Source organism: Macaca nemestrina, chromosome 20 (assembly GCF_043159975.1).
Source record: "Macaca nemestrina isolate mMacNem1 chromosome 20, mMacNem.hap1, whole genome shotgun sequence".
Classification (NCBI taxonomy): domain Eukaryota; kingdom Metazoa; phylum Chordata; class Mammalia; order Primates; family Cercopithecidae; genus Macaca; species Macaca nemestrina.
The window spans coordinates 65,284,052-65,352,269 of record NC_092144.1 but is presented as its reverse complement, the minus strand read 5'-3'; the positions used below and the strand labels follow the sequence as shown (position 1 = coordinate 65,352,269).

Genomic DNA, 68,218 nt, shown 5'->3' with positions numbered 1-68,218 from the left:
TAGTATTAAATGGGTCTTGAGGAGGTGATTAGGTCATGAAGGCAGAGTCCTCACAAATGGGGTTAACGTGCTTCTAAAAGAGGCTTGAGGGAGCCCCTTGCCCCTTTGCTGTGTGAGGACACAGCAAGAAGGCACCATGTGTGAAGCACAGAGCAGACCCTCACTCCACACTGAGTCTTCCGGCGCCCTGATCTTGGTCTTCCCAGGCTACAGAACTGTGAGCAAAACTGTGAGCGATTCTCCTGCCTCAGCTTCCCAAGTACCTGGGATTACAGGCCCGTGCCACCACACCCAGCTAATTTTTTTTTTAATTTATTTTTTGTATTTTTAGTAGAGACGGGGTTTCACCATGTTGGCCAGGATGGTCTTGATCTCCTGACCTCGTGATCCACCCACCTTGGCCTCCCAAAGCGCTGGGATTATAGGTGTGAGCCACCGTGCCCAGCCTTCTTCTTTTTTTGAGACAGGGTCTCACTCTGTCACCCAGGCTAGAGTGCAGTGGTGCAATCACAGTTCACTGCAGCCTCGACCTCCCGGGCTCAAGCAGTCCTCCCACTTCAGCCTCTCAAAATGCTGGGATTGCAGGTGTGAGCCACTCCGCCTGGCTGACAATAGTCGATTCCTTTCACATGTAAAAGTCTGAGTTGGGATGATGGTTCTGTTTTGTAAAGTTGCCTGGGTCCAAGCTCATTCTACTTTGTGGCTACCTTCCCCGGGGGGGTTGCCTTTGCTCATGGGGTAAGATAGTTCCCACTCTGTCGCAGGCAGCAGACAGGGGTAAAATGGAAGGAGACACGTTTACTCCTACTCAGTCTCATTGACAGATGTTAATTACATTGTCATACCCAGTTGCAAGGGATGCTGGTGTCCCACGCGGCCGTGTGAAGAGTCCACCAAACAGGCATTGTGTGAGCAACAAGGCTGTTTATTTCACCTGGGTGCAGGCGGGCTGAGTCCAAAAAAGGAGTCAGCAAAGGATGGTGGGATTGTCATTAGTTCTTATAGGTTTGGGATAGGCATACAAAGCACATTCTTCAGGGTGGGGAGAATATTACAAAGTACCTTCTCAAGGGCGGGGGAGAATATTACCAAGTACCTTCTCAAGGGCAGGGGAGAATATTAGAAAGGGTGGAGCAGAATATATCGTATCAGTTAGGGTGGGGCAGGAACAAATTACAATGGTGAAATGTCATCAGTTAAGGCTATTTTCACTTCTTTTGTGGATCTTCAGTTGCTTCAGGCCATCTGGATGTATATGCGCAGGTCACAGGGGACATGATGGCTTAGCTTGGGCTCAGAGGCCTGACATTCCTGTCTTCTTGTATTAATAAGAAAAACAAAACAAAATAGTGGTGATGTGTTGGGGCGGTGAAAAGTTTTGGGGGTGGTATGGAGAGATAATGGGCGATGTTTCTCAGGGCTGCTTCGAGCGGGATTAGGGGCGGCTTGGGAACCTAGAGTGGGAGAGATTAAACTGAAGAAAGATCTTGGGGTAAGGGGTAATATTGTGGGATTGTTAAGAGGAGCATTTGTCATATAAAATGATTGGTGATGGCCTGGATGTGGTTTTGTATGAATTGAGAAACTAAATGAAAGACACAAGGTCTCAATAAGAGAAGGAGAAAAACAGGTATTAAAGGAACTAAGAATTGGGAGTACCCAGGACATCCAATTAGAAAGTGTCCAAGGGGGTTCAGTGTAATTATTCGCTTGGTTGGCGAGTTTTTGGGCTCTATCCTTGAGTTTTTTTATGTTGTCATATACCAGGCCTGATTGATTTAGGTAAAAACAACACTCTTCATTTAAAAATATACAGAGTCCTCTTTTTTTTAGCAGTGAGTAAGTCGAGGCCTTGGTGATTTTAGAGGAAAGAGAAATGCAAGGCCAGCAGCTGTTTGTTAAAGAAGGATTAGAAACGGCCAGGAGAGAGTGACTGAGATTGATAGTGTGGAGGAGATAGCTGGGGAGAGGTAGAGGGTGGCATAAGAACGGGAATGAGAATAAGAGTGAGTATAAAAATAAAGAACAGGACTTCATCAGGGTGAAAGTATTGGAGGGTACCTTGCACTGAAGACCTTCTGTCCACTTCAAGAGAGACTTAAGGGTGGCGATTTGAGGTAAAACCAGGAGCCACTAAATACCAAGAGCCTGAGAAACTGCTTGGGCGATTTGCCTACTAATGGCTGGTCCGTTATCACACTGTATAGAGGTGGGAAGGCCAAACCGAGGAATTATGTCTGACAGAAGGGAAGAAATGACTGCAGTGGCCTTCTCAGACCCTGTGGGAAAGGCCTCTACCCATCCGGTGAAAGTGTCTACCCAGACCAAGAGGTATTTTAGTTTCCTGACTCGGGGCATGTGAGTAAAGTCAATTTGCCAGTCCTGGGCAGGGGCAAATTCCTGAGCTTGATGTGTAGGGAAGGGAGGGGGCCTGAACAATCCTGAGGGGTAGTAGAATAGCAGATGGGACAACTAAGAAGTGATTTCCTTGAGGATAGATTTCCACAATGGAAAGGAAATGAGAGGTTCTAAGAGATGGGCTAGCAGCCTGTAACCTACATGGAAGAGGTTATGTAATGACAACATAATGGAATGGGCCTGTGAGGCTAGAAGGAGATATCTTCCTTGGTCTAAGAACCATTTGCCTTGTGTGGGAAGAGATTGATAGGTGGAAGTTTCAGTGGCGGAGTAGGTGGGAGTGACCAGGAGAAGGAGAAAAACTGGCCATGAGGGACAGAAGTTGGAACACTAGCTGCTTCTTTAGCTACCTTATCAGCATAAGTGTTGCCCTGAGCGATGGGATCTGATGCCTTTTGATGGCCCTTGCAGTGAATGACTCCAGCTTCCTTTGGAAGTAAAGCGGCCTTGAGAATAGTTTTTATTAAAGAGGCATTAATAATGGAGAACCCTTGTGTAGTGAGGAAACCTTTCAGCCCATAAAACAGCATGGTGGTGAGGATATGGACGGCATATTTACAGTCAGTATCAATATTGACACGTAGTCCTTTCACAAGAGTGAAGGCCTGAGTTAAGGCAATGAGTTCAGCTTGCTGAGAGGTAGTGGAGCTGGGCAGAGCAGTAGTCTCAATGATAGATGTGGAAGATACTATAGCATAGCCTGCTGTTGCTGGTGAGTGGCGATTAGGCCTGGGGGAACTGCCATCAATAAACCAAGTGGGATCAGGGTGAGGAACAGGAAAGAAGGAAATGTGGGAAAATGGAGTGAATGTCAGGTGGATCAGAGAGATACAGTCATGGGGGGCAGGTGTGGTATCCGGAATAATGTGGGAGGCTGGATTGAAGTCCGGGCCAGGAATAATGGTAATTGTGGGAGACTCAACAAAGAGTATAGCTGAAGGAGCCGGGGAGCAGAAAGTATATGTGTCAGGTATGAAGAAGAGAATCGATTTTGGAAGTTATGAGAACTGTAGAGAGTGAGTTGAGCACGGTTTGTGATTTTGAGGGCCTCTAAAAGTATTAAAGCAGCAGCAGCCACCACACACAGACATGAGGGCTAGGCTAAAACAGTAAGGTCAAGTTGTTTGGACAGAAAGCTCCAGGGCACGGTCCCGGCTCTTGTGTAAGAATTCTGACAGCACAGCCCTGTACTTTGGCTGTGTGTGATGAAAAAGGTTGGGATGAGTTAGGGAGAGCTAGTGTGGGAGCAGCTTTTAGGGCTGTTTTTTGAGGAATGGAAAGGGGAGTGGGGAAAGGATTTAGGATTTATGGGGTCAGCTAGGTTTATCTAGAACAGAATAATGGGTTGTGGAGGGAGGTATTGAGGATAGGAGAGTACATGGGTTTGGCACCACGGGGTGGATAGGCAAGACAATTTGGTTGATAAGGCACAGATCCTGAACTAACCTGTAAGGCTTGTCTGGTCTTTGGGCGGGTAGGATAGGGGAGTTGTAAGGAGAATTTGTAGGCTTGAAGAGACTGTGTCATAACAGGCGGGTGACAACAGGCTTTAACCTTTTTAAAGCATGCTGTGGGATGGGATATTGGCATTGAGTGGGGTAAGGGTGATTAGGTTTTAATGGGATGTAAGGGGTGCATCATCTGTCACCAAGGAAGGAGTAGAGGTGTCCTATACTTGTGGATTAAGGTGGGGAGATACAAGGAGAGGATGTGAAGGAGGCTTTGAACTGGGGGAAAAGGTGGCAATGAGGTGTGGCTATAGCCCAAGAATAGTCAGGGAAGCAGATAATTTTGTTAAAATGTCTTGACCTAATAAAGGAGCTGGGCAGGTGGGAATAACTAAAAAGGAGTGCATAAAAGGACATTGTCCAAGTTGGCACCAGAGTTGGGGAGTTTTAAGAGGTTTAGCAGCCTGGCCGTTAGTATCCACAACAGTTATGGAGGCAAGGGATACACGCCCTTGAAAAGAAGGTAATGTGGAGTGGATAACCTTCGCTTTGATTAAGAAAGGGATGGACTTACCCTCCACTGTAAGAGTTGCCCAGAGCGTCTCTGATGGTCCAGGAGGCTTCCAAGGTGATCAGGCAGCATCAGTCTTCAACTGCTAAGCCGAGAAGATCTGGGAAGGAGTCAGTCAGAGAGCCTGGGGCCAGAGTTCCAGGGGCTTTGGGAGTAGCTGCCGGGTGAGTTGGACAGTCCGATTTCCAGTGGGGTCCCACACAGACGGGACACGGCTTAGGAGGAATCCCAGTCTGCAGGCATTCCTTGGCCCAGTGGCCAGATTTCTGGTACTTGAAGCAGATGGAGGAGGTCCCGTAGGAATGCTTGACCACTGCGGCTTAGGCATTTTAAAGTTCTTGTGTGCTGGAGATGTGGCTGGGGTTTCTGTCACAGTGGAGGCACAGAACTGCAACTCAGAAATACGTTGCTACTCAGCTGCCTCTACTCTACCGTTGTACACCTTGAAGGCAAGGTTAGTTAAGTCCTGTTGTGGGGTTTGAGGGCCGGAATCTAATTTTTAAAGCTTTATTTAAAGTCAGGAGGGGATTGGGTAATAAAATGCATATTGAGAATAAGACGGCCTTCTGGCCCCTCAGGGTCTAGGGCTGTGAGGCATCTCAGGGTTGCTGCCAAACGAGCCACGAACTGGGCTAGGTTTTTGTATTTGATGAAGAAGAGCCTAAACGCTAACTGATTTGGGAGAGGTCGGATAAAGAAAAAGCAGCATTAACCTTGACTATGCCTTGAGCTCCAGCCACCTCTTTAGGAAGAAATTGTTGAGCAGGTGGGGGAGGGCAAGCCGCAGAACAAAACTGTAAGCTGGACTGGGTGTGGGCAGAGGAGGTGATAGAAGGATAATACGCCGGGGGAGCGGAGGCTGAGGAAGAATTGGAGCCTGATTCAGCCTGGCTGGGAGCAACCTGAGGAGGAGCAGTCTGGGGAGGAGAGGAGAGATCAAATGGGTTGGTAGAAAAGGAAGACTGAAAAGACTCAGTGACGCTTGGGGTTGGGACTGAGGGGACAGACGGGAGGGAAAGAAGGAGGATTTGGGACAAGTCGCATTGGGAACAGAGACTAGGGAGGGACTGATGTGTAAAAGAATGCCTGGACGTCAGGTACCTCAGATTGTTTGCCCATTTTACGACAAGGATTATCTAGATCTTGTAGGATGGAAAAATCGAAAGTGCCGTTTTCTGGCTGTTTGGAACCATTGTTGAGTTTGTATTGGGGTTAAGCGGCATTGCAGAAGAAAATAAGGTGTTTAGGTTTTAGGCCAGGTGTGAGTTGAAGAGGCTTTACGTTTTTGAGGACACAGGCTAAGGGAGAAGAAGGAGGAATGGAGGGTGGAAGGTTTCCCATAGTGAAGGAGGCAAGCCCAGAGAAAAGAGAGGGTAGAGACATGGAGAGAAGGTGGTGGTGGGGTGGGGGGTGCCTGCCCCCCAGGAAAGTGGAGAGAATAGAGAGGGTAGAGACATGGAGAGAAGGAGTGGGGGGTGCTTGCTCCCCAGGAAAGTGGTACTTGCCACTAAGGGTGAAGGATCAAGGCAGGCATCCCCACGGTGATCAGACACCTCTGAAACGTGGGTGAATAATCAGACAGGTATCCCCACATGATTAAACACCAAGGGAAGACTGTCTTCCCGAGTCCGTGACCGGCGCCAGAGTTTTGGGTTCACAGATAAAACATGTCTCCTCTGTCTCTACCAGAAAAGGAAAGGAACTGAAATTAAGAGAAGGGAGAGATTGGCCAGGCGCAGTGGCTCAAGCCTGTAATCCCAGCACTTTGGGAGGCCGAGATGGGTGGATCACAAGGTCAGGAGATCAAGACCATCCTGGCTAACACGGTGAAACCCCGTCTCTACTAAAAAATACAAAAAAAACTAGCCAGGCGAGGTGGCGGGCGCCTGTAGTCCCAGCTACTCGGGAGGCTGAGGCAGGAGAATGGCGTAAACCCGGGAGGCGGAGCTTGCAGTGAGCTGAGATCCGGCCACTGCACCCCAGCCTGGGTGACAGAGCTAGACTCCGTCTCAAAAAAAAAAAAAAAGGGGGGGGGGAAGGGAGAGATTGAAGGACGGCACCAAGATTGAAAGGAGAAAGAGGTTGAGGGATAGTGAGAGAGGCTGGAGAAGAGAGTAAAAAGGGGCCGCTTACCCGATTTAAAATTGGTGAGACATTCCTTGAGCTGGTTGGTCTGAGGACCCGAGGTCGTAGGTGGATCTTTCTCATGGAGCGAAGAGCAGGAGGACAGGGGATTGATCTCCCAAGGGAGGTCCCCTGATCCGAGTCACGGCACCAAATGTCACGTGCGTCCGTGTAAAGAGAACACCAAACAGGCTTTGTGTGAGCAATAAAGCTTTTTAATCACCTGGGTGCAGGCGGGCTGAGTCCGAAAAGAGAGTCAGCAAAGGGTAGTGGGATTATCATTAGTTCTTATAGGTTTGGGATGGGTGTACAAAGTACATTCTCAAGGGCGGGGAGAATTTTACAAAGTACCTTCTTAAGGGCAGGGGAGAATATATCATATCAGTTAGGTGGGGCAGGAACAGATCACAATGGTGGAATGTCATCAGTTAAGGCTATTTTCACTTCTTTTGTGGCTCTTCAGTTCCTTCAGGCCATCTGGATGTACACGTGCAGGTCACAGGGGATATGATGGCTTAGCTTGGGCTCAGAGGCCTGACACTGGTAAATGTAACCATTATTCTAGGTGGCTATGCTAAACCCAGCGTAAATCAGAGGTTCCATTATGTTGAGAGAGAAGGGGACAAAGAATATTGGGGGACAATTTGTCATCTCTGCCACTGAAACCACTGCTTCTCTGTCCACTACATTTTATCAAAGGCAGAGTGTCTTGCAATCAGCAGCCTCAAACGCCTCTTGGAACGCCTGCATCAGTTTGCTTTTGTGGCATAAAAAGTTACCCCAGGCCGGGCATGTTGGCTCACCTCTACCTGTAATCCCAGCACTTTGGGAGGCTGAGACAGGTGGATCACTTGAGGCCAGGAGTTCAAGACAGCCTAGTCAACATAGTAAAGCCCCATCTCTACTAAAAACACAAAAAGTAGCCGGGCGTGGTGGCTGGTGCCTGTAATCCCAGCTACTTGGGAGCTGAGGCGGGAGAATCACTTGAACCTCAGAGGTGGAGGTTGCAGTGAGCCGAGATCGTGCCACTGCACTCCAGCCTGGATGACAGAGTGGGACTTGGTCTTAAAAAAAAAAAAAAAAAAGAGGCCGGGCGCGGTGGCTCAAGCCTGTAATCCCAGCACTGTGGGAGGCCGAGATGGGCAGATCACGAGGTCAGGAGATCGAGACCATCCTGGCTAACACGGTGAAACCCCGTCTCTACTAAAAAATACAAAAAAAAAAAAACTAGCCGGGCGCGGTGGCGGGCGCCTGTAGTCCCAGCTACTCCGGAGGCTGAGGCAGGAGAATGGCGTGAACCCGGGAGGTGGAGCTTGCAGTGAGCTGAGATCCGGCCACTGCACTCCAGCCTGGGCGGCAGAGCGAGACTCCGTCTCAAAAAAAAAAAAAAAAAAAAAGAAAAGAAAAAGAAAAAGAAAAAAGTCACCCCAAGTATTAGTGGCTTGAGTCAGCAGTCATTTATTTAACTTATGGTTTGACGGTTGGCAAATTGGGCTGGGCTCAGCTGGGCGTTCTTGTCTGGCTGAGCTTGGCTGATCTTGGCTGGACTTGCTTGTGCATCTGCAGTCTCCTGGTGAATCAACAGGGCCTCGCTGTGGTCATCCTGCTAGTGCCTCTTCATGTTGCCACAGCTGGACCCAGATCCCTGCCCATTATAAAGGCCGTGCGAAACTGACAGTGTCATTGAGGAGTTATGTTTGGCTGATAGTAAGAGGCAGCTCCCCAGATAACAATAGCTGTGGTGAACTGGAGGTTTTTTTTCTCACATGTAACCTACAGATGAGAGGTAGGCAGTGCAGGGAAGGGAAGACATATCCCAACTGCCATCGGGAACTGAGGCTTCTAAGGCCACGTGTGGTGGCTCATGTCTGTAATCCCAGCACTTTGGGAGGCTGAGGCAGGTGGATCACCTGAGGTCAGGAGTTCGAGACCAGCCTGGCCAATGTGGTGAAACCTCATCTCTACAAATACACAAAAATTAGCCAGGTGTGGTGGTGTGCGCTTGTAATCCCAGCTACTCTGGAGGCTGAGGCAGGAGAATTGCTTGAACCTTGGAGGCAGAGGTTACAATGAGCCAAGCTCCTGCCACTGCACTCCAGCCTGGGCAATAGAGTAAGATTCCATCTCAAAAAAGAAAAAAAGAGGCCGGGCGCGGTGGCTCAAGCCTGTAATCCCAGCACTTTGGGAGGCCGAGACGGGCGGATCACGAGGTCAGGAGATCGAGACCATCCTGGCTGACATGGTGAAACCCCGTCTCTACTTTAAAAATACAAAAAAAAAACTAGCCGGGCGAGGTGGCGGGCACCTATAGTCCCAGCTACTCGGGAGGCTGAGGCAGGAGAATGGCGGGAACCCGGGAGGCAGAGCTTGCAGTGAGCTGAGATCCGGCCACTGCACTCCAGCCTGGGCGGCAGAGCGAGACTCTGTCTCAACAAAAAATAAAAATAAAAATAAAATAAAAAAAGAAAAAAAGAGACCAGGCGCTGTGGCTCATGCCTGTAATCCCAGCACTTTGGGAGACTGAGGCAGGTGGATCATGAGGTCAGGAGATTGAGCCATTCCTGGCTAACATGGTGAAACTAAAAATACAAGAAAATTAGCTGGGTGTGGTGGTGGGTGCCTGTAGTCCCAGCTACTCAGGAGGCTGAGGCAGGAGAATGGCATGAACCCGGGAGGTAGAGCTTGCAGTGAGCTGAGATCACGCCACTGTGCTCCAGCCTGGGCGACAGAGCGAGACTCCATCTCAAAAAAAAAAGAAAAAAAAGAATTGAGCTTCTGGCCTGGGATGTGGGCTTCTACCTGTAATCCCAGCACTTTGGGAGGCCGAGGTGAGGGTATTGCTTGAGGCCAGGAATTCGAGACCAGCCTAGGCAACATAATGAGACACCATCCCTACCAAAAAATACAAAAACTTAGCCAGATGCGGTGGTGTGCACCTGTAGTCCTAGGTACTTGGGAGACTGACACAGGAGGATGGCCTGAGCCCGGGAGTTTGAGGCTTCAGTGAGTTATGATCACATCACTGCACTCTAGCCTGGGTGACAGAGCAAAACCCTGTTTCAAAATAAATAAATAAATAAGGCTTCTTCTGCCCTTCTGTGTTACTTCCAGCTATAAGGTCACTCAATGAGCACAGCATGATTTCTCGAGCTGCAGCCATCACGTCCACTTTCTAAGAAGGAGGAGGGCAGAAGAGAAGACCAGAAATGGGCAGCCTTCAGCTGAATCAGCCCCTTTGATGAAGCCTTTCTGTTCCTTTTTTTTTTTTTTTTTTTTTAGATGGAGTCTTGCTCTGTCGCCCAGGCTGGAGTGCCGTGGCGAGATCTTGGCTCACTGCAACCTCTGCCTCCTCGGTTCAAGCGATTCTCCTGTCTCAGCCTCCTGAGTAGCTGGGACCACAGGCGTGCGCCATCACACCCGGCTAATTTTTGTATTTTTAGTAGAGATGAGATTTCACCATGTTGGCCAGGCTGGTCTCGAACTCCTGACCTTGTGATCCATCCATCTCGGCCTCCCAATAGTGCTGGGATTCTAGGCGTGAGCCCCTGCACCCTGCCTGGACGAAGCCTTTCTGGAAGCCCCGCCCAACAATGTTCATTTCCATGTCATTGGCTTCCTCTCATTGCAAAGGAGACCGGGTCTCCACGTTGTGCTTTAGCTAGCTGGGTGCTTTACTATTCCAAATAAGATTTCCATTGTACTATTGAGGATGGAGACGATAGCTGTGGGCAGACATTAGCAGTCTCTGACACAGTCTACCCTTTTTGTTACACAGCACAAATATGTAGATCCTGAACACGGAACATACTTGCTTCCCAAGAACAAGAACCCAGGTTCTTGGAGGTCAGACCAGGTTCATGGAGGTCAGACCAGGTTCTTGGGGTCAAGCCAGACCCTTTTTTTTTGAGAAGGAGTCTCACTTTGTCACCCAGGCTGCAGTGCAGCGGTGTGTTCTCAGCTCACTGCAACCTCTGCCTCCCAGGTTCAAGCAATTCTCCTGCCTCAGCCTCCTGAGCAGCTGGGAATACAGGCACGTGCACCACACCTGGCTAATTTTTTGTATTTTTAGTAGAGATGGGGTTTCACTATGTTGGCCAGGCTGGTCTCGAACTCCTGACCTCGTGATTCACTCACCTGAGCCTCCCAAAGTACTGGCATTGCAGATGTGAGCCACTGCTCCTGGCCAAGCCAGACCTATTAGTCAGGCTTGGGTGTGTCTCTGGATGGGTTAGCATCACATAAATAAAAAGACAAGTTATCTGGCTGGGCATTGCAAAGTGCTAGTATTACAGGCGTGAGCCACCATGCCTGGCTGTGCTTATGCTTGTACATGTCCATGTAAACATGTCTATGTACATTTTCTTGACTGTGATCGCTTATTTGTGGGAACACAGTTTGGGATATCTCATCTGCCCAACCCACCCAATGAACTGTGGGATGTGTTCTCACCATTAGCTCTATTAGCAATCTTTACCTGGACTGCCATCCTTAGACTTTTATTTCTACTTAAAAAATGGTATCCCAGGCCGGGCGCGGTGGCTCAAGCCTGTAATCCCAGCACTTTGGGAGGCCGAGGCGGGCAGATCACAAGGTCAGGAGATCGAGACCACAGTGAAACCCCGTCTCGCCGGGCGCGGTGGCTCACGCCTGTAATCCCAGCACTTTGGGAGGCCGAGGCGGGCGGATCACAAGGTCAGGAGATCGAGACCATGGTGAAACCCCGTCTCTACTAAAAATACAAAAAATTAGCCGGGCGCGGTTGTGGGCACCTGTAGTCCCAGCTACTCGGGAGGCTGAGGCAGGAGAATGGCGTGAACCCGGGAGGCGGAGCTTGCAGTGAGCCGAGATCGCGCCACTGCACTCCAGCCTGGGAGACAGAGCGAGACTCCGTCTCAAAAAAAAAAAAAAAGAAAAAAAAAGAAACCCCGTCTCTACTAAAAATACAAAAAATTAGCCGGGCGCGGTGGCGGACGCCTGTAGTCCCAGCTACTCAGGAGGCTGAGGCAGGAGAATGGAGGGAACCCGGGAGGCGGAGCTTGCAGTGAGCCGAGATCGCGCCACTGCACTCCAGCCTGGGCAACAGCGTGAGACTCCGTCTCAAAAAAAAAAAAAAAAAAAAAATGGTATCCCACTAGAATGGTTAAGAATTCCAGCTCTGAGCTGGGCGCAGTGGTTCACACCCATAATCGCTGCACTTTGGGAGGCTGAGGCAGGTGGGTCACTTGAGGTCAGGAGTTCAAGAACAGCCTGGCCAACATGGTGAAACCCCATCTGTATAAAAAATACAAAAATTAGCCAGGCGCGGTGGTGTGACCCTGTAGTCCCAGCTACTTGGGAGGCTGAGGCAGGAGAATCACTTGAACCTGGGAGGCAGAGGTTGCAGTGAGCTGAGATCACACCACTGCACTCCAGCCTGGGTGACAGAGTGAGACTCCATTTCAAAAAAGAAAATGGTAGGTGCAGTGGCTCATGCCTGTAATCCCAGCACTTTGGGAGGCCGAGGCGGGTGGATCATGAGGTCAGGAGTTCGAGACTACCCTGGCCAACATGGTGAAACCCCATCTCTACTAAGAATACAAAAATTAGCCAGGCGTGGTGGCGCACGCCTATAATCCCAGGAGAATTGCTTGAACCTGGGAGGCAGAGCTTGAAGCGAGCCGAGATCGCACCACAGCACTCCAGCCTGGGTGACAGAGCGAGACTCTGTCTCAAAAAACAAAAAACAAAACAAAACAAAATTCCAGTTCTGGATTTGACAGTCCTGAGACTGAACCTTGTCTTGGCCAATTTCTAGCTTTGTGACTGGGGCTAGTCTCTTAGTCTCTGCCTCCTGGAGTTGATGAGATGATACACATAAGTATCTGATAGGTATGTGATGGTGGCTGTGTACATCTTCATATGCCACCCAAGAACATCATCTTTTGCTCTTGTCTTTCTGTGGTAAAGGTTTTGTTTTCACTTCTAGGGCCTGCCGTTTGCTCTCAATGATAACGGTGGAATGCTGGTGCTTAACCTTGGAACTGCAGGCCCTCCTCACTGGTGTAAATAACCTCAGAAAGATAAGAAGAAAATGTTCCCACTTCTGTAACAGCAGAAAAATAGACATTAATCTGCATCATAAAGATGGTTCAGATAAAGAGGTGAAGTTAGAACATCCACAAAAGTATAAAATTGACTCTTCTGTCCAGCGTGGAGAGAGGGGTAAGAGTATTAGAAGCCCATTCTGATTTCTGTTATTTTACTCTTTTTTGGTTGCGCCATTGCAATCCAGCCTGGGCGCCGACAAGAGTGAAACTCCATCTCAAAAACAAAAACAAACAAACAAAAAAACCCCAAAAACCAAAACATAAACACAAACATTCATTAATAACATACACCCGGCCACAGACATGATTGCAAATACATACGATTATACATAAAGGCACAGAATACATACAGAACCAGAGCTACAGGATAATACCCTGAAGACTGACTTCCTGTTTTCCTGGGGGCAGGAGGTTGGTGTGTAAGTATGTGGAAAGTGTGGGGTTCAGGGACCACACTTAAGAGCCACCGGAACTATCCCTTTCTATAGAAACAGGCTTCGTGGTGGATGAAGACCCCATCGTGGGTTTCCATCAGATATTCCTGTTGAAGAACATCTGCTGGGTACGGTGGCTCACGCCTGTAATCCCAGCAATTGGGGAGCCGAGGCAGGAGGAACACTTGAGGTCAGGAGTTCGAGACCAGCCTGGCCAACATGGTGAAACCCTGTCTCTACTAAAAATACAATAATTAGCTGGGCGTGGTGGAGCACGCCTGTAATCCCAGCTATTCGGGAGGCTGAGGCAGGAGAATCACTTAAACCCAGGAGGTGGAGGTTGTAGTGAGCCGAGATCATGTCACTGCACTCCAGCCTGGGCGACAGAGTGAGACTCTGTCTCAAAAATCAAACCAAACCAAACCAAACCAAACATCAGTGAGGCAATGATGTTTGGGTTTCTACCAATGACATGTTCAGGCTTGCCCTGCACAACTTCAGCTGACCTCCTCTCCACCCAGCCCTTGCGCTGCCTCCTCCTCCCTCCTCTTTCCAGAACTATTCCCAGTGCTCCAGATGCTCCAGATACGATGCACAAATGAGCAGGGCCGCGGCGGGAGAGGGCACAGTGAGCTGCTGCCACCGAGGTGTTGTGTGTGATGTCTGGACACTAGACTAGCTGCATCTGACGGGAGAAGTTTGTGTTGCACCAGCGCATGCCTCGGAAAGACTTAATGCAAAAGGTTGTCCTTTTTTTAGAAACACAAATCTGGCCAGGCGCAGTGGCTCACGCCTGTAATCCCAGCACTTTGGGAAGCCGAGGCAGTCGGTTCACGAGGTCAGGAGTTCAAGACCATCTTGGCCAACATGGTGAAACCCCGTCTCTACTAAAAATAAAAATTAGCCGGGCGTGGTGGAGCACGCCTGTAATACCAGCTACTTGGGAGGCTGAGGCAGGAGACTCCCTTGAACCCAGGAGGTGGAGCTTGCCGTGAGCCGACATTGCGCCACTGCACTCCGGCCTGGGTGACAGAGCAAGACTCCGTTCCCCCCCCCAAAAAAAAAAAAAAATCTGACAAGTTGCTCTAGTAACCCAAAGAAAGAGAAGGAGAAAGCAGCTGCCTCACCCAGACAGAGTGGTTCGAATGTTTCAACGCCTCATGATACAATAAAACCACAAAAATTTTCGTAACAACAACAACAACAACAACAAAAAAAAAAAAAAAAAAGGAAAAGAAAGAGAGAGGGAAAGAAACAGGCCTCGTGGGATGCACAGTTTACTTCTCCGCGCAAACCCAGGACTTCAGAGTGGGTGGGAAACTCCCACAGCGCTTGGGAAACCGTCTGTAGCCTGTCTGGATTTTGGCCCAATTCTGTGTGATTTTGGTCGGTCTCTTCCTGTCTCAAAGTGCCAGCCACCTTCCCAATTTGGAGCTAGGCGCGGGATCCGCAAGGTGAAGATTAAAGTGTGCTCATCGCTTGGGCCCGCTGTAAGGTGATTCGCCCCCCACCTGCTGGAACTCCTCGCCCGGGACCACCAATCCCAGCATGCCTTGAGAGCGCGCGGGGGCCTGGACGGGTCCCGGGAGGTCCGGTTGGGCGCAGGAGAAGCGCGGACCAGTGAAGGCTCTGGGAGCCCTGTCACTGTTGGGTTCCTTTCCTCCGTGTGGTTCAGGGATTACCACTAGGGACTGTGGACTTCTCCTGCCCCGAGCCCGAGATGCCTTCCACCCGCTGTGTTTTTAGGGGTGTGGCCCTGTGGGCTACATTTCCCAGCGTGCCCTAGGATCGTGGTCCTGACCTTTGCACCGCAAATTTCATTTCCCAGCATGCCCTGGGAGGTCACCCAGGGAAGCCTGGATATGGACCGTCTTTCACGGCTTTTGGGTTGTGGACTCAGTTTCCCATGGTGCCCTGGTGAACCCATTCATTCATTCATTCCAAAAATATTTGCGATCACGTACTCTCAGGTTCTGTTCTACGAACCAAGGACAAGTAGTGCACAGAAGACAAAAGTCCCTGCCCTCGTGGAGCTTATTTCGAGTTAAGGGGTCAGGAAAAAACCCAAAATAAATAAAACCCAGCCGGGCGTGGAGGCTCACGCCCGACATCCCAGCAGGATTACAGGCCGAGGCGGGCAGATCACGAGGTCAAGAGATCGAGATCATCCTGGCCAACATGGTGAAATTCCGTCTCTACTAAAAATATAAAAATTAGCAGGGCGTGGTGGCGGGCGCCTGTAATCCCAGCTACTCTGGGGGCTGAGGCAGGAGAATTGCTTGAACCTGGGAAGCTGAGGTTGCAGTGAGCGGATATCGCGCCACTGAACTCCAGAGTGGAGACAGAGCGAGACTCCGTCTCAAAACGAACAAAATAAAACAACAATAACAAAACAACCCTGCCTCTCCCCGCACTCCCTGCCACGCGGCTGTCCAGTCGATTTCCTAACTGCCCTGGGGCAGCCTGCTCTTCGTCCCCTTTACCCGGTACTCTACGCTTCCTAGTATGCCGTGGGGCATCCCTCCGGTCTGCAGACTCCATTTCCCAGCATTCCCCGGAGGAGGCCCTCATTCGGTGATTTCCACTGGGCGCCTCGGAGCTGCGGACTTCCCAGTGTGCATCGGGGCACAGCGACTCCTGAAAGTGGCCAGGGTTGGCCGGGCGCGGTGGCTCAAGCCTGTAATCCCAGCACTTTGGGAGGCCGAGGCGGGTGGATCACGAGGTCAGGAGATCGAGACTATCCTGGCTAACACGGTGAAACCCCGTCTCTACTAAAAATACAAAAAAATTAGCCGGGCGTGGTAGCGGGCGCCTGTAGTCCCAGCTACTTGGGAGGCTGAGTCGGGAGAATGGCGTGAACCCAGGGGGCGGAGCTTGCAGTGAGCCGAGATCGCGCCACTGCACTCCAGCCTGGGAGACACAGCGAGACTCCGTCTTAAAAAAAAAAAAAAAAAAAAAGAAAGTGGCCAGGGGCAACTTCCGCTTATGGACTCCATTTCCCGGCGCTCCCCGCGACCTGCCCAGCACACCCTGGGGCAGCGCCGTGACGTCGGCGCGCCGGGCGGGGGCCGGGAGATCCCTGGGGCGGTGGGGGGGCCAGCGGCAGTTCCCGGCGGCCCCCGGGGCGGGCGGGCGGCGGCGGCAGTTGGGGCTCGGCGCTCGCTCGCTCGCTCGCTGGGCGGGCGGGCGGTGCGATGTCCGGAGAGGATGGCCCGGCGGCTGGCCCGGGGGCGGCGGCGGCGGCTGCCCGGGAGCGGCGACGGGAGCAGCTGCGGCAGTGGGGGGCGCGGGCGGGCGCCGAGCCTGGCCCCGGAGAGCGCCGCGCCCGCACCGTCCGCTTCGAGCGCGCCGCCGAGTTCCTGGCGGCCTGTGCGGGCGGCGACCTGGACGAAGCGCGTCTGATGCTGTGCGCCGCCGACCCTGGCCCCGGCGCCGAGCTCGACCCCGCCGCGCCGCCGCCCGCCCGCGCAGTGCTGGACTCCACCAACGCCGACGGCATCAGCGCCCTGCACCAGGTCAGCGCCCCCTCCGGCGTCTCCCGGGGCCAGGCCCACCCTCCGCAGCGCCGCCTGGGGCATCCTCCTTCCCCGGTTCCGAGCCGCCGTTGCCAGTCTCGATCCGCCCCGTCGTTCCTAGCCCTGGGCTTTGCCACCCTATGCTGACACCCCGTCCCAGCGCCCCCTTACCAGCCCTCTTCGACCACCCTGCTTCCGAATTGGGGCTGCTTCAAGTGGCCCTGGGCTTTGCCACTCTGTGCTTACCACCCTGCCCCAGGCCTCCTTACCAGTCCCCTTCGATCTACCCTCTTCCGCATTGGAGTCGCTTTAACTGGCCCTGGCTTTGCCAGCCTGTGCTGACCCCTGCAGTCCCCCTTACCATCCCTCCCTCGACTTCCCCTCTTCCGATGTTGAGCCTCTCTAGCCGGCCCTGGACTTTGTCTCTCTCCCTGCCCTGCCCTCTCCTGAACCTGAGGCAGCTCCCATAGCTCACTCTGGTCTATCTCCCTGGCCCTGGCCATTGTCACTTTGCACTGCCCTCCTCTCGCCGCCGAGTGCCCTTGCTGTGCCGCCTCTATTCTGCCCTCTAATGCGGCCGTCTCTGTCCTGAGTCCGGACCACTTTGAGCTCTACTGGCTTCTGCGCCGCCTCTGGCCCGCTGTTTCCCCTTTCCAGGCGGGTCCTGCTTTCACTGACCTGCATTCTCTCCCCTGAACCTGCGCCGCTTTCTGCCTGCAGCTTGTGGCCTGGGTCACCCCTACGGCTAGGCCCAGATCCTTCCCTACCACCTCCTTCAGGTTCCAGCTTCCTCCAGTCCCTCTTCCCCTTGCGCTGTGCTGTGCGTTGCTGCCCAAGGATGCTCTTTCCAGAGCACTTCCTTCTCGGCGCTGCACCACGTGGTGTCCTCGGAGCGGATCCTGCCCTTGTCTGGGTCCTCTCCGGGCATCTCTGCTCCCTACCCCAACCCCCATGCCATCTTCACTCGCTGGGTTCCCTTTTCCCTCTCCTTCTGGGGCCTGTGCCATCTCTCGTTTGTTAGGATGGTCTTCTCCGTGGGATGCCTCTCCCTTGCGTGCCCACCTCCCCTTCTCGTAGGCCTGCATCATCACCGTTTTTCCGGACAACCCCAAAGTCCCTGTCTCCCTGGCTTTAGCCACCTCTCCGTCCTCTTGCTTTCTTTGCCTGGACACCCCCTCCTCCTGTGGATTTGGGTCACCTCTCACTTCTTTAATTCGGGCAGCTCCCATACCCCCTTTACCTCTCTAGTCTGTGCTCGCTCTTCCGGCCCCTGTCACGGCGTCTTCCAGGGGTCCCAGAGCTCGGCTGGTCCTCTTCCTCCAAGCCGGGCCCCCATGGCCACTTCAGGACAAGATCTTGTGTCCCAGAGCCGGGACCACCTTATATTCCCAGGGCCGATTAATATGGCTCTGGTTCTGGGTACTTTTATCTGTCCCCTCCACCCCACCGTGGGGCCACTAGGGACAGGACTGGTGACAGAAAGCCCCATCCTTAGGCCTCCTCCCTCCTAGTCTCCAGATATTGGGCCTGACCCCCACCTCCTTTTAAGCACATTCCTTATCTGGTGACACACCCCCATTTCCTGGAGCCACCTCTCTCTCCCCGCCAGAACCCCTAGGGTTTGCTTACTGATGGAGCCAGAGAGGATCCTGGGAGGGAGAGCTTGGCGGGGGGTGGGAGGGAAGGGGGATGCGCGACCTGCTGGTTCTCAGTGGCCGCCCTGCGCTGCCCTCTCCAGGAGCCTGAGCTGCTCTGGCGCGGCCGTCTGGTGCATTTCACTGAGCCGGGTGCTGCTGCTTCCTTACGCTTCCCAAGAGGAGAAGCAGTTTGGAAAAACAAAATCAGAATAAGTTGGTCCTGAGTTCTAATTTTGGGTCTTCACCTTTCTAGCCCCGAATTTGTACTGTTCCTCTGTGCATCAGTTTTCCCTGTGAGATAAGGCCAGTAGCCGCCCCGCCCTGGCAGGGCTGTGGCGAGGAGGGCGTGTCCGTGTGGAAAACTCCCTTTGTGAGAATGGTTTGTCCTAGGTGTTCACCAGGTCGTGGCCGCCTCTACCCCCTTCTCTTTCTCCATCCTTCTTTCCTTAAAGAGGCCCAGTGCTACCTGGGACATACTCCTCCGCCCGGAGCGGGGTCCCGGGGCCCCTCTTCCCTAAGGCCCTGCTCCGGGCCCCTGGGTTTCAGTCCTTGGCAAGCCCAGGAGAGGCGCTCAGGTTCCCTGTCCCCCTTCCTCATCACCATCCCATGCCCCTGGCTCTCCTGCACTTTCCCTACAGGGGTTCCTGGCTCTGCTCTTCAGACTGAGCCCCCTTCCCCTGCATCCCCCAGAGGCCCCAGGCCACCTAGTTGGCCTGGACCCGGCGAGAGGTCGCCCCAGCCCAGTCCACCAGGCCGGCTTTCAGGTGTATTCTCCTCCCACTGTGGGGTGACTGCTTGGCAAACTCACTCTTCGGGGTATCCCAGGAGGCCTGGAGTATTGGGGTGGGCTGGAGTTCAGGGAAGAGGGGAGTCCCTTCTCAGGTTACGTGGCCAGCAAGCAAGGGAGCTGGGTTTGGGTCAGGTCTGGGTGTGAGGTGACCAGCTTATGCCGTTTGCCCAGAACAGCCTGGTTTTAGCGCTGAAACCCTAAGTCCTATGAAAACAAGGACGGGATCACCGTCTCTGGGTGACTCTTGAGTCCCGGCCAGTTTCTCCACCTGGGGCTGTGTTTCTCCTGCATCCTTCTTGAGGCAGGTCCCCAAGCATCAGCCCCCTGCTATAGCAGTTTCTGAGTTCTTAGGGTACCCCATGTGGGTTTATCAACCACTTGGTGAGGCTGGTACACTCCCCCCATTGCTGCCCTCCCACTGCCTTAGTGGCTAGGGGATTGGGGGCTAGAGTAGGAGGGGCTGGGAGCCAGGATTCTTAGGGCTGAACAGAGAAGAACTGGGGGCCTGGGCTCCTGGGTCTGAGGGAGGAGGAGCTGGAGCCTGGACTCCTGGGTCTGAGGGAGGAGGGGGCTGGAGCCTGGACTCCTGGGTCTGAGGGAGCAGGGGCTGGAGCCTGGGCTCCTGGGTCTGAGGGAGGAGGGGCTGTGGCCTGGACTCCTGGGTCTGAGGGAGGGGGTGCTGGGCCTGGACTCCTGGATCTGAATGGGGAGAGGCTGGGGGCCTGGGCTCCTGCATCTGAGGACGGAAAGGCTGGGGCCTGGCCTCCTGGGTTGAGTGGGGGAGGGGATGGGCCTGGCCTTCTGGGTTAAATGGGGAGGGGCTGGGCCTGGACTTCAGAGTCCCTGGTGCCCAGGCCTCAGGCATCTTTCACAGGGATGCCTGTACTGGGCAGGTCCTTGAAAGGGAAAGGCCCATCGCTCTCCTTGCCCCCCTCCCCCATTGCCATGACAACTGGATGGAAATAAACGAGTCGAGTTCATCCCGTTCCCAGGGCACGTGCGGCCCCCTTCACAGCCGAGTTTCCATGACCTCATGCTCTTGGCCCTCGTAGCTCCCTCCCCCCTTCTCCAGATGGGCAGCTTTGGAGAGGTGAGGGACTTAGGGGGTAATTTATCCCATGGATCTAGGAGTTTAGCTTCACTCCTCCCTCAGCTCCAGTTCAGGTCCCAGGGCCCATCCAGTGTCCACAAGGCCTGGGGCAGGTTTCTCCCCCAACCCCCTGGACTTTGGCTTTTGTCCCCCCAAGTTTTGGACTCCTAAGGGAAGAATGAGAAACGTTGGCCCGTGTAAGTCCCTGGCTGCAGTGCCCCGTGCAGAGGAGGCCTCAGTGAACAGGAGTGTGACAGCCTGGGGCCCGGACACACAGGTGTGCAGCTGTCATCTGGGAGTCCTGCCCGGGCCCCTGAGTCTGTCCAGCGCAGGGCGGCCTTCCCCCACCCTGCATAGGCCTGGGCCCGCGGCTTCGCTCCTGCACAGTGTCTGCCGGGGTGGTTTCTAGGCTTGACTCTTGGAAGGACCTGGCTGAGTTTAAGGCAGGAGGGGCTGGGGCCAGGACTCCTGGCTCTGAAGGAGGAGGGGCTGGAACCTCTTCCCTAGTCGCAGCCCTGGAAGCGCCACCTGCGGGTGGTCAGGGGGTTTTGCTGTGTCTGACAAGTACCATGTGGGGTTTCCGCACCCGGATGAGAAGCCCCCTCCCTTCCCCGCTCACTTCCTGTTTGCAGGTAGCCGGGAGTCCTTTTGTAGTTTCCACTGAGCGCGGAAGGCTTGTCGGACCTGGCCATTGGGCAATCGGGGGTATCTTAAACAGCTGGCGGCCAGAGGCTGTTGGGGTCGTTTTCCCCACTGTCCTGGCACCATGTCCCTGGATCTGTTTTCATGGCTGCCTCTGGAGTCCTGCCTTGCTGGGACACCGTGGCTGGCGGAGGTGCGGCTGACGGCTGTTTCCCACCCCCAGGCCTGCATTGATGAGAACCTGGAGGTGGTGCGCTTCTTGGTGGAGCAAGGCGCCACTGTGAACCAGGCGGACAACGAGGGCTGGACGCCCCTGCATGTGGCTGCCTCCTGTGGCTACCTAGACATCGCCAGGTGAGGCAAGGGAGGGCTGGGCAGGACCTGGTCGGGGTGGGGGCCTGGACCCTCAGCCCTGACCAACCCCCACCCCCAGGTACCTCCTGAGCCACGGGGCCAACATCGCCGCCGTCAACAGTGACGGGGACCTGCCCCTGGACCTGGCCGAGTCGGACCCCATGGAGGGGCTGCTGAAGGCGGAGATCGCCCGCCGAGGTGGGCTCTGGTGTGCTGTGTGTGGGGTGGGGGACACCTCCTCACCTCTGGTCTCCAGGCTGAGAGCTTTAGAGGCCGCCTGGGCACCAAGGCTGACCCTGCTTGCTAGGATTGTCTTTCTGTGTGCCTCAGTTTCCTCACCTGTGAAATGGGGGCATGGAGGCCTGCCTCCAGGATTGCTTGGAGCCCAGCAGAGGCACAGGATAAGAACTCAAATCCCTACCAACTGGGATTGTGATTTCACTCCTTGAGTAGCTGAGGAGATTGAAATGCCAGGGCGGGGTGGGTGGGTGGTCGGACTCACCCTGAAGTGCGTTAGGTAGAATTGCTGGAACCCTGCCACAGGTCTTTCTGGGAGGGGATGCGTTTACTCCGGGGGGAGTAGGGGCATGCAGGGGTTGCCAGGGACTGGTCTCCCTGTCCTCTGAGACTCATGGTACCCCAGGAGCCTTCATATGGGGTCCAGGAGTCCCTGAAACTGTGGCCAGGTTCATTTTTCTAGAGAAGGGCTGTTGTTTCTAGCAGGTGTGTGATGGCCACACAGGATCCCTGGGTCCCCAGCGTGGCTTCTAAAGTCCTGGGCTCACCTCCCCGCTCTGCCTGTGACTGGCGACTCCAGGCATGTCCCTGCAGCTGGCTTCCCTGATTTCCTAAAACAGGACCACCGGCACCGCCGCATGGGGTGGTTGTCAGGGTCTGGCTGGGTTTGGGTGGAGGGGTGTGAGCATGGTTCCCTGCAGGTTCCGGGGGACCGTGTGGAAGGAAAGGAAGCCTGACGAGGAAACGAGATACCGGCAGCCTCCCAGACTTCTGACGCGGCTGTCCTTACAGGGCCGCTGGCCAGGCTGAAAAAGGATAGGATTCCTCAGGGGTTCAGGGGGCCACAGGAGCCACACAGGAGGAGTAGCTAGTGAGACACGTGACGGCGGAGATCTGAGGTTTGGGAGCCCTTCTTTGGTTGAAATGGGGAGTGGCTCAAATCAGCCCTAGACCTGGATTCTTTCTCCTCCCTCCCCCCAAGTTTTTACTTTGGGAAAGCTTGAAATTTACAGAAAAGTTGGAACAATAGCATGTGACTACCCATATGACTTTCACTAAGTGTCACCAGTGTGTGGTGGTGTTTTTTTTTTTTAGACAGCTTTTTGAGATATAATTCACGTACCCTACAATTCACCCAAAGTGCACACTTCAGTGCTTTTTAGTATATTCACAGGGTTGGGCATTCATGACCACATTGATTATAGAACATTTTCATCATCGCCCAACGAAACCCTGCAACCCCTTAGCCATCACCCCCAACCATGCAGCCCGCCCTCATGCAGCCCTCTCTGTCTTCTGTCGCTGTAGATTTGCTGTTTTGTATGCGTCACATAGAGGGAATCATACAGTATAGAATCATCAGTTTTTAACTTTTTGGTACATTTGTGTTCTCTCTCTCTGTCCCTCCCTTGCGATCTCTTCCCAGGTACAGACATGAACACATTTTTTCCTATGCTTCCTCCTCCTCTTTTTTCCTTCCAAATCTCCCTTCCTTTCTTCCTTCCTTTTTTTTTTTTTTTTTGAAATGGGGTTTCACTTTTTGCCCAGGCTGGAGTGCAATGGCATGATGGCATGATTTCGGCTCACTGCAACCTCTGTCCCTCTGGGTTCAAGCGATTCTCCTGCCTTAGCTTCCGGGTAGCTGAGATTACAGGCGTGTGCCACCATGCCCAGCTAATTTTGCATTTTTAGTAGAGATGGGGTTTCACCATGTTGACCAGGCTGGTCTGGAACTCCTGACCTCAGGCGATCTGCCGACCTCAGCCTTCCAAAGTGCTGGGATTACAGGCATGAGCCCGGCTATTTTGAGACTGTGTTGCAGACATTGTAAATCTTCCTCTGATGCACAGCAGGTATCTCCTGCCACAAGGAAAACCTCCTGCAGAACCACAGTAGGGATGCAACACGCTACCCCTGCATTGACCTTGAGGCCACGCTGTTACACGCTGTGTTAACGTTGATGCTACACTGTTACCCCCTGCACTAACCTTGATGCCACAGTTACACACTGTGTTAACTTCAATGCTACACTATTACCCCCTGCGTTGACCTTGATGCCACACTGTTACACGCTGTGTTAACTTCGATGCTACACTATTACCCCCTGCGTTGACCTTGATGCCACACTGTTACACACTTAACTTCGATGCTACACTTTTACCCCCTGCACTAACCTTGATGCCACGCTGTTACACGCTGTGTTAAGTTTGATGCTACACTATTATCCACTGCACTAACCTTGATGCTGCACTGTTACACACTGTGTTAACTTCGATGCTACACTATTACCCCCTGCGTTGACCTTGAAGCCACACTGTTACACACTGTGTTAACTTCGATGCTACACTATTACCCACTGCACTAACCTTGATGCCACACCGTTGCCTGCGTTTCTCCTTGAGATTCTTTGTCGCCTCTCCCCCTCTGGTTCAGGACCCAGCTAGGGATCCAGATCTGGGTGATTTAGGCTCCCTCTGTCTGGATCAGTCCTCCTCCTCCCTTGGACCTCAGGGAGGCGGGGAAAGGCCTCCGGGGTCCGGGACCTTTCTGCCACTGTATTTTCCTGCAGAAATTGCTCATAACTTGCATCAGCTTCTCAGAGGGGGCCACGCTTCTTCCCTCCCATGGGGTGAGGAGAAGGCTGGAAGGGATACATTGGTGGGGGATGTTGGCTTGTAGGATCAGCCGGGAACGAAGGCCACTGGTGCCACTGGAAAGACTCTCAGCTGTGCTGCTCAGGGTGGGGCTCTGCTGCCCCAAATCACAAAGCCTCTGCCTGTGACACCTCGTGACACCCAGCTCCACACAGGAGCCTTAGAGGGGTGCAGTGCGCAGGACCTGGGTCACAGGCTGCACCCCAGCTCTCAGGCGGGCGGAGGCTTTTGCGCCCCCTGCAGGACATGCCGACATGATGCAGAATTCCCCGAGGTGCTGGCATCCAGACTGGTGCTGGCCATAGTGTGGCCCTGGCAGCCACTCACAGGCAGCGCTGGGAGAGCAGACAGACCGGCCACAGGTGCGGCCATCCCCTTTGCTTTTCCCTGGCTTGCTTGCTGATTTCCTCTCTCTGGGTCTGGGTTCAGTGAGAGCACGTGATCTGCTCAGCCAGTCACCCCGTGGCCTGGAGCTACCGTTCCCTTCAACACCACGAAGGCCTCTGGCCCAGTCGACTCGGGCTGAATCGGGCATGAGTCTTTGCAAGAACCAAAACCCATTCCGCCTGGCTCAGGCCAGAAAAGGCCATTCGAGGCCTGGAGCAGTGGTTCAGACCTGTAATCCCAGCACTTTGGGAGGCCAAGACAGGAGGATCTCTTGAGCCCAGGAGTTTGAGACCAGCCTGGGAAACCTAGTGAGAACTCATCTCTGTGAAACAAAACACATTAGCCAGGCGTGGGAATGCACTTGTGCTCCCAGCTACTCAGCAGGCTGAGATGAGAAGACTGCTTGAACCTGGGAGGTGGAAGATGCAGTGAACCACTGCCACTCCAGCCTGGGGGACAGGCGAGACCCTGTCTCAACTAAAATAAAACAAAAAAGGCAGGTTATGTACCCATGTTCATAGCATCGTTCACAATAGCCCAGAGGTAGGAGCAACCTAGTGCCCATCATCGAATGAATGGAAAATCAACATGTGGTCCATCCATGCAATGGGATATGATTCAGTCTTAATCCCAGCACTTTGGGAGGCTGAGGTGGGCGGATCACCTGAGGTCGAGAGTTCGAGACCAACCTGACCAACATGGAGAAACCCTGTCTCTACTAAAAATAGAAAATTAGCCGGGCTGGTGGCACATCCCTGTAATCTCAGCTACTCAGGAGGCTGAGGCAGGAGAATCACTTGAACCCAGGAGGTGGAGATTGCGGTGAGCCAAGATAGCACCACTGTGCTCTAGCCTGGGTAACAAGAGGAAACTTTGTCTCAAAAAAAAAAACAAAACAAAACACGCAACGTAGATGAATCTTGAGGACGTTATGCTAAGTGAAGAGTGAAACTAAGCCAGTCACAGAAGGACAGTTACTGTGTGATCCACATCTGTGAGGTATTCAGAGTAGTCAAAATAACAGAGACAGGCAGTAGAGTGGCTGTGGCCCGGAGCTGGGAGAGTGGGGAGAATAGGAGGGAGTGGCTGTGGCCCGGAGCTGGGAGACTGGGGAGAATAGGAGGGAGTGGCTGTGGCCCGGAGCTGGGAGAGTGGGGAGAATAGGAGGTAGTTTAGTGGGTACACTTTTTTTTTTAAAAATGATTTTTGTATTTTTTTATAGAGATGGGGTTTCACCACATTACCCAGGCTGGTCTGGAACTCTTGAGCTCCAGTGATCCACCCACCTTGGCCTCCCAAAGTGCTGGGATTACAGGTGTTAGCCATTGTCCCTGACCTAGGGTACACGATTTTAATTTTGCAATATGAAAAAATTCTGGAGATTGGTTGCACAACAACCGTGACTACTTAATGCCCCTGAACTGGGGTTAAGATGGTAAATTTTAGGCCGGGTGCGGTGGCTCACACCTGTAATCCCAGCACTTTGGGAGGCCGAGGCGGGCAGATCACCTGAGCTCAGGAGTTTGAGACCAGCCTGGCCAACATGGTGAAACCCTGTCTCTACTAAAAATACAAAAGTTAGCCGGGCATAGTGGTGTGCACCTGTAGTCCCAGCTACTTGGGAGGCTGAGGCAGGAAAATCGCTTGAACCCAGGAGGTGGAGGTTGCAGTGAGCCGAGATCCCGCCACTGCACTCCAGCCTGGGCAACAGAGCAAGACTCCACGTCTCAAAAAAAAAAAAAAAAAAAAAAAAAAACCAACAAGATGGTAAATTTTTCGTATCATGTGTATTGTACCACATTTTTCCCCCCGAGATGGAGTTTCACTCTTGTTGCCCAGGCTGGAGTGCAATGGCATGGTCTTGGCTCACTGCAACCTCTGCCTTCCGGGTTCAAGTGAATCTCCTGCCTCAGCCTTCCAAGAAACTGGGATTACAGGCACCCGCCACCACGCCCAGCTAATTTTTGTATTTTTAGTAGAGATGGGGTTTCACCATGTTGACCAGTTTAGTTTTGAACTCCTGACCCCAGGTGATCCTCCCGCCTCGGCCTCCCAAAGTGCTGGGATTGCAGGCGTGAGCCACCGTGCCTGGTCATATATATATATATATATATATATGGCAATTTATGGCCTTATGTAGCTGAAGTCCATGAGTCCTGTGGACTTCAGGCATAGTTTGATCCAGGGGCACAAGTGAAGTACAGAAGGTCTCTCCGTCACTCTGCTGCACTCTGTGCTGGCTTCACTCTTAGGCAGGTTCTCTCCATAAGGCACTCAGTGTGGGTCCTAACTGCAGGCCCATATCGCAGCCAACACAGCGCCTCTTTCCCAGTGCATGATGCTCACCGGGCCACCTCGGTCAGATGGCAGCTCCTGAGCCCACCAGTGTTGCAAAGGTGACAGGAAGTCCCGGTGATGTGCCCACCCGGGAGCCAGGCTGTGGGCCAGTCACACTGAAACCATGTGGGGCAAAGTGTGGGTGACGAAAGTCAAGATGAGGTCACAGGGGAAGGGAGAATGGATTTTTTAGGCCTGAGCAGCAGCTGTGCTGCAGGGACACACAGCAGCACCATGTCCTACGCAGAAGGGACCCTCCCTGGCCACTTTGCACAGGGGCATGGAACTGGCGGGAATGAGACATGATGTTTTTGAAGCATTTGAAGCCAACTCTCTTGGAATCCCAACATCCGAGTCAGCTGGACGAGGGGGCGTTACACTTGGAGGCAGGCGGAACTGACCATTGGTTCGCTCCAAGTGCTGACAAGGGCAGACGTGGGAGCTGATTTCTGCCTGGTGGGAAAGGCGGTGATTACAGCTACTTTGGGAAATGGTTGATCGGCATCGATTATAGCCGAAGGCCCCATCTTTGCCTTGTTCTAGCAGTTCCACTCCTGGGCAACCTGAGAGAGGCCTCCCCGCCCATGGACAAAAGTTCATCGTAGTATTGTGTGCAGTAGTAAGAGGTTGGAGCCCACACTGAAGAGAGAATGGATCAATCACTAAACTAAATGAGTGATCTAAGCAGGGGTCAGCAAACTTTGTCTATAAAGGGCTAGACAGTGAATGTTTGAGGTGTTGCAGGACACACCGTCCCTGGCACCACTGTTCCACCAGTGCTGTGGAGGGGACACTGCCAGGGACAGTGTGTGAGTGAATGGGAGTGACTGTGTCCCATTCCACTTTTATTGACAAAAATTGCTTTTCAGAATAGGCAAATCCATGGAGACAGAAAGATTGCTGGGTGCAAGGGGCTGGGGGGAGGGAGGTCTGAGAAGTGACTTTTTTTTTTTTTAAAGACTGGATCTCATTCTGCCTCCCAGGCTGGAGTGTAGTGGAGTGATAATGGCTTACTGCAGCCTTGACCTCCTGTGCCCAAGTGATCCTCCCACCTCAGCCTCCCAAGTAGCTGAGACCATAGGTGTGCACCACCACACCCAGCCAGTTTTATGTTTCTAGAGACAGGGTCTCCCTGTGTTGCACAGGCTGTTCTCAGACTAGTGGGCTCAAGTGATCTCCCATCTTGGCCTCCCAAAGTGCTGGGATTACAGGCGTGAGCCATGGTGCCCGGCTGGGAGTGATTTCTTGGATACAGTATTCACTGGGGATCATGAAAAAGCTCAGGAAGTAGATAGTGGTGATGGTTGCACAATATTGGAGGTATCCTAAATGCCACTGAATTGTGCACTTTAAAACAGGGAAGTTGATACATTTTATGTTGTTTATTTTACCACCGCCACCACAACAAAAGATAAAACACAACAGGTGGTGAGCACCCACAAGCTATGGCTTGCTGACCCCTGGTCAAGGGCTCTGTCTACAGCCACAGACAGATCTCAGCAACATGTTGAGCACAAAAAGCAAATCGCAGAGGATGTGCGGCAGACATGCAGAGGGCGCTGACCGTGGTTGAGTAAAAAGCCAGTCACCCTCCCTCCCCGTCCCTGAATTGAGATCCATCCGGCCATAATAGGATTGAACTGTTGGCGATTCCTTTACAGAAATGACACAGCCAGGCTCGGTGGCTCATGCCTGTAATCCCAGCACTTTGGGAGGCCAAGGCAGGAGGATCCCTTGAGCCTGGGAATTCGAGGCTTCAGTGAGCCATAATTGCACCACTGCACTCCAGCCTGGTTGACAGTGTGAGATCCTGTCTCCAAAAAAAGAGGGGGATCAGATGTGGTGGCTCACGCCTGTAATCCCAGCACTTTGGGAGGCTGAGGCGGGCAGATCACGAGGTCAGGAGTTCTTCAAGACCAGCCTGACCAACATGGTGAAACCCCATCTCTACTAAAAATACGAAAACAAATTAGCCGGGCATGGTGGCGGCGCCTAGAGTCCCAGCTACTCAAGACGCTGAGGCAGGAGAACCGCTTGAACCTGGGAGGCGGAGCTTACAGTGAGCCGAGATCGTGCCACTGCACTCCAGCCTGGGTGACAGAGCGAGACTCCGCCTCAAAAACAAAACAAAAAAGAACTGCTTGAGGGCAGCAGTTTGCGACCAGCATGATCAAAATCAGGAGACCCCCTACCTCCCTCATCTCTATAAAAAATAAAAGTAGGCCGGGCGCGGTGGCTCACGCCTGTAATCCCAGCACTTTGGGAGGCCGAGGCGGGCGGATCACAAGGTCAGGAGATCGAGACCACGGTGAAACCCCGTCTCTACTAAAAATACAAAAAATTAGCCGGGCGAGGTGGCGGGCCCCTGTAGTCCCAGCTACTCAGGAGGCTGAGGCAGGAGAATGGCGTAAACCCAGGAGGCGGAGCTTGCAGTGAGCCGAGATCGCGCCACTGCACTCCAACCTGGGCGACAGAGCGAGACTCTGTCTCAAAAAACGAACAAAAAAAAACAAACAAAAAAAAGTAACGGCTGGGCGCGGTGGCTCAAGCCTGTAATCCCAGCACTTTGGGAGGCCGAGACGGGCGGATCACGAGGTCAGGAGATCGAGACCATCCTGGCTAACACGGTGAAACCCCGTCTCTACTAAAAATACAAAAAAAAAAAAACTAGCTGGGCGTGGTGGCGCCTGTAGTCCCAGCTACTCCGGAGGCTGAGGCAGGAGAATGGCGTAAACCCGGGAGGCGGAGCTTGCAGTGAGCTGAGATCTGGCCACTGAACTCCAGTCTGGGCGACAGAGCGAGACTCCGTCTCAAAAAATAAAAATAAAAAATAAAAATAATAAAAATAGCCGGGCGTAGTGGCATGTGTCTGTAGTTCTAGCTACTTGGGAGGCTAAAGTGGGAGGATGACTTAAACCCAGCAGATGGAGGCTGCAGTGAGCTGTGATTACGCCACTGCACTCCACCCTGGGTGGCAGAGTGAGGCCCTGACTGTTTAAAAAAAAAACGTTTGGCCAGACACAGTGGCTCACGCTGTGATCCCAGCACTTCGGGAGGCTAAGGTCGGAGGATTGCTTGAGCCCAGGAGATTGAGACCAGCCTGGGCAAGATATTGAGACTCCATCTCTGTTTATTCTTTGGAAAAAAAAAAGACTGGGTGCAGGGGCTCACACCTGTAATCCTGGCACTTTGGGAGACTGAGGCAGGTGGATCACCTGAGGTCAGGAGTTTGAGACCAGCCTGACCAACATGATGAAACCCTGTTTCTGCTAGAAATGCAAAAATTAGCTGGACATGGTGGCAGGCGCCTGTAATCCTAGCTACTTGGGAAGCTGAGGCAGGAGAATCACTTAAACTCGGTAGGCAGAGGTTGCAGTGAGACCCTGTCTCCAAAAAAAAAAAAGAGAGTTTATAGCATGCAAAAGAATAAGTATCCTCAGAGGCTGTCAGTAGATACGATTTCAGCCTCAACAAGGGTACCTGTTTTGATCCAAAATCAACTTATATTTAATTTTAGGTCATTACTTGCCTTTTACGTCTATAATACAGTGCAGCAATTGGAGTACATGAAATTGACTGGTTGGGAAACAACAATTGGAGTACATGAAATTGACTGGTTGGGAAGCATGCTTTTCCCAGATTGCTTGCTGTAGGTGGTCGCATGTTTGCAAACGGGTGGAACACCTGGGTAGGAAAGGAGCTGTTGCACTAATGGCACAAGTCCTTCATTTAGTGGCTTTTTGCTTGGTTTATTCTCCTCATGAGAAAAGTGGTAATGGTGATAAAATGTATGAAGATGCTGGATTAAGATTATATTGGGGGGCGACACAACAGCTCATGCCTGTGATCCCAACACTTTGGGAGACCAAGGCGGGCAGATCACCTGAGGTCAGGAGTTCGAGACCAGCCTGCCCAATGTGTTGAAGCCCTGTCTCTTCTAAAAATACCAAAATTAGCTCAGCATGGTGATTTATGCCTGTAATCCCAGTTACTTGGGAGGCTGAGGCAGGAGGATCTCTTGAATCTTGGAGGCGGAAGTTGCAGTGAGATTGTGCCACTGCACTCCAGCCTGGGTGACAGAGTAAGACACTGGCTCCAAAAAAAAAAAAAAGTTATATTGGGAGTGACAGGAAAAGTTAGATGTAATTGAGCACTGGATTTGCTCAGTAAACTTCAGGTTTATATATATATATGTTATGTATATAGGAAATATATGTATAGTGTATATAGGAGATTGTGTGTGTGTGTGTATGTGTGTGTGTATATATATATATGGTTTTTTGTTTTTAGAGTCTTGCTGTGTCGCCCAGGCTGGAGTACAGTGGCGTAATCTTGGCTCACTGCAACCTCCGACTCCTGGGTTCAGGCGATTCTCCTGCCTCAGCCTCCCAAGTAGCTGGGACTACAGGCGCCCACCACCACATCCGGCTACATTTTTTTTTTTTTTTTTTTTTTGTAATTTTAGTAGAGATGGAGTTTCACTATGTTGGCCAGGCTGGTCTTGAAGTCCTGAGCTCGTGATCCACCTGCCTTGGCCTCTTAAAGTTGCTGGGATTACAGGCGTGAGCCACTGCATCCAGCCATGGTTTTATATTAAAAATAATAAAAGTAAGGTGACTTTCTGGTTGAGATGGGGAAAGGCCTGTGATCTCCATTTTCCCAGCGCTTAGCACTGACTCAGAGACCCTGAGTGGGACACGTGACTACATGGAGCACAGTTGGGAAACAACTGGGCTAGTCTAGGTCTCCCACGTCTCAGAGGGGAGCAGCGGTGAAAGCTCTGGGAAAGTCACAGGGCCAAACCCCGGCCAGCCCAGTGTATAACCCTGGGTATTCCAGGTCTTGGGATGTGAGTCCTACTTCATGCCTCTTCTCCTCCTAGGTGTGGACGTGGAGGCAGCCAAGCGGGCGGAGGAGGAATTGCTACTTCATGACACAAGGTGCTGGCTGAATGGGGGCGCCATGCCAGAGGCCCGGCACCCCCGCACAGGCGCCTCTGCCCTGCACGTGGCTGCTGCCAAGGGCTACATTGAGGTGATGAGGTGAGTCGGGCCGGTGTGTTCCATCTTGCTGTCTTATACCTTCCTGTGGATCCTGTCCTTTCCCTTTCTTTTTAAACGTATGTACCGAAGACTGTGTATTTCCCTGTAAATAACAGCCTTAGCTGTACCCACAAGTTTTGATGTGTGGTCTTTTTTTAATTGTCATTCCGTGTAAAATATTTCCCAATTTTTTATCTTTTATTATTTATTTATTTTTAGACAGGGTCTTGCTGTATCGCCCAGGCTGGAGTGCAGTGGCGCAATCGTGGCTCACTGCAGCCTCAAACTCCCCAGGCTCAGGTGATCCTCCTACCTCAGCCTCCTGAATAGTGGGGACTACAGGTGCGCACCACCATGCCCCGCTAGTTTTTGTAGAGACAGGGTTTCACCATGTTGCCCAGGCTTGTCTCAAACTCCTGGGCTCAAGTGATCTACCTACCTCAGCCTCCCAAAGTGCTGGGATTGCAGGTGTGAGCCACTGTGCTTGGCCTAATTTCAAAATATACAGGACTTCTCTAGTCATCATTTTGTTACCATTTTCCTGGCTTAATTGCACTGTGGTCAGAGAATGGGTTCTATATGATTCTAGCTTTTGAAATGTATTGTTTTGCCTTACATACCCCAGTATATGTAAGTTGGAAAAGAATGGAGTCGTCAAGTACAGTGTTCTCTGTAGGTTATTAGGTCAGCCTTGTAATCATGCTGTTTTATTTGTAGTGCTTCTTTATCTGTACTGATATTTCCCCCGCTGCTTATTCTGTCAGTTACTATGAGAGGTGTGTTTAAATTATTGCTATGATTATGGACTTTGTTTCTTCTTATAGTTCTGTCAGTTACAATTTGTATATATTTTAAGACTGGATTATTTGGTACATATATAGTTTATTTTTGTTTTTGAGATGGAGTCTGGCTCTCTGTCACCTAGGTTGGAGTGCAGTGGTGTGATCATAGCTCACTGCAACCTCTGCCTCTTGGGTTCAAGCAGTTCTCTTGCCTCAGCCTCCCCAGTAGCTGTGACTATGAGAGTAAGCCACCACACTTGAAAATACTTTCGTATTTTCAGTAGAGATGGGGTTTCTCTATGTTGGCTAGGTTGGTCTTGAACTCCTGACCTCAGGTGATCTGCCTGCCTCAGCCTCCCAAAGTGCTGGGGTTACAGGCGTGAGCCACTGCACCCAACCAAGGTGCATGTAGAGTTTAAATTGTTTTGGTGCACATTCCCTTTCTGTCATCCTCACCTCAGTCTTGGGTCTTATTTTGTTCCTATTTGGCTGCCTTTCCCCTTTCTATTAAAGTTGTTGGTTCCAGTTCTCATCCTCAGGCTCCTCATTCTTTTTTCAGTTCCCTCTTCTCTCTTTCATGACCTTATACTTTATTATTTAGTATAAAATGAAGTTAACATGAATTCCTCCCTCTCTCTGCTCACCTCTCTGTTGACAGTTTTTAGTCAGGTTTTCTCAGTGAGGTACATAAGATGATTCTAACAGCTCCAGACCTCTGTCCCTTCTGCTTAGCACCTGCTGCTGAAGTAGAGCTCCTGGACCTCCGTATCTGGCCCCAGTCCCAGCTCTGTTGCTGACTGGGCCCATCCCTGAGCTGATCCTTTCGACAAGGGGGACTGGAAACTGAATGGTTGGGCCTGGTGATGTGCCCAGGCCTGCAGGCCGTGTCCTTTTCCTCCCATGGCTTCCACCCCTGAATCCTGGAGGCAGCTGCATCTCCTCCACTGCACCTGCATCCCAGCCAGCAGGAAGAGAGGGGCAAAGGAGCAAACACCCATTCCTTTCCAGAGAGCAGTCTGCAAGTGGCACGCACCACTTAATGCCAAGACCCTAGTCACATGACCACTCCTCACTGCAAGGGACAGTTGGAGATTTGTCTTCAGCTGGGTGGCCTGTGTCCGGCCGGGGGGCCCGTGTGGGTACTGTTAGTAAAGGGAGAGATAGAGTCCATATTCGTGGGCAACCTCATTCATTCATTCTCTGCCATAGAACTGAAGCCCTTTGGACTTAGAAATATTCACTGACTGTAATTTCATTACTGCTCCTTTGTAAGGGTACATGTTTACACTCTGATCTATTGACTGCATTTTTAATTTTATTTATTTATTTATTTTGAGACGGAGTCTCACTCTGTCACCCAGGCTGGAGTGCAGTGGCACGATCTCCACTCACTGCAGTCTCCATCTCCCGGGTTCACGCCATTCTCCTGCCTCAGCCTCCCGAGTAGCTGGGACTACAGGTGCCCGCCACCACACCCGGCTAATTTTTTTGTATTTTTAGTAGAGATGGGGTTTCACCATGTTAGCCAGGATGGTCTCGATCTCCTGACCTTGTGATCCGCCCGCCTCGGCCTCCCAAAGTGCTGGGATAACAGGTGTGAGCCACCGAGCACGGCCATTTATTTTTATTTTTATTTTTGAGATGGAGTTTCACTCTGTCATGCATGCTGGAGTGCAGTGGCTCAATCTCAGCTCACTGCAACCTCTGCCCCCTGGGTTCAAGCACTTCTCCTGCCTCAACCTCCTGAATAGCTGTGATTACAGGTGTGTGCCACCCTGCCCAGCTAATTTTTTGTTTGTGGTAGAGACAGGTTTTGCCAAGTTGGCCAAGATGGTCTCGAACTCCTGACCTCAAGTGATCCTCCCGCCTCAGCCTCCCAAAGTGCTGGAATTACAGGCATGAGCCACTGCGCCCAGCCTGACTGCATTTTAAAAAGAATGTAACCAGTATTCGCATCAAAGATCTGTTGCAGGCTGGGTGTGGTGGCTCACGCCTGTAATCCCAGCACTTTGGGAGGTTGATACATGCGGATCATGAGGTCAGGAGTTCAAGACCAGCCTGGCTAACACAGTGAAACCCTGTCTCTGTTAAAAATACAAAAAATTGGCTGGGCACGGTGGCTCAAGCCTGTAATCCCAGCACTTTGGGAGGCCGAGGCGGGCGGATCACGAGGTCAGGAGATCGAGACCATCTTGGCTAACACGGTGAAACCCTTTCTCTACTAAAAAATAGAAAAAAACCAGCAGGGAGAGGTGGCGGGCACCTGTAGTCCCAGCTACTCGGGAGGCTGAGGCAGGAGAATGGCGAGAACCCGGGAGGCGGAGCTTGCAGTGAGCCGAGATCCGGCCACTGCACTCCAGCCTGGGCGACACAGCGAGACTCCATCTCAAAAAAAAAAACAAAAAAACAAAAAAAAACAAAAAATTAGCTGGGCATGGTGGCGGGCGCCTGTAGTCCCAGCTACTTGGAAGGCTGAGGCAGGGGAATGGCATGAACCCAGGAGGCAGAGGTTGCAGTGAGTGGAGATCGTGCCACTGCACTCCAGCCTGGGCGACAGTGTGAGACTCTATCTCAAAACAAAACAAAACAAAAACACTTGTTGCAGAGTAGAGGTATATGTTTATTTGATGATACTGATTCGATGCTTATTTTCTGAGCCCCTGCTGTGTGCCAGGCAGTCTGTTAGTTGCCAAGGAACTGGGTAAACGAGAGAGATCTGGGCCTGTGTGCGTCTCGTACCTCGTGGGGAGACAGACATTGTGGACTGATCGCTCTTTGCTGCAGCGCTGTCCCGTGCATCACAGGATGTGGGGCAGCCTCTCTGGCCTCTACCTATGGGACGTCGGGAGCATCCCTGGTTGTGAGACCTAAAAATGTCTCTGGACTTGGCCAAATGTCCCCAGGGGGGCGCATTGTCCCAGATGTCCCCTGGGGGGCGCATTGTCCCAGTTGAGAACCGCTGGCTTAAGATGCAAATAGGGTGATGGGAGAAGACAAGTGTGATGAGGAGGGGCTTCGGGGTCAGGAGACATGGGGGTGAAGGGGTGGTGACTGCCAAAAAGGGGCTCGGCGTGAGACGCTGCAGGGCACAGAACACTCTCCAACAGAGAGCAGCAAGTGCAGAGGCCTGTGGGGTGGGCGCTTCCGACGGAGAGCAGCAAGTGCCGAGGCCTGTGGGGTGGGCGCTTGGGGAAATAGCGGGGGCCGCACAGCTGGGGCTGGGTGAGCTCTGGGCAAAGCGTGGGAAAGGTGAGGGGCGAGGTGAGCGGGGCCAGATAGAGGGACTTGTGCTTATAAGGCTTCTTCGTAGAATATCCCAGGCTGTCCATCTGTTCCCACTTTGCGAAGCTCTTTCTCATTGACACAGAAACTCATTCCAGTTCTCCAAAAATAGACACGTCCTACCCTAAGCTGAGCTTGGAGAGTGCCCTTGGACTTGGAACCCTGCCTTTGCCCTCAAATTGAATGGTTTAAAGTGGTTATTGTTTTCTCGCAGAAAATTGTCTTGAGTGAGGGTTTCTCAGCCTGGGCGCTAGCCACATTTTGGGGCAGATTCTTCTCCTTGTGGGGCAGCTGCTGAGCGCTGCTGGGTGTGGAGCCGCCTCCCTGGCCTCTACCCAGCCGATGCCACTAGCCCCTGCGCCAGGTTATGACAACAAAGATGCCCTGGTTGGGAGTCACTGCTTTAAGCCAGCCCAGGTCCTAGAACACTACTGCCCTGAGACAGCCCTTTGGGGTCCAATCCTTCTGACAGGCGTGAGGGCTGGCACAGGGTCCTGCACCTGCATCCTCCGGGGCTGCCTCCTTATACCCCACTGCCGTCACCTTGGAATCCCACAGCCAGGGTGACCCCCTGCCGGCACCAGGAGCAGGTTCCAGAGGCCACCTGCAGGGCCAGGGTTTAACATGTAGCTGCTGGTCCAAGGGGAGGGACAAGGCCTGGTGCAAAGGGGCCTCTTGTGGCCGGGGACACCGGGCAGTGGCTCTTTACCAGCCTGTCCGGGGCATTTTAGTCTCGTGGCCTGGGACCTCAGTTACCGCACCACTGGCCGAAATCAGCCCCCGGCCCAGGGCCTCGCCTTGGCCTCTGACCCTGAGACTCCCTGGCCCCCAGGTTGCTCCTTCAGGCTGGCTACGACCCGGAGCTCCGGGACGGGGACGGCTGGACCCCCCTGCACGCGGCGGCGCACTGGGGCGTGGAGGACGCCTGCCGCCTGCTGGCCGAGCACGGCGGGGGCATGGACTCGCTGACCCACGCGGTGAGGGCCAGTGCCCAGGCTGGTGGGGGGCAGGGCGTGGGGAGGACCCAGCGCCTCCTTCATTGTCTGCTCCTGCTCCTCCCCCGACCCAGGGGCAGCGGCCCTGTGACCTGGCTGATGAGGAAGTGCTGAGCCTTTTGGAGGAACTGGCCCGGAAACAGGAAGACGTGAGTGTTAGGGCTGAGGGGCTTGTCCCAGACTCCCCATGTCCCCTCAACTCCTTAGAGGAGGGTGCAGAGGGGGTACCCCACCCCGACTTCTGACACCCACCACCCCAGCGACCTGCTCTTTCCCACTTGGTGACCCAGCTCCAGCCCCAGCCTCAGGAGAGACCCCCAGCCAGGGCAGGATAGAGATGGGGCTGCAGAGCTTCCTACCTGCCTGGCGGGGAGGCAGCAGAAGGATCTGGACAGAGTTGTCTGACACTCAGACAAAATAACAAACCAGCTCAGCGCACCTCATCACCTCAGGGTGGCCCTTGGCAGCAGCCATGTGCAGGACTGTCCTAGACTTAGGCTGGGTTGGTCACCCACAAGGTGTCCCCCAGCCATCCCCAGGGCAGCCTTGCTGGGAAAACTTAGAGTGAAGGAGTGAAGGGCGTGAGCCCTGGCCAGACTGCCTGGGTTGGAATCCTGGCTCTGCCATGGATCTGCCGTGAGTCCCACCCAGCCACTTTCCTCTCCAGGCCTCAGTTTCCTCATCTGTCAAATGGGAATGGTATGGTGCACATCTGTATGAGGGGTCGTGCGTGACATGTGGATTGTGCTGCCAGGAGCTCAGGAGTACCTGCCACGGGAAGCACTAGAGCCACGCCAGCGTTCAGTGGGCTCTGTGGGGTGACAGGAAGCTCCCAAGGCCAGGCCTAGGGCTTCTGGTGCGTGGGCAGCAGAGTGGAGACAGCTTCCTCTTTTGAAAGGTTGGCAGGAGCAAGGTGGAGGCTGACGGATGTAGGAGAAGAAGGTCTCACACAGTCTGGGGGGCAAGTGTGGGTGCCCTGAGGTGCCCAGGAAGGGGAGTGTAAGGCAGGGCAAACCCGGGAGGACCATGAGTGCCAGGCGAGGAGCAGGGTGACTTTTGCCCTGAGGGTGATACGGCCAAGGGGGGTTTAATGGGTGGGGCAGGATCAGCTTAGGTGGCCCAGATATGAGGGGAGCCCAGCCTGGGAGCATCTGGGGACAGTTTCTAGAAGACGTGAGTACTACAGCACTAAGAGTTTGCTAGAAGGGCAGGAATGAAGGGCCCTCCCAGTACTCCTGGGCACCACATGCAGAGGCCCGAAGGTGTGAAGACAGTGGTGAACTGTGTGGGGATGGTGTGAAGACAGTGGTGAACTGTGTGGGGAAGGTATGAAGACAGTGGTGAACTGTGTGGGGAAGGTGTGAAGACGGTGGTGAACTGTGTGGGGAATGTGTGAAGACAGTGGTGAACTGTGTGGGGGTGTGAAGATGGTGGTGAACTGTGTGGGGGTGTGAAGACAGTGGTGAACTGTGTGGGGAAGGTGTGAAGAGGGTGGTGAACTGTGTGGGGGTGTGAAGATGGTGGTGAACTGTGTGGGGAAGGTGTGAAGACGGTGGTGAACTGTGGGGAAGGTGTGAAGACGGGTGAACTGTGTGGGGAAGGTGTGAAGATGGCAGTGAACTGTGTGGGGAAGGTGTGAAGACGGCAGTGAACTGTGTGGGGAAGGTGTGAAGACAGTGGTGAACTGTGTGGGGAAGATGTGAAGACAGTGGTGAACTGTGTGGGGAAGGTGTGAAGATGGGTGAACTGTGTGGGGAAGGTGTGAAGACAGTGGTGAACTGTGTGGGGAAGGTGTGAAGATGGCGGTGAACTGTGTGGGGAAGGTGTGAAGACGGCAGTGAACTGTGGGGGGAAGGTGTGAAGACAGTGGTGAACTGTGTGGGGAAGGTGTGAAGACAGTGGTGAACTGTGTGGGGAAGGTGTGAAGACGGTGGTGAACTGTGTGGGGGTGTGAAGATGGTGGTGAACTGTGTGGGGAAGGTGTGAAGACGGTGGTGAACTGTGTGGGGAAGGTGTGAAGACAGTGGTGAACTGTGTGGGGAAGGTGTGAAGACGGTGGTGAACTGTGTGGGGGTGTGAAGAGGGTGGTGAACTGTGTGGGGGTGTGAAGATGGTGGTGAACTGTGTGGGGAAGGTGTGAAGACGGTGGTGAACTGTGGGGAAGGTGTGAAGACGGGTGAACTGTGTGGGGAAGGTGTGAAGATGGCAGTGAACTGTGTGGGGAAGGTGTGAAGACGGCAGTGAACTGTGTGGGGAAGGTGTGAAGACAGTGGTGAACTGTGTGGGGAAGGTGTGAAGACAGTGGTGAACTGTGTGGGGAAGGTGTGAAGATGGGTGAACTGTGTGGGGAAGGTGTGAAGACAGTGGTGAACTGTGTGGGGAAGGTGTGAAGATGGCGGTGAACTGTGTGGGGAAGGTGTGAAGACGGCAGTGAACTGTGGGGGGAAGGTGTGAAGACGGCAGTGAACTGTGTGGGGAAGGTGTGAAGACAGTGGTGAACTGTGTGGGGAAGGTGTGAAGACAGTGGTGAACTGTGTGGGGAAGGTGTAAAGACGGTGGTGAACTGTGTGGGGAAGGTGTGAAGATGGCGGTGAACTGTGTGGGGAAGGTGTGAAGACGGTGGTGAACTGTGGGGAAGGTGTGAAGACGGTGGTGAACTGTGTGGGGAAGGTGTGAAGATGGGTGAACTGTGTGGGGAAGGTGTGAAGACAGTGGTGAACTGTGTGGGGAAGATGTGAAGACAGTGGTGAACTGTGTGGGGAAGGTGTGAAGATGGCGGTGAACTGTGTGGGGAAGGTGTGAAGACGGCAGTGAACTGTGTGGGGAAGGTGTGAAGACAGTGGTGAACTGTGTGGGGAAGGTGTGAAGACAGTGGTGAACTGTGTGGGGAAGGTGTGAAGACGGTGGTGAACTGTGTGGGGGTGTGAAGATGGTGGTGAACTGTGTGGGGAAGGTGTGAAGACGGTGGTGAACTGTGTGGGGAAGGTGTGAAGACAGTGGTGAACTGTGTGGGGAAGGTGTGAAGACGGTGGTGAACTGTGTGGGGGTGTGAAGATGGTGGTGAACTGTGTGGGGGTGTGAAGATGGTGGTGAACTGTGTGGGGAAGGTGTGAAGACGGTGGTGAACTGTGTGGGGGTGTGAAGATGGTGGTGAACTGTGTGGGGAAGGTGTGAAGACGGTGGTGAACTGTGGGGAAGGTGTGAAGACGGTGGTGAACTGTGTGGGGAAGGTGTGAAGACGGTGGTGAACTGTGTGGGGGTGTGAAGATGGTGGTGAACTGTGTGGGGAAGGTGTGAAGACGGTGGTGAACTGTGGGGAAGGTGTGAAGACGGTGGTGAACTGTGTGGGGAAGGTGTGAAGACAGTGGCGAACTGTGTGGGGAAGGTGTGAAGACTGGCGAACTGTGTGGGGAAGGTGTGAAGACGGTGTTGAACTGTGTGGGGCAGGTGTGAAGACGGTGGTGAACTGTGTGGGGAAGGAGGAGGCAAGTGCCAGCGGCAGAAGCCGGGGCAGCTGAGGGCCCACCAGTGCCCTGGGTGTGCTGAGGGGTCGGGATGAAGTCTGAGCAGGTCGCCCCTGGGAGCTAGAAGGACCCCTCTGGGGATGAGACTGGAGGCTTCTCATGGGTGGGGGCCGTGAGGACAAGACGGCAGTGCCTGCACGTGGCAGCCGCAGGCACCTGCTGGACACAGGGCGCCTCCTCTCTCTGAGGTGTGCCGCCATCTGTAGGAGAACCAGCAAGCGCTTCCACGAGCCCTCGGTGCCCGCCTGGGCACTGAGCTCCTGACAGCTGTTCATGGTGGTATTGCTGTGGGGGACGTGTGCTCCACCCCTCCCCTGCAGCCTCCTTCCCTCCTTGCAGCTTCGGAACCAAAAAGAAGCTTCCCAGAGCCGGGGCCAGGAGCCCCAAGCGCCCTGTAGCAGCAGACACAGAAGGTATAGGGAGGGAGGAGTCTGGGGCTGGCGGGTGGCTGGAGGCCCCGGGCTTGCACCCCAGCACCCTCTCCTTCCCCAACAGGAGCTCTGTGTGTCGTCTGAGCAGTCGAGAGAAGATTTCCCTCCAGGACTTGTCCAAGGAGCGCCGGCCTGGTGGGGCTGGGGGGCCCCCCATCCAGGACGAGGATGAGGGGGAAGAAGGTCCCGCCGGTGAGGAGCCTGAATCCGGACTCCTGGGTCCGAGGGAGGAGGGGTCGGGTTCTCTGAATCTAGAGGCAGCTGGCATCTTCTGTGACCTACCCGGTGTTCCCACATCACAGAGCCACGCCCTGCAGATCCCGGAACCCTCAATGGCGTCTCCTCCCCACCGCACCCGAGTCCTAAGAGCCCCGTGGTGAGTGGATGCCCTGAGAGGTCCTGTGAGGCCGGGAGGGCCGGGAGGTGGGAGTCCATAAAACCTGTGAACCTCTGGCAGGGGCAGGTAGGGTGAAGACTATAGTTCCCAGAGTCCTCCTGGACAACCGGCTTCCTTTGTAGGTTGCGCTTGCCCCAGGGGCTGATGGGAATTGTAGTTTGGTGCAGTCCTTTGGGGGCTAACCCTTGAGGTCTGAGAAGAGGGATCCTTTCTCCCTGAGACCTCCTTCTTCTCCCAGCCGCCTGAAGAGGCCCCCTTCTCCAGGCGCTTTGGCCTCCTGAAGACAGGGAGTTCTGGTGCCCTGGGTCCCCCGGAAAGGCGGATGGCAGAGGGAGCCCCGGGGGCTGGGCTGCAGCGCTCGGCTTCCTCCTCCTGGCTGGAAGGGACCTCCACCCAGGTGAGTGAGGGTTGGGCGGGGTCCGGGCCCAGGCCCCTGCCCAGTTGGGGGAACTGCCCCTTGCTCCTCCTCTCCACACAGGCCAGGGAGCTCCGTCTTGCCAGAATTACCCCGACCCCCTCCCGGAAGCTGCCGGAGCCCTCTGTCCTGTGAGTCCCCAAGGCCTGGGCCCCTCGGGGGTAGGCGGCAGATGTGGGTTCCAAGCCTGTCCGTATGATCCTGAGTGAGCCCGTGTACCCCCCGGGTCTGATTCCTGCTCCCACCCCAGAGCCTGTGCTGTGTTCCTCCTGGCGGCTGGCTCCCTCCCTCAAGCCCGTGTTGAAACGTCACCTTCTCCCCATCATCCCCCACCCCGAGGCGCACGGACCACCTGCTGCCACCTCTGCGCCGTCGGCACACGCCCCTCCCGCTCCGCTCCCAGTTCTCGCGCTGCTGCTTCTGTCCAGCGTGCTGTACCCTTCTGACCGGCTGGGTAGAGTGCTGGTCTTTTCATGGCTGTTGTCAGTTTTGTGTATTTCTGCTCAGCTCTGACTCTGGTGGCCCAGATAATTTGTTTCTTTTGTTCACCGCTGCATCTCCAGTGCCGGCACACAATGCACCTGGGTAATGTTTGTTGAATGAATGAATTGATGCAGGTCTGAGGTCACCAAGCCTCCTCCTTGCTTGGAGAACTCCTCGCCTCCCTCCAGGATTCCGGAGTCTGAATCTCCAGCGAAGCCAAACGCCCCCACAGCCTCCACAGCACCCCCAGCGGACTCCCGGGACCGACGGAGGTGCAGAGGCCAGGGCAGGAAGCTGCCGCCCCAGCCGGCAGAGACTATGTCAAGCCGGAGTCCCGGGGCTCCGGGTGGGCTCCTGAGGGAGGGCTGGCCCCGGGTCTGCTGGGAGTTGGAGTCGCCTCCCACAGAACTTGCCTCCCGCGGAGGGTGCCCGCCACGGAATGGGACAGGGTCCCCAGTGCCCCTCCCTGAGGTTGGGACCCTTCCCTCAGGTCCTACCAGATGCCTGTGCGGGATGAGGAGTCGGAATCCCAGAGAAAAGCTCGCTCCCGTCTCATGCGCCAGTCTCGGAGGTCCACGCAGGTGTGGGGTGGGCTGGGGTCTGGACTCCCGGGTCTGAGGGAGGAGGGGCCGGGGGTCTGGACTCCTGGGTCTGAGGGAGGAGGGGACTGGGGGGTCTGGACTCCCGGGTCTGAGGGAGGAGGGGCTGGGGGCCTGGACTCCTGGGTCTGAGGGAGGAGGGGCTGGGGGTCTGGACTCCTGGGTCTGAGGGAGGAGGGGACTGGGGGGTCTGGACTCCTGGGTCTGAGAGAGGAGGGACTGGGGTCTGGACTCCTGGGTCTGAGGGAGGAGGGGACTGGGGGGTCTGGACTCCTGGGTCTGAGGGAGGAGGGACTGGGGTCTGGACTCCTGGGTCTGAGGGAGGAGGGGCTGGGACCTGGGCTCCTGGGTCTGAGGGAGGAGGGGCTGGGGGGTCTGGACTCTTGGGTCTGAGGGAGGAGGGACTGGTGTCTGGACTCCTGGGTCTGAGGGAGGAGGGACTGGGGTCTGGACTCCTGGGTCTGAGGGAGGAGGGACTGGGGGATCTGGACTCCCGGGTCTGAGGGAGGAGGGGCTGGGGGTCTGGACTCCTGGGTCTGAGGGAGGAGGGACTGGGGTCTGGACTCCTGGGTCTGAGGGAGGAGGGGCTGGGACCTGGGCTCCTGGGTCTGAGGGAGGAGGGGCTGGGGGGTCTGGACTCCTGGGTCTGAGGGAGGAGGGACTGGGGACCTGGACTCCTGGGTCTGAGGGAGGAGGGGCTGGGGGTCTGGACTCCTGGGTCTGAGGGAGGAGGGGCTGGGACCTGGGCTCCTGGGTCTGAGGGAGGAGGGACTGGAGTCTGGACTCCTGGGCCTGAGGAAAGAGGAGCTGGGCCCTGACCCCAGCCTCCCCTGACTGTCCCCTTTCCCTGCCAGGGTGTGACTCTGACAGACCTGAAGGAGGCAGAGAAGTCTGCAGGGAAGGCCCCAGAGTCAGAGAAGCTGGCGCAGAGCCTGGTGAGAGGGGTCAGCGAGGGCGCGTGGGGTGGTGCGGGACGTCCTGGTCCCCTGACTCACCAACCCCTCCCGACAGGACCCTTCCCGGAGGCCCCGCGTCCCTGGAGTGGAGAACTCCGACAGCCCGGCCCAGAGAGGTGAGGTCTGCTCTCTGGGGGAGGTCATTCCCCGGGAATCATCGTCTCTCCGAGTCTTCCTGCTTTCCTGGGGGCTTGACCCGGGGACCCGGGCCCCCAGAGGCGTCTCTGGAGGTGCCTGGACTGATTCCTGCCCCTCCCCCAGCAGAGGCGCCTGACGGGCAGGGTCCAGGACCGCAGGCGGCCAGGGAGCCCCGCAAGGTCGGAAAGGAGTGGAGGGGGCCTGCGGAGGTGAGGGGGGCTCAGGGGGGGGCCTGCGGAGGTGAGGGGGGCTCAGGTGGAGCCGGGCTGGTGCAGAGGGTGGGCCGGAGGGCGGGTAAAGCCCCTCCCATACCCACTAAAGCCCCTCCCATGCCCATTGAACCCCCCTCTACCTGCCCACAGGGGGAGGAGGCGGAGCCGGCTGACCGCAGCCCGGAGTCCAGGTAGGGGCGGGGTGGGAGAGGTGGGGCCTGCGTGCGGCCCGGGCCGGCCCCTGACGCGCGTTCGGCCCCCGCCCCAGCACCCTGGAGGGCGGCCCCTCGGCCCGCAGGCAGCGGTCACAGCGGGACCTCCACCCAGAACCTGAGCCAGAGTCGGAGGAGCAGGACGGAGGCTTTAGGAAGGTGTGATCCCACCCCTCCTTTGGGGCTCCGCCTGCCGGGTGCCCACCTCCTGGCTTCCCTGCCCCCAGCGTCGCCCCTGCCCTCCACCTGACCCTCCTCCGCCTGACCCTCCTCCACCCGACCCCCAGCTGTATGCAGAGCTGCGCAGGGAGAACGAGCGGCTTCGCGAGGCTCTGACCGAGACCACGCTGCGGCTGGCGCAGCTCAAGGTGGAGCTGGAGCGGGCCACGCAGGTAAAGGCGCCGAGGCCAGGGTCACCAGAACTGGCAGGGCCGCCTGGGTGGGGCTCAGACTGTTGGGAGGCAGAGCCTGGCCTGGAGGGGCCGATGGGGCTTCGCTCCACCTGAGGGCCTGGCCGAGATCTCGGAGGCAGGGTCTGAGCAAATGGGGGTGGGGCTGTGGGCTTGCTGGGGGCGGGGCCTGGCCCATGGGGGCGGGGCTGGTGGGCTGCCTAGTGGGCGGGCGGGTCCCCAGCAGGAACGTAGGACCCCTCCTGAGGGCAGTGCGGGCTTCCCCTGCCGACCCCTGTGCTTTCCGTGTCCTCACCAGAGGCAAGAGCGCTTCGCTGAGAGGCCAGCCCTTCTGGAGCTGGAGAGATTCGTGAGTAGGGACAGTGGGGACGGGAGCCAGAGGCGTTCCCAGCCTCACATCACTAAGTTTGGACCAAGAGAGCCACATTGCCCTTCCCAGCTGGCCCCCGGCCTTCCCCTGTCCTCAGCCTCACTCGGTTTCTGAACTTTCCCTGTTCATTCCAGGAGCGCAGGGCCCTGGAACGCAAGGCTGCAGAGCTGGAGGAAGAGCTGAAGGTGGGGGCTGTGGGGGCTGTGGGCAGAGGGCCGAGGGTGGGCGGGGGCGCAACCCACCAGGGCTGCCCAGCTGACCCTTTGCCGTCCCCCAGGCCCTGTCTGACCTCCGCGCTGACAACCAGCGCCTCAAGGATGAGAATGCAGCGTTGATCCGCGTTATCAGCAAACTCTCCAAGTGACCTGGAGGGACTTTCCCGCACCCGTATTTATACAGCTGCTTCTGCCACACGCACCCCTTCCCCCGTGTGAACACGAGTGACAGGGCTCCGGGGGAAGTCTCAGAGAAGCCATAGCCCCCCTGGGACCTCCGAACTGGGAGGGGAGCAGAGTCCCCAGGAGCCAAGGGGGCCACCCGAGGCCAGGATGGAGGTGGGAGGCCGAGCCAAGTAGGGGGACGTTGCCAGAGGGGACCAGGGCCAGAGCTGGGACTAGGAAGGAACTGAGGACCAAGAAGTGCAAGGACCAGTAGCCAGGACCAGAGTGGCCACCTGGAGGTCCCCCTCTCACGTGTGATGCCACCCCGTCACCCCCCTCCTGAGCAGGGATCCAAGGCTGTGCCGAGAGTCCTGCCGGCCTCAGCCAGGGGGCCTGTACATAGGCTCCATGTGCAATAGGGAGGGACGCCTTCTATTTTTTGCTGCCCCCTCCCCGCCCACTGTCTGGGGCAGGGGGAGAAGGTATTTTTGAGAGAAAGCACAGGCACCACAAATAAAAGTCGTGAAGTTGCCACTCAAGGTCTGTGTTCCCAGCCAGAGGGAGGGCGCCGTTTCCTGCTTCTGTGCTGGGGGGCTGTGCATGTCTGTGACCAAACCACTGGGCCGCTGGGTGGGGTGCCAAGGGGTGGGCTGGTGCTTGCTCACCTGTGTGGCAGAGGAGCTTCAGGATGAGCCCCCAGCAGGAGTGAAGGCTCCAAGACGGAGCCGGCGTGATCACAGGCAGGGGGCTGAGGGAAAGTTGAGGGGGGCAGGAAGGATCAGCGGGCAAGACCTCGGGCCAGGGATATGGAGCTGCGGAGCTTGGGTTTTGCCATCAGTGTCTTTGGAACAGATTTAGTCAATTGCCAACATTTAACATTTGGAGTAATCTGTGTATAAAAATCTGGAATTCCGGCTGGGTGTGGTGGTTCATGCCTGTGATCCCAACACTTTGGGAGGCTGAGGCAGGCAGATCATTTGAGGTCAGGAGTTCAAGACCAGCCTGGCCAACATGGTGAAACCCCATCTCTAGTAAAAATGCAAAAATTAGCCAGGCGTGGTGGCGGCACCTGTAGTCCCATCTACTCTGCTCGGGAGGCTGAGGCAGGAGAATCGCTTGAACCTGGGAGGCAGAGGTTGCAGTGAGCCGAGATCGAGTCACTGCACTTCAGCCTGGGCAACAGAGTGAGACTCCATCTCAAAAAGGGGGGAAAAAAGGAATTTTGACTTCTTTTGAAAAAACAGGAATCTGTGACAATATGAACTCTTCAGTCCTGCATAGCCACAGTTGACTAGAGCTGAGTAGGAGCCATCTTCTGAGATGAGGCATTCATTCATTCATTCGGTAATTACTGTAACACCAGGAAGAACAGGACTTAGTAAGTACAGTGTGACTGATAATTACTGAACAAAACAAAGATCCAATACTTTTAGGAGGGGAGCATCCAATGTTAAAATAAATGTATTTCAAGGCAGCAGCGCTCTGGAGAAAAGAAGGGTTGGGAAGGCGGGTGCGTGTGTGTGCACATGTATTTTGAATAGAGTGGTCTAGGCAGGCCTCACGGAAAAGCTGGCACAGGTAGAGGCTTGAAGGTGGTGGAGAGGGAGCTGTGTAGTGACGGAAGGGTGCTCTGGATGATGAGAGCTGTGTGTGTGAAGGCCCTGGGGTAGGAATGCACCTGATGTGTTGCATGAAGCTGAGGAGCTGGAGAAAGCAGGGAATGAGGTTCGAGAGGTCACGGCGGCTGTGTGGGGACTTGGCCCTGGGAAGGGCTTGAGCTTTGAGGTGAGAGCCCTGGGTGGCTTTTGGAGCATGGCCATGGCCTGACTTAGGTTTTAACAGGTCCCTCTGGCTGTTGTGTGGAGAACAGACTGGGGGTTGGTGGTGAGGACTGGGGAGACCAGCTAAGGGGCTACTGGTAAAATCCCGGCAAGAGAGATGGTGGCTCTGGCCGGGGTGACGGGAGTAGAGATGGTGAGAGATGGTCAGGTTCTGAGAATATTGGAAGATGCAGCTGCCAGGATGTTCAAACAAGCTGGCCTGTGACGGGAGTAGGGCTGAGGCCCAGCTGGCTCACTTGGTCTCTTGTCGGGTTCCTGCAGACCTTTCAGTTTGCAGCCTGGGTGGTGTGAGCCCCGGGGGCTTATTGGGGAGGGGAAAATGGAGCAAGGAGGTTTGGGGGAATTGCCTACCTTTCCGATTCCCCTGTTAAGAATGAGTGGTGGGGCCCCGGGCAAGTGGTAGAGGGGCTGAGAGTATTCTGGGCAGAAGCGACCACATGAACCAAGCCTGGCAGCAGGAGGAGGGAGCTGAGCCCTGTGGGGTCGAAGCCGGTGAGCCAAGTGGCAGCCTGTGACTGCCAAGCTGGGGCCTGGGTTTTGTCTGGTGGGCCATAGGGAGCCAAGGGAAGTGTGTGAGTAGGATCTAGGGACGGGGCAGATAGGGGAAGGACTCTTGGAGATCCAAAGAGGAAGGAAGGAACCGGAAGGAACCAGGCAGGAGTTGGGAAAGTGGGGACTGAGAACTCCTGCCTGCCCCAGGAGGATCTCTCTGATCCTTTCCCATCTTGGAGGGCGCCACCTGGTGCCCCACGTTGGAACAACTCGGGGACAGGCTTGAGGCCCATAGGCCCGCAGTAATCTGGGGAAGCGGAGCCACGGAAGAAAGAGAAAGGACCATTCTTCCCAAAGGCAGAGAGTGTCCAGTCTGGAAACGGGGGGGATCCAGAGAAAAGCAGACCTTACCAGCCACCTGGATAATGGGGAAAAGAATGTTACAGGGCTTGCCAGAGGGGAAAGGAGCTAGTTCTTGGGGAGTAGGAAGTTTTCAGTTGGCTGCCATCTCCCAGGACAAAAAGTGACCAGAAAGCTGTGGCATGCTGGGGAGGCTGCCAGTTCTACCTGGCAGGGCCATGGCAGGAGGTGGGGAACTAGCTTCGGGGATGAGGGCAGGCTTCGCCACAGTGAGTGAGTGAGCTGAATAGGAGGAGTTTGCCAGGCAGGGAATGGCTGTTTCGGCCAGCAGAGATAGCAAGTGCAAACCGCAGAGGTTGAAGGGGCTTGGGAGAGTTTGGAGAAGGGCAGGGCCAGGATGCAGGAAGGAATGAAGTGAGAACCTTGGTTCTCAGGGAACCAAGGGAGCCGCGAGCCAGGGAAACCTGAAGATGGGGCAGGCTGGACTTGGCTGGCTAGGAGGTCAGGAGGGAGCCTGGTTTGGGACCCGGGGGATGGAAAGGAGGGTTCGGAGAGAGAAACCAAAGAAGGTGGAACATCTTCCAGGTTCCTTGAGGCTGTGACTGGGGCAAGGGGAAGGTTTCTGGGCCCCCTGGTAGCCGGGTAGAGGACAGCAGTTGACACACCATCTGCCAAGTAAGGAGGCTGTTTATAGGCTGGGTGGCATATTACAATGCTCAGGGCTCTACTGCACCCTCTTGGGGGTCTGCTAGCGCTTTCCGTAGACTGTCTCCACGCCCTCCCCACTCACAGCCAGTCCAGATCTGCCCCGGAGGGACTGCAGCAAGGATTATTCAGTCTGTCCACGGGGATGGGGGAAGACCGGGGCCGGAGCAGATTGGCCATCCTTCAGAAGACGGACTTCTGCTATTGAGGAGTCTGAAGAGTCCGTTCTCACACGGGGCCTGGTCACTCTTTGCGAAGGGCGCCGGGCAGGTCAAATGACCTCCATTTCCATCCCGCCTTCCACCTTCTTCTTTTGCTTCTCCATCACTGCCTCCAGCTCTGACACTTTCTCTTTGTCCTGGAGAGCAGGGTGGAAATCGCTTTGTCCTGGTGTCCGAGCCCTCGGCGTCCCAACCCCACCCAGACCCAGACACCAGCGGCCCGGCTCACCTCCAGCAGGGCGCGCTGCACGGTGACCTGGCTGTACACACGAGCCCCCTCCTCGGGGCTCACCGCCCGCAGCTCCTCCTTCTGCAGCGAGAAAAGCTGCGCCCCAGTCAGCACACCCAGCGCGTCCACGGTCCTGAGCGAGGGCAGCCGGGGCGCAGTCAGGCAGGTCGCCGGATGCCCCAGCCCCCGTCACTCATGTCACGCCCACCCGGCGATGATCCAATCAGAACAGCTCCGGGGGGCAGGGCCCACACCCCCTGAACCCCACCCACCAATCACAATGTGCCACCCGGGGGGCGTGGTCATATGCTTTCGAAGGGTGCGGGATTTCCCTAAGGAATCCAGTCGGAGTCTGAAAACACATGGCAATCACAGCCTGCCACTGGATGTTGCTACCAGACAGACCTTCACTTCGGGCTAATCCCGGCTCCCTGTGGTCTCCACGACTGCTGCCCCCCGACTCCCGGCCGATCGGAACGCTCCGCTCCCAGCCTGCGTATCAACCCGCGCCGAGCCGGCCCCCGCCCCACTCACCCGGAGCTAAAGCCCTTGGCCTGCAGCCAGGCTCGGACCTCGGAGGCGTCCGATTGCGGGCTGAGCTGCGGTTCCGGAGGGCGGGGCCCTGGGACTGCGCGGCTCGGGCCCGAGCGGCCCTGGGCCAGGCGCGCCTGCAGTTCCTCGTTGACAATGAGCATCTGGGAGAATTTCTCTGCAGGTGGGAAACCCGGAGGGAGGGAGTGGGGGCTCAGGGCGAGGGGTCCTGGGGCCAGAGGGCGGGGGGGTGCTCCAGCCTCCCCAGAATGGGGCAGGAGTCCATTTGCTCTTTCTGAGCCCCCGTTTCCCTGCCTGGAAAGCAAGGATAAGAACCTCTCCCCACAGCCGGCGTCCCCACCACTCACCCTTCTCGCTGGGGTCCAAGCTGTTGAGGCTATCGCAGCTGTCCCAGCGGGGCCGAGCCAGAGCTGGAGGTGGGGCTGGGGCTGGGGCTGGTGGCGGAGGAGGAGTGCTGTTCTGAAAGGGAGCAGAGGAGAGCACCTGGGTTAGGGAGAGGAATCAGAGTCCCAGCCTCTCCCCTTTCTGGAGATGCATTTCTGAACCCCCAGTCACCACCTGCACCAGCACTCTTGACAGCTGATCCCCATGCCCCTTGTTCCCAGTATCTGGTCCCAGCCTCTCCTCCCTCAAGACCCCAGCGTCTGCGCCGGCTCACCAGGCTGCGGGCAGAGCTTTGGCAGTGGTGCAACCGGGGTCCGGGGTGGGGTGTCAGGATGTTATAGGGCACATATCCCTCCTGCCCCGCTGGGTCCCGAACCTTCCACCACTTGCGCCTGTCATCCAGGACCTGCGTGCGGTAAAAGGCAGAAGGTTCAGAGCCTGCATCTGCAGCTAGGGCTGCCTAATTCCTGCCCCTCAGCCTCCCGCTCCTCTAACCTCCAGTACGTCCCGCTGCTTGACCGACAGCTCACTGCTGTTGCGGGCCTGGAAGTCATAATTACACAGGACCCATTTTCCTGCTGTCTCTGACTCCAGCTGAGGCTCAGATTCTGGCTCCAAGTCTTGGTGACTGAGGAGAAGCAGGAGGGTTGGAGATAAGGAGGCAGCCAGCCCCATTGCTCTGGGGTGCAGGGTGCTGGTGTGAGCTAGGGTTAGAGCCAAGCAGGGGGCACAGCAGGGGCCAGGTTAATACTGTTAATAGAAATTTGAAACGAGAATAACAGCCTGAATATGTTTTGCCCCCTCCGTTGTTTGGCATTGTGCTGTAGGCATATGCAGTGGGTACTATCCCATCATCGATTCCATTTTACAGAGGAGAATGAGGCTCAGAGAGATAAAACCACTTGCCTACATCACACAGCTAGAAACAGCTGTCATTTATTGAGCATCTAATAGGCACTGGGCTTAAATATCATAACTCATGAGCATAATAAAAACAATAGCTATGCCGGGCACGGTGGCTCACGCCTGTAATCCCAGCACTCTGGGAGACCGAGGAGGGCAGATCACAAGGTCAAGAGATCAAGACCATCCTGGCCAACATGGTGAAACCCTGTCTGTACTGAAAAATACACAAATTAGCTGGGTGTGGTGGCGCATGCCTGTAGTCCCAGCTACTCTGGAGGCTGAGGCAGGAGAATCGCTTGAATCTGGCAGGCAGAGGCTGCAGTGAGCTGAGATCTCACCACTGCACTCCAGCCTGATGACAGAGTGAGACCCTGTCTCAAAAAACAAACAATAGCTACCACTTCTGTAGCACTTACTATGTGCTAGGCACTGTTATGTATATTAGTTGATTTGAGCTTCATGACAACCGTTGGTAGAACCATGAATTTGGACTCCCCTCTCCCCGTCCCCAGTTTCTTCCTCCCCCAGGGACCCTATTATCTTCTCCATTTTCACAGAGGAGGAAGCTGAGGCACAGGGATGTAAAGGTCACAGGTGGCATCGCCAGCCTGGGACCAGGGCAGTCCATGTCTGAATAATGCTGCCCTCCTTTGCAGGCAGCTGGACTTGAACTTGAACATGGTCACAGCCTTGAGCCTTGAACTGCTAGTTCCTACAACACCACAGACTTCTCACTGTTCCAGGAAGGGATTACCATCATTCCCAGTTTCCCTGCAAAGAACTTGAGGCTCAGAGAAAGTGACTTGAAGCTGTGAACAGGGAGGGGGGTTGCGATATCAGGCAGCTGGGGGCAGGGGTGGGATTTCAGCTCTGACTCCCAATAAGAGGGACCTCAGCCTGGATCAGGCCTACCTGTGCAGGGGGGAGGGGGGGTCTTCAGGGCCGCGGCACCCCCTGTGTGGGGCTGGCAGCTCCCAGCACGCTGTCCCTGCTGAGACCCTCTGCCCAGGCCCTCACCTAGACCCCCCTTTGTCTCCTCCAGCCTCACTGCTTTGTTTTCATCTCCTCCCATGTTGTTTCCCTCCAATCTGCCCTCTATTTGCTCAAGGACCCTAGAGTTCTGGTCCATCTACTTCATTTCCTCCCCCAGGACCCAGAGTCTGAACCCCCACTGCTTGGTAGAACCTGACGTGGAATGTCCTTTTTCCCCCCAGGGACCTAGGAGTCCAGGTCTCAAGCTTCAATCTTATCCTTTTAACCCTTAAACCTTTTAACCCATTCGACACCCAGCAGTGACTTAGACAATTGCATTAGAGCGTCTGGAAAACCAAGAGGTTAATCACCCAGCCTTTACCCCTCTCCGGGGCCCAGAGATACTACCACTTCCTAACTTTCCCAGAAACTTGCCCCCAAGCCCTTGAAGTCCCAAGCCTGCTCCTCTGGGTCTCCAGGATCCCAAGCACCAGACTTGGGCTCTTCTTCAAAACCCAAAGGTCGAATTCCCCAGCCTCTCCCCTCCAATATCCAGGGCTCTGTCCTCATAGGGAGCCCAGACATGGTGCTTCCCAGGCCCTGAGAAACCAAACTGCCTTCTTCCAGCCTTTTGGGGATCCAGAGATCCAACCTCTCAGACTTTACCCACTCCCAGCCCCTTTCCTCCCTTAGGCCCGGAAACCCCGGTCTCCATTCCCTCCTCCCTTGGCCCCAGAAGTCTGGATCCCGCCCCCTCCCTCCCTGCTCCTCCCTCTCTCCCGGCCCCGGCCCGCCCCTTCACCATCTCACCCACCTGAAAAGAGCCAGGAAGACAGAAGGAAAAACACAGAAAAAAAGGGGGCGGAGTCAACACCGGGAGCCCCCGGGAAGCACCCCTCCAGGACCCCCTTGCCCTGCCCTGGGGCGGACACTCACCCATTGACAGCGACCTGGGGGGCGCTTTGCTGCAGGAAGTAAGAGAGTCGGGTCAGGCGGGGCCAGGCGGACCGGCCACGCCCCCACCCCGGACTTCCCAGCCTCGGCCCTGCCGTGTCGCTTGGGGGAGCTGGCTGCTCCCCTGAAAGCCTCAGCCTCACCTGCCGGCGCCTCCGCTCGTGCTGTAGCTGTTTCTCAACTGGGTCTTCCCAAGCGCGGCCCTGCGGGTCAGTAACCGGCGGCTCCCAGCCGCTGAAGAACTCGGGTCTGTATGGGGGTCCCTCTTCCGGGGGCAGCTCCAGCCTGCAGCCAGGGACAGGGCCAAGAGCTCAGGGATCCTGGTACAGCCCCCAGCTGAGCTCTGTCATGAACTTCACTAAGTTTTCCCCTAAAGCTCTCTGTATCTAGCCCCGCCACTTTTCACCAAGTCCTGCCGGTACCTCCAAGCCCAACCCAACAGTAATTTATATTTCTAGGCCGGGTGCAGTGGCTCACGCCTGTAATCCCAGCATTTTGGGAGGCCAAGATGGAAGGATCGCTTGAGGCCAGGAGTTCAAGACCAGCCTGGGCAACATATTGAGACCCGCCCCCCACGCCCACCCATCTCTCTCTCTCTCTGGAAAAAAAATTGCCTTATCTAGCCTCTAAATTTCACCTCTGATTCCAAATCAGGTTTTCCTTAAGCTCGGTTTCAGGTTCTGACCCTTTCCCTACGAAACTCCCAGCCCCCAGTGCACAGACTCTGTCCCATCGCCAAAGTTATAGACCAAACTTTCCAGAAGCCCCGCCCCTTCGCGTAGCCCCGCTCCTGCCCCGTAGCCCCTCTATTCCTTTAAGCCCCACCTTTTCTTTCAATCTGATTGGTCTGCTGGTCTTAAATCTTTCCTTCATATTAATTTCTGGCCTTTCCGCCAATTGAATCTTGGCATCTGTCCTAAGCCCCGCCCCAACACAACGAAGCCACGCCTCCAACCGGTCCCTTTCCTCCTAGTCTCATTTTCCAATCATCATGCCACTCATCTCCCAGCCCTTAAGCTCCTCCAATCACCACGCCCCCCGCCTCCCAGTCCCGCCCCTCACCCGGGGCGGGTCCACGAGTCCCCCAGCGAGGTCCAGAGCTCGTTTTCACGTGGAGTGACGTTGTCCCGCAGCAGCGCCACGGCATCCGACGTCAGGTGCGGCTGCCGCACGCTGCTCGCGAACTCGGGCCCCCCCGACGTGTTCACAATCTGTCAGGGGAGCGGGAGGGGGCAGGCCGTGCCGTCACACCGTCTGCAAGTCGAACCGATTCCTCCCGCCGCAGGGGGGCCCGAGGACCTGGGGCGGGTCTCACCATCTGCAGAGGCCCGAAAAGGAAGTGCAGCAGCTCCGGGGAGGAGGGGTCGGCGATGTTGCCGCGCAGCCGGGCCTGGGGCGTGGGGAGGGAGGTGGTTGGCGTGGGTGCGGGGACGGGGCAGCTTCGCCGTGCCCGCGCCCCGGCCCAGGGGCGGACGCGTCCTCACCAGCAGGCTGAAGGCGTACTTGATCTTCTGCAGCACGTCGGTGTACTCGGCCTCCGAGGGCGGCTTGGCCCGCAGCGTCAGCAGGCCCTCTGCGGGGGCCGACGGGCGCGGCGATGGGGACGCGGGGCCAGCACCAGGCAGGCAGAGAGAGAGGTGGACACCCGGTTAAGATGGCTGTGAGGTCAGCCCTGGCAAGTGGCGGGAGGGGAGACCCTGGGGAGAGGGGGGGGCATCTGGAAGTGATCGGGAGGGGGGTTCAGATCGCACGCGGGGGTGCCCTTACCCCCAGCCGCTCGGCGCCGGGTCCTGCGGCCGCGTTCCCGGTGCTCCAGCACCCTGGCCGCCTCCGCCGACTTCTGCAGCCTCGATACGAAGCTCTCTACGTCGTCGAACACGTGGTTCAGGATGTCCTGGGGGACAGAGGAGGGGGACGCTCAGGGCTCCCGAGTTCCAAAACCATCCCCGTCGAAGCCCTGAACCTGAGCACCTAGACACGTCCCCAGACAGGCCCCGCCCCAAACACCTGGCCACGCCCTACAACCAAGTCCCGCCCCTTCCCCGCCTCCATAACGCCGAAGTCTGACCAGATTGACAGAGAACTCCTATCCCGCAGCTGGCCCCGCCCCCACGCCCTAGCCCCGCCTCCAGCCGTCTGGCCCCGCCCCCAGCCCCTTTCCCGCGCGGCTCACCACTTCCCGCTCCGCCTGCAGAGCCGCCAGGTCAGGACCCCGGGGACCCAGGTCCGGGGAGGCCGGGTCAGCGCTGCTCGAGGTCCCCGCGGGCCCAGGCCTCTGCGTCTCCTCTGCCTCGGGAATGGGCTTCGCCTGGGGTCGCCCGCGGCCTGCGTCCCGCTCCACGGTGCTGATCACTGCGCGGACGGACGGGCGGCGCTGCAGGGGCGGGGTCTCAGCGGCGGGCGAGCGGTCGCGCTGCAACTCCTCCTGCGTGGCCCTGCAGAGGGCGACGGGGACACCAAGGCTGGGTCCACTGAGGGGTCCATGGAGGGGGAAATCCGGGGCGCAGAACGAGACACACTGAGGCTCAAAGGGAGTAAACAAGTTCAACGAGGTAGGGAGAAATCCGATATGGGGAGGGGTAGCACCTCTCTAGAGTGAAACTGAGGGCCTGGACAGGGAACAGGGAAAAGAAGTAAGAGTTCTGGGGAGTCATCTCGTCTGGGAGGTACAGACAAGACTCGACTAGGTTGTGCTTGACTCCATGCAAAACTTGCTCCGTTCCAGTCTGGTGTTGTAGACTGAGGCACAGGGAGGGGAAACCGGCTTCCCAGAGACCCCGCCAACTTCTTCCTTCTCACCTGAGCGCCGCCGCCCTGCGCTCCCCGCGGCCGGAGCGGTAATTGTGCAGAGCCCCCTGGATGTCCTCTCGGATTAGCTCCGCCTGCCAATCACACATCAGGCCACGCCTCCCCACGCCGCACCCCCTTCCTACCCGGGCCACGCCCCTGGCCGATTTTTCTGCTCCGTCCCAGCCCACGTGCGGCCATCGTTCACGCCTATGTTCCCACGCACGTCCACACTCTGGACTCACCCCTCGCCCTACACCTGTCCCTGCCCCAAACCACGACCCGGCCCATGGAGACCCAGTCCAGGTGGTTTCTCGCCCCCATCCTCGTCCTGGTTGCTCCCCCAGGCCCTACTTGCCCATGTTCTGTTCATGTCCTCATCCCACCCTCATGTGCTATCTTGACCCTGGGTCCAGTCTCCTCAAACCCCACTCCCTTTCAGAACTTCCTTCCCAGGTCCCATGCCCTTCCTTGCTGTGATCCCGCCTTAGCCCTACGCCCCGCCCCACCTAGAGGCCCCACCCATTTCCGCCCCGGCTCCAGGCTCCGCCCAGTTCCAGCTCCGCCCCCAGAGCCAACCCGAACGCCGTCCGCTCACCCCAAGGCGCAGGCCCTGGAAGAAGTGCACGTCGGGCTGCGCGCGCTCGGGTTCCTGGCACACGAGCAGCAGCAGCGAGCGGCTCCGGCCGGGTGGCATCACCGCATCACAACGCACGATGGCGCCCAGCGGGTATGACTCCAGCTCCTCCTGCCGGGTGGGATGGCAGGGTAAACTGAGGCCCCGAAATGATGGTACTACTAAATGGCGACGGGAGTGTGGGCCAGCAGGTCAGGGCAACCTCACGCAGTTAGGGAGTTAGGGATAACACCCCTGTTTAATAGATGAGGCTATTAAGGCTCAAGAAGGGGGCTGGGGTCCCTCGCCAGAGTTCCCAGAGGAAGGACATGCAGGAGCCAAGATTCACACCCAGACCCCCTGAAGTCCCTGCCCCAGACACTCCTCCCACCCACGTGCCCCCTGGCACCTTGGAGGCCGGGTCGAGCAGCGTGACATGGTCGGGAGACACTCGCAGCAGCATCTCCTGTGCCCAGACTCGGCCCTGGCTATCCATGACGGCCAGCTTCCTGGAGGCATCCTCCACGGTGTGCACGCCATCGTCCTCACCCAGGCAGAACGTCACCAGGTGCTGGTACGGACCAGGGAGACAGCAGTGAGGCCCAAGATGATGCCAGGTGGGCTCAGAATCCCCCAGAATAATCAGACTTTCAGCCTGAGACTAACCACACCTCCTCCAGGAAGCCTTCCTTGATCACCTGCTCCACAAATCAGCTCCTCCTCCCAGTGCTCTTTGTTTCCCTTTCATCAGAGTGACTAGCACCTGAGTCTGGCTTCTCACAAACTGGAGGCTCCTTGCGGGCAGGGAAGGAGTCTGGATTACAGCTCTCTCCTTCTAAATGCCTCCTCGGGTCTCCCGCTGTGCCCCCTGCCACCTCCATTAGAGCACCAGGCACCTCCGTGGGTTCCTCTGGACCTTGTCTACCCCCTCCTCATGCAGGGCTGTGTCTTGATTTGTCCCCATGGTCCCACTGTCCAGCACAACAGCTAGCCCGGAGAAAAGGCTGGCAGATTTGAGTGGACCCGAGGTCCCTGACTTCATATCCATGACTGAGGTGAGGCAACGGAGGTCCGTTTTACAGATGGGCAAACTGACTTTCCACATGCTTCCTGCTTGGGGGCCCAGCTGCTTTCCAAAGCCCTGTCTCCTGAGGCCACCTTTGCCCTAGAAGATGTCCTGGGGAACATAGATCCCAGACTCACATTGACTGGGTACTGGGATACATCGGCCATAACCACTGTGGAGTAACGCTTCCTCTGCTCTGCCAGGGGAGAAAGAAAATGAGCCTGGGAGTCCAGGCCCTCAGCCCCTCCTCCCTCAGACCCAGGAGTCCAGCCTCAACCCCTCCTCCCTCAGACCCAGGAGTCCAGAGCCCCCAGCCCCACCTTCCTCAGACCCAGGAGTCCAGAGCCCCCAGGCCCTCCTCCTTCAGACCCAGGAGTCCATGCCCCCAGACCCTCCTCCTTCAGACCCAGGAGTCCAGGCCCCCAGCCCCACCTTCCTCAGACCCAGGAGTCTAGACCTTCAGCTCTTCCTCCTCCCTCAGACCCAGGAGTCCAGAGCCCCCAGGCCCTCCTCCTTCAGACCCAGGAGTCCAGGCCCAGCCTCTCCTCCTCCAAGACCCTGGATTCCAGGTCCTGTTTCTGTAGACCCAGTTCTATGGGCCTGGGGCTCCCTTGCCTCCTACTCACCATAGATAGACTTGGCACTTGGCTTTGGGGCAGCTTCTGGGCTGGTGAAGAAAAGAGGGATGAGTGAGACTGTGGAATTGGGGGCGGACCCTGCGGAAATGCCAAGCAGGGCAGCAAGGGCTTCATTATGAAGGTAATGGGGAGCCATGGAAGGGTTATTATTATTATTTTTACTATTATTGAGCAGGAGAGCTCAGAGCCAGAGCTGGACTTTAAGAAGACAGGTAGGCCGGACGCGGTAGCTCACGCCTGTAATCCCAGCACTTCGGGAGGCAGAGATGGGCGGATCACAAAGTCAAGAGATCGAGGCCGGGTGCGGTGGCTCAAGCCTGTAATCCCAGCACTTTGGGAGGCCGAGACGGGCGGATCACGAGGTCAGGAGATCGAGATCATCCTGGCTAACATGGTGAAACCCCGTCTCTACTAAAAAATACAAAACACTAGCCGGGCGAGGTGGCGGGCGCCTGTAGTCCCAGCTTCTCGGGAGGCTGAAGCAGGAGAATGGCGCAAACCCGGGAGGCGGAGCTTGCAGTGAGCTGAGATCCGGCCACTTGCACTCCAGCCTGGGCCACAGAGCAAGACTCCGTCTCAAAAAAAAAAAAAAGAGATCGAGACCAGCCTGGCCAACATGGTGAAACCCCATCTCTACTAAAAATACAAAAATTAGCTGGGTGTGGTGGCGGGTGCCTGTAGTCCCAGCTACGTGGGAGGCTGAGGCAGGAGAATCACTTGAACCTGGGAGGTGGAGGTTGCAGTGAGCTGAGATCGCGCCACTGCACTCCAGCCTGGCAACAGCGAGACCCCATCTCCAAAAAAAAGAAGACAGGTCAGGCGGTGGTGCTGGGTGGTAGGGGGAGCGTGGTCTCGACCATGGCGTAGTCCTGGATTCAAATCCTCTGTCTACTGCCTCCTTGCCATAAGACCTTGAGAAGGGGACTTAATCTCTCTGCCTCGGTTTCTTTCTGTAACATAGTAACTATCTGGTAGGGCTGTTGGGCAAATTCAGTCAGATGATGCAGGTGAAGTATTTTGAAGCCTCAATAACTGTTATTATCATTCTTAAGATGCTGCCAGGGCTTAGCACACAGAAGTTGCTCAATAAATGGGGATTGTTACAATAGCATTAGTAGTATCTGAAGTAGACAGGGAATTATCTGTTTCCCCTCCCACCCCCATGGGCCAGGCGCTTCCCAGCCGCATCCCTCTCTGTCTCCTCTTGTCCTTGATTTCTTCCTAAGGTTACCTTTCCTAAGAATTCTTGGATCCCCACTTCCATGCGCATAACAGAAGCTCAGAGATCAGGTGGCGTCAGGGGAACTGATAAACCCTTTTTCCCAAACTCCTCTTCCTCATCCCGCTCCTGCCAGTCTGATGTCACCAATTTGATTACCTCTGGCCAGAGAACTCACTACCTACCATGCAGGTATTTTGACTCATCGCTCATTGTTTTTCTCCCTGCTTACTCTAGGAGACTTGAGTCTTCATTATGAACAGTCCTGATTTTCTAGCAAAGGGTTGCTATTTACTAACAAGATAACAATCCCAACAGAGGCTCCTATGAGCTGAGCACCGGCTGTCAGTGAGGTGGCCGGCTAAGTCCTGTAATGCACTATCCCACCAATGTTTCAAAATTGTCCCTGTGTCACAGAGGAGGGGCTGAGGCTCCAAGAGGTGATGTCCTTTGACCGGGGTTACATCAGCATGGAGTGTGAGGGCCGAGCTGGAGCACAGGCCTGTCTGCTCTACAGTGGGGGCCCCTAACCCCAGGCTGGGCAGGGAGGAGAGTGGCTCTGGCTTCCTCCTGAGTGTCCGGGCTTGGGCCAGAGTCTGGGCTGCCAGAAACAGGATCTGCGGGTGTGGGTGAGGAGGCGAGGGGAGGCGGGAGGCGTGCTGGGGCTGGGGCTAGGGGCTGGGGCCTGGGGCCTGGGGGCCAGGGGCACTTACCCGGTGGCGGTGCTCATGGTGCTGAGTGGGAGCTCCTGCCCACCTGGAGGTGCCCTGGGAGCCAGCAAAGATGTGAGGGCCTGGCCAGTAGGAGCCTCTAATTCCTACCCCAGCCTCCTCCCTCAACACAGGCATCCAAGCCCCAGCCCCTCCTCCCTCAGACCCAGGAGTCCAGGCCCCCAGTCCCTCCTCCCTCAGACCCAGGCGTCCAGGCCCCAGTCCCTCCTCCCTAGACCCAGGAGTCCAGGCCCGCAGTCCCTCCTCCCTCAGACCCAGGAGTCCAGGCCCCAGCCCCTCCTCCCTCAGACCCAGGAGTCCAGGCCCCCAGCCCCTCCTCCCTCAGACCCAGGAGTCCAGGCCCCAGCCCTTCCTCCCTCAGACCCAGGAGCCCCGGTCCCCAGCTCCTCCTCCCTCAGACCCAGGAGTCCAGGCCCCCAGCCCCTCCTCCCTCAGACCCAGGAGTCCAGGCCCAGCCCCTCCTCCCTCAGACCCAGGAGTCCAGGCCTCCAATCCCTCCTCCCTAGACCCGGGAGTCCAGGCCCCCAATCCCTCCTCCCTCAGACCCACGAGTCCAGGCCCCCAGCCCCTCCTCCCTCAGACCCAGGAGTCCAGACCCCAGTCTCCTCCTCCTTCAGACCCAGGAGTCCAGACCCCCAGTCCCTCCTCCCTCAGACCCAGGAGTCCAGACCCCAGTCCCTCCTCCCTCAGACCCAGGAGTCCAGACCCCAGTCCCCTTCTCCCTGAGACCCATTGGTCAAATCCCGGCCTCCTTCTCTCTGAACCCGGATCTCCTCACCTGCCTGCTCAGGCTCTGCCCTGCTCTCCGCTGTCCTTTCCGTTCCAGGCTGCCGGCCCCTCCTCCTGCTCCCTCCCAGGGCTGTCCTGCCTCCGCCTCCGCATACCTGAGCGTTCACCTGGCACAGCCTGGCTGGAGTGACCCAGGGGCGGGGCTGGCAGACAGATCCAGGAGGGGCTGACTGCAGGGGAGCCGGGAAACTAACTCTCTGCCTCGTAACAACAGACTAATAACGAACAGTAAATTTGATGTCACACTTGTTCAACAGGTCAGAGTTGAAAGCTCTGTCTTTAAAACTCCCTTGAAATTCTAACAACGGGAGGAAGTTCGAGGTTTGATTTCTGCTTGACAGATGAGGAAGCCGAAGGCTAGAGAGGTTCAACAACTAGTCCATTTCAGCACTTGGCTAAGGGAGGATTTGAACCCGGGGCTGACCTTCTGTCTCCAGGGCCAGTGGCAGTCCCTGTTCTGTGGACACCTCCTGTCCGTTGTCACTGCCTCTGCCTATGCCCTCAACACCCACCCACCCATCCCGTTCCCCCTTCCTTTGGAAATTTTCCTCCATGACTTCCCCCTGCCATTCTGACAAAAGTTAGATTTAGCTCGATAAGTGCCTGGCCCAGCTCCAAGGATATCACAAAAATGAACAGGCTTCCCAGGCATAAACACCTTTCTAAAATCGCTTTTTGAGAACTCCCTCCATGCCGTAGAGGTTACTAGCAAAGCTTTCCACAGTATTTCTCCCCAGAGCCACGTGAGGGAAGTGTGTCTCGGTGGGAGGCTGTCTTAGTCTTACACATGAGAAAATGAGGCAGAGAAGAGTTAAGAAACTTGCGTGGGTGCTGTAATCGCAGCACTTTGGGAGGCCGAGGCGGGTGGATCATCTGAGGTCAGGAGTTCGAGACCGGCCCGGCCAACACGGCAAAACCCCATCTCTGATAAAAACAAAAATTAGCCAGCCATGGTGGTGGGCACCTGTAATTCCAGCTAGTGAGGAGGCTGAGGCAGGAGAATCACTTGAACCTGGGAGGCGGAGGTTGCAATGAGTCAATATTATACCATTGCACTCCAGCCTGGGTAACAAAGCCAGGCTCCATCTCAAAAAAACAAAAAAACAGGCTGGGCGCGGTGGCTTACGCCTGTAATCTCAGCACTTTGGGAGGCTGAGGCAGGCGGATCACTTGAGGTCAGGAGTTCGAGACCAGCCCAGCCAACATGACGAAACCCCATCTCTACTAAAAACACAAAAATTAGCTGGCCGTGGTGGCGGGCACTTGTAATCCCAGCTATTCAGGAGGCTGAGGCAGGAAAATCACTTGAATCCGGGAGGCGGAGGTTTCGGTGAGCCGATAATCGCACCACTGCACTCCAGCCTGGGCAACAGAGCAAGGTCCACCTCAAAAAACAGAGCCAAGCGTGGTAGCTCACGCCTGTAATCCCAGCACTGGGAGGCGCGCAGATCATGAGGTCAGGAGATCAAGACCATGGTGAAACCTTGTCTCTACTAAAAATACAAAAAAAAAATTAGCTGGGTGAGGTGACAGGCGCCTGTAGTCCCAGCTACTCGGGAGGCTGAGGCAGAAGAATGGCATGAACCCAGGAGGCGGAGCTTGCAGTGAGCTGAGATCTCGCCACTGCACTCCAGCCTGGGCGACAGAGCAAGACTCCGTCTCAAAAACAAAACAGACTGGGCACGGTGGCTCACGCCTGTAATCCCAGCACTTTGGGAGGCCAAGGCGGGCAGCTTACAAGGTCAGGAGTTCGAGACCAGCCTGGCCAATATGGTGAAACCTCGTCTCTACTAAAAATACAAAAATTAGCCGGGTGTGGTGGCGCGTGCCTGTAGTCCCAGCTACTCAGGAGGCTGAGGCAGGAGAATCGCTTGAACCTGGGAGGTGGAGGTTGCAGTGAGCGGAGATCACGCCATTGCACTCCAGCCTGGGCGACAGAGTGAGACGCTGTCTCAAAAAACAAAACAAACCCCCCCCCCCCAAAAAAACAAAAAACTACTTGCCCAAGATTACCTATGCAGTGAGTGGATGATGAGACTGTCAGACTCCAACACCCAGATTGCAGAGAGCAGAGAGCAGGGCACGGGACGGACCTGCCCATTCTTAGCCTTTTGCATGATCAGTGATTCCCATCTGGTTCCCGCCACCGCTGCCTCTCACCTGGACCATTGCAGTAGCCTTCTAACTAGTCTCCCCCGCTCCCTGCGAAGCCCAGTCTCCGTTCAGGGACCCTGTAGAAACCGAAGTCGGCTCATGTCATTCCTGTTTAGAATCTTCTATGGCTCCCCATTTCTCTGTGTATAAAAGCTGACATCTTGCAAGGCCTTAAGGGATGTGATTCTGATCTCATCTCTTCCTTCTGTGTGTCAGCACACCGGCCTCCTTGCTGCTCTTGGAACACCGAGACCCGGTTCTGCCTTCAGGGCTTTTGCACTTGCTGTTCTCTCTGCCTGGAATGCTCTTCTGCCAGATACCCTCATGCCTCACTTCCTTGCCTCCTTCGGTCTTTGCCTGAATGTCACCTTCTCAGGACTGGGTGACCACCCTGTTTCAAATGGTGGCATCCCTTACCTGACTTCTTTTTTTTTTTTTTTTTGAGACAGAGTTTCGCTCTTGTTGGCCACGCTGTAGTGCAGTGGTGTGATCTCAGCTCACCACAACCTCCGCCTCCTGGGTTCAAGCCATTCTTCTGCCTCAGCCTCCTGAGTAGCTGAGACTACAGGTGCGCACTACCACGCCCAGCTAATTTTGTATTTTTAGCAGAGACGGGGTTTCACCAGGATGGTCTCCATGTCGTGACCTTGTGATCTGCCTGTCTCGGCCTCCCAAAGTGCTGAGATTACAGGCATGAGCCACCGTGCCTGGCAACCCAACTTCTTTTTAGTCTCTTTCCTCTCTCCCTACTTTTTTTTGTGTGGAGCACTTGTCACCTTCTTACCCACTGTGGTCCTGGTTCATTTTGTCTGTGTCTCCTCTGTTAGAATGCAAGCTTCACAGGCCGGGCACGGTGGCATATGCCTGTAATCCCAGCACTTTGGGAGGCTGAGGTGGGTGGATCACTCGAGGTTGGGAGTTCAAGACCAACCTGGCCAACATGGTGAAACCCTGTCTCTACTAAAAATACAAAAATTAGCCGGAGGTGGTGGTGCACACCTGTAATCCCAGCTTCTTGGGGGGCTGAGACAAGAAAATCACTTGAACCCAGGAGGTGGACGTTGCAGTCACCTGAGATCACACCACGTCACCAACATGATAAAACCCAATTTCTACTAAAAATACAAACAATTAGCCGGAGTTGGTGGTGCACACCTGTAATCCCAGCTTCTTGGGAGACCAAGGCAAGAGAGTCGCTTGAACCTGGGAGGTGGAGGTTGTAGTGAGCCAAGATGATCATGCCACTGCACTCCAGCCTGGATGACAGAGCAAGATTCCATCAAAAAAAAAAAAAAAATGCAGGCTTCACAAGGGCAAAGATTTTTGTGTGGTCAGTCCCCGACTTAGTCTGCAGCACACGGAATTGGGTCTAGCACACAGGAAGTGTTGGAGAGATATTGTTGAGTGAATGAGCTTTTGGCATTTGGTGCATTCATGTGCATTATTGCTTCATTGCTTCATTCAAGATATGTTGCCTCCACAGTCTATGCTGAGTGAGGCTGGAAATCAGAGAAGGCATGTTTTTTTGCCTTGGATTGATGGGAATGAAGGAACAGAGAGAAAAAGATATAGTGTGGTCCGACGGCAGAGAGCCTTGGCAGGTGTGGGTCTGAATCCTGGCTTTGCCACTGCATAATTTTGGAGATACTTATTGTGTGCTTATATCTTCTTCTCAGTACTTCATAAATGTGTGTGTGCGTGTGTGTGTGTGTGTGCATAATCCTCACCATATCCTATGGAATGGGTCCTCTTATCCCCATTTTACAGATGAAGAAACAAAGGCACAAACAAGCTAAGTAATGTATTCACAGCCCCACAACAAATACATGGAGGAGACGGTTGAACCCATGCCATACAGTTTAGACCTTTGCATCCTTTGATGCTACCCTATGCTGCCACCTTGGGATCCTGCTCTTTTCTAGCTGTGTGACCCTGGGCAAATTACTTAACCTCTCTGTGCCTCAGTCCTTCAACTATAAAATGGGAATAACAATGTTGGAAGAATTTTTTTCTTTTTCTTTTTTTCTTTTCTTTCTTTCTTTTTTCTTTTCTTTTTCTTTTTTTCTTTTTTTTTTTTTTTGAGATAGAGTCTCCCTCTATTGCCCAGGCTGGAGTGCAGGGCCATAATCTCGGTTCACTGCAACCTCCGCCTCTCAAGTGATCATCCTGCTTCAACCTCCCAAAGTGCTGGGATGACAGGCATGAGCCACCGCGCCCAGCTTATTAGGAGGATGAAGTGAGGTTGTAGAGAGTTGTCAATACAGTACCTGGCAAAGAGGAAACGCAAGGCCGGTGTTAGCAATGGGGAGGATGATGGCCTTTCTTCCCGTGCGTGGTGCAAGGGAGGACACGAAGGCTCTGCCACGGCCAGGAGAGGCTGCTGAGGGTCAGGACAGGCTGCCTAGAGGAGGAGGGCAGGCCAGGAATCACTTTGAAGGATGAGTTTGACAGCCAGTGTCAAATCCTAGAGGATGAGGAGTGTTCCAGGCCATGAAACTGCCTGAAATGAAGGAGGGGGCTGCAGGGGTGGCCAGCGGGGCTCCTGGCTGTGAGCTCCTGGCTACCCAGCAGGTGGTCCTGGTGTATGAAGCAGCAGGTGGGGGAGGTAGGGGGTGGAAGGAGGGCCCTTATACTTCTCTTTCTTTGCTTCTGCAATTCTGTGTTCTCATCACATTCATGCCACAAGTATTTCCTGTGCTTGACCCTACCTGGGTTGGTGTTTGAGGGAAGGAGCAGACCCCTTGCCCCATGGACAGAGGAGAAAACAGGCTCAGAGGGGGAGGTCAGTAGCCAAAAGTTACAGTGGCTCTGGGCTGTGACACAGATGCAGATCTGACTGGGCCTGGGCTCATTTCTTCATGGGCAAGTAGAGAAAACTATCTCATAGAAGCATTCGGTGTGGGTCTGAGGCCTCTTGGGTCTGAGGGAGGAGGGGCTGGGACCTGGACTCCTGGGTCTGAGGGAGGAGGGGCTGGGGCCTGGACTTCTGGGTCTGAGGGAGGAGGGACTGGGATCTGGACTCCTGGGTCTGAGGGAGGAGGTACTAGGGGCCTAGACTCCTGGGTCTGAGGGAGGAGGGACTGGGGGCCTGGACTCCTGGGTCTGAGGAGGAGGGACTGGGGGCCTGGACTCCTGGTCTGAGGGAGGAGGGACTGGGACTGGACTCCTGGGTCTGAGTGGGGAGGGGGGCTGGGGCCTGGACTCCTGGGTCTGAGGGAGGAAGGGGCTGGGGGCCTGGACTCCTGGTCTGAGTGGGGAGGGGCTGGGGCCTGGACTCCTAGGTCTGAGGGAGGAGGGGCTGGGGGTCTGGACTCCTGGGTCCGAGGGAGGAGGGGCTGGGGGCCTGGACTCCTGGGTCTGAGGGAGGAGGGGCTGGGGGCCTGGACTCCTGGGTCTGAGGGAGGAGGGGCAGCGCCTATCTCCTTGCTTTGGGGGTGGCGCAGGCAGCCCTCCAGGCCATGGTCTGGAGCAGCAGGTAAGACCGAAACCCGAGCCTCCACCCTAGTCCCAGGGCCCAGGCCTCTTTCCTCCTTCTCTGGCCGCAAAGCAGGCCCCTCCCTCTCTGTAAACCCACAGCAAATGCCTCCCAAATACCAGTCAAAGTGTCCACCCCTGCACAGTCTGACTCAGCCAGTCCAGGGCGGAGGCAGTAAAGCCCTGTCTTGGCAACGCACCAGGGAAATCCATCAGCGAAGCACCTCTCTTCCCCCCTCGGCCTGGCTATTCTGTCATTGGCAGCTGTTCTTGGGTGAGTGACAGGGCCCTGTGGTCAGGGTAAGGAAGGAGACCACTACTCCTGCTGCCCTCCTCCCCGACCTTGCCTCGTTCACAAGACAGGAGGAAAGAGAGAAAGAAACAAAAGTAAGATAAATAGCCAGACAACCTTGGCACCACCACCCGGCCCTAGGAGTTAAAAAAAGGAATAATAATAACATCAACCCTGGCCTAAGCTACTTGTGTTATCTGTAAATCCCAGACACTGTATGAAAAAAGCATTGTAAAAACTTTTTGTTCTGTTAGCTGATGCACGTAGCCCCCAGTCACGTTTCCCACGCTTGCTCGATTTATCACAACCCTTTCACGTGGACCCCTTAAAGTTGTAAGTCTTTAAAAAGGCCAAGTATTTCTTTTTCAGGAGCTTGGCTCTTAAGACGCACATCTGCCAACGCTCCCGGCCGAATAAAAACCCTCTTCCTTCTTTAATCTGGTGTTTGAGGAGTTTTGTCTGCGGCTCGTCCGCCTACAAGGGTTTGCCTCTATGCCCAGTCTGGGATAGCTGTCTTGGGGGGCTGGACTTTCTTCCCTGTCACCTAGGATGTCCCAGGAATGGAACAGACTTCTCCCCTGGGGCTTGAAGAGTTCACCCCTCCCCCATCTCCTCCGTTATCCCCACCCCTACACCACCCCACGCGTAACCTCCAGTCTGTAGGACTCGCTGACAAATTCCTATGACAGCCGGGTGCGGTGCCTCGCACCTGCTACCCAGCATTTTGGGAGGCCATCACTTGAGATCAGGAATTCAAGACCAGCTTAGCCAACACGGTGAAATGCTATCTCTACAAAAGTAGCCGGGTGTGGTGGCGTGCGCACTTGTAGTCCCAGCTACTAGGGAGACTGAGGCAGGAGAATCGCTTGAACCTGGGAGGCAGAGGGTGCAGCGAGTCATCGTGCCATGCACTCCAGGCTGGGTGACTGACTGAGATTCTGACTCAAAAAAAAAAAAAAATTCCTATGACAAGGAGAAAGGTCAGATTCCTGCCAATGGGAGCTGAGGCATGTTCTTGAGAAGGGGGGAGGTTATAAATTAGATGGGGGCTGGGTCTCAGAGAGATATAGCTACTTACATATTAAATAATGAGGCAGAGTGTGATGTCTCACACCTATAGTCCCGGTACTTTGGGAAGCGGAGGCAGGAGGATCCCTTGAGCCTAGGAGTTTGAAACCAGCCTGGGCAACATAGGAAGATTCCATCCCTACAAAAATAATTTAAAAATTAGCCAGGCACAGTGGCATGCACTTGTGGTCCTAACTGCTTGGGAGGCTGAGGTGGGAGGATTGCTTGAGCCTGGGAAGTCAAGGCTACAGTGAGCCATGATTGCACCACTGCACTCCAGCCTGGGCGACAGAGCAAGACCTTGTCTCAAAAAAAGTAATTAGGCCGGGCGCGGTGGCTCAAGCCTATAATCCCAGCACTTTGGGAGGCCGAGACGGGCGGATCACGAGGTCAGGAGATCGAGACCATCCTGGCTA

At 55.5% G+C, this 68,218-nt stretch overlaps 2 protein-coding genes across 6 annotated transcripts; one reads left to right on the top strand and one right to left on the bottom strand.

Moving 5' to 3' along the window:
* Positions 1-16,184: 16,184 nt before the first annotated feature.
* On the top strand, positions 16,185-45,891 carry LOC105496974 (protein phosphatase 1 regulatory subunit 12C). 4 transcript variants are annotated; one of them, XM_011767611.3, is made up of 22 exons: positions 16,185-16,596; positions 20,979-21,109; positions 21,189-21,307; positions 31,607-31,766; positions 36,663-36,807; positions 36,900-36,974; positions 40,689-40,762; positions 40,845-40,972; positions 41,083-41,156; positions 41,416-41,574; positions 41,656-41,723; positions 42,210-42,347; positions 42,566-42,656; positions 43,529-43,609; positions 43,686-43,746; positions 43,892-43,977; positions 44,131-44,171; positions 44,249-44,351; positions 44,480-44,584; positions 44,901-44,951; positions 45,107-45,157; positions 45,250-45,891. In XM_011767611.3, exons 1-22 carry the CDS (start codon positions 16,276-16,278, stop codon positions 45,334-45,336), a joined length of 2,349 nt encoding a protein of 782 aa, XP_011765913.2. In that variant the 5' UTR covers positions 16,185-16,275; the 3' UTR covers positions 45,337-45,891. The 4 variants fall into 4 exon arrangements, with proteins under 4 accessions (XP_011765913.2, XP_070943971.1, XP_011765914.2 ...); XM_071087870.1 differs by having other exon boundaries at positions 16,224-16,596; positions 43,895-43,947; XM_011767612.3 differs by having other exon boundaries at positions 16,224-16,596; positions 43,895-43,977.
* A 2,823-nt stretch (positions 45,892-48,714) lies between these two features.
* Positions 48,715-60,947, bottom strand: LOC105496975 (EPS8 signaling adaptor L1). Of its 2 annotated transcripts, none has more exons than XM_071087871.1 (20): positions 60,804-60,947; positions 60,008-60,061; positions 58,064-58,104; positions 57,575-57,633; positions 56,781-56,942; positions 56,354-56,503; positions 55,768-55,850; positions 55,142-55,403; positions 54,736-54,862; positions 54,453-54,541; positions 54,284-54,358; positions 54,031-54,179; positions 53,112-53,253; positions 52,951-52,979; positions 50,632-50,764; positions 50,411-50,542; positions 50,100-50,211; positions 49,735-49,909; positions 49,201-49,333; positions 48,715-49,108 (listed from the first exon to the last, which is right to left on the bottom strand). In XM_071087871.1, exons 2-20 carry the CDS (start codon positions 60,022-60,024, stop codon positions 49,022-49,024), a joined length of 2,157 nt encoding a protein of 718 aa, XP_070943972.1. In that variant the 5' UTR covers positions 60,025-60,061; positions 60,804-60,947; the 3' UTR covers positions 48,715-49,021. The 2 variants fall into 2 exon arrangements, with proteins under 2 accessions (XP_070943972.1, XP_070943973.1); XM_071087872.1 differs by lacking the exon at positions 60,804-60,947 and adding an exon at positions 60,755-60,778.
* Between the last annotated feature and the right edge of the window lie 7,271 nt (positions 60,948-68,218).

Bases quoted from the DNA above. Each gene is read 5' to 3' on its own strand.
- LOC105496974 (XM_011767611.3), top strand. From the start codon at position 16,276: ATGTCCGGAGAGGATGGCCCGGCGGCTGGCCCGGGGGCGGCGGCGGCG. The intron at 43,978-44,130 runs GTGAGGGGGGCT...ACCTGCCCACAG, and splicing joins AGTGGAGGGGGCCTGCGGAG to GGGGAGGAGGCGGAGCCGGC. The intron at 44,952-45,106 runs GTGAGTAGGGAC...TGTTCATTCCAG, and splicing joins TTCTGGAGCTGGAGAGATTC to GAGCGCAGGGCCCTGGAACG.
- LOC105496975 (XM_071087871.1), bottom strand. The intron at 56,504-56,780 runs GTGCCAGGGGGC...CCCACCCGGCAG, and splicing joins TGCTCGACCCGGCCTCCAAG to GAGGAGCTGGAGTCATACCC. The intron at 54,180-54,283 runs GTGAGACCCGCC...CTCCCCTGACAG, and splicing joins TTTTCGGGCCTCTGCAGATG to ATTGTGAACACGTCGGGGGG.